At 40.2% G+C, this 72,089-nt stretch overlaps 2 protein-coding genes and 2 long non-coding RNA genes across 7 annotated transcripts; 3 read left to right on the top strand and 1 right to left on the bottom strand.

Annotated features, from left to right (window-relative positions):
- Positions 1-1,603: 1,603 nt before the first annotated feature.
- Positions 1,604-4,242, bottom strand: LOC125279313. The gene is made up of 8 exons (XM_048208823.1): positions 4,051-4,242; positions 3,705-3,912; positions 3,473-3,586; positions 3,233-3,369; positions 2,882-3,079; positions 2,543-2,784; positions 2,166-2,384; positions 1,604-2,010 (listed from the first exon to the last, which is right to left on the bottom strand). The coding sequence occupies exons 1-8, from the start codon at positions 4,236-4,238 to the stop codon at positions 1,604-1,606; spliced, it is 1,713 nt and encodes a 570-aa protein (XP_048064780.1). The 5' UTR covers positions 4,239-4,242.
- A 19-nt stretch (positions 4,243-4,261) lies between these two features.
- On the top strand, positions 4,262-20,302 carry LOC125280584. Of its 3 annotated transcripts, XR_007187654.1 has the most exons (8): positions 9,677-9,680; positions 9,937-10,073; positions 10,257-10,316; positions 10,433-10,669; positions 10,776-10,991; positions 11,093-12,167; positions 12,885-13,023; positions 13,122-13,258. XR_007187654.1 is itself a non-coding variant. In XM_048211224.1 (7 exons), the coding sequence occupies exons 1-7, from the start codon at positions 5,058-5,060 to the stop codon at positions 10,458-10,460; spliced, it is 870 nt and encodes a 289-aa protein (XP_048067181.1). In that variant the 5' UTR covers positions 4,262-5,057; the 3' UTR covers positions 10,461-10,515. The 3 variants fall into 3 exon arrangements, 1 of the variants encoding a protein (XP_048067181.1); XM_048211224.1 differs by lacking the exons at positions 10,776-10,991; positions 11,093-12,167; positions 12,885-13,023; positions 13,122-13,258 and adding exons at positions 4,262-5,074; positions 8,467-8,796; positions 8,932-9,124 and having other exon boundaries at positions 9,576-9,680; positions 10,433-10,515; XR_007187655.1 differs by lacking the exons at positions 9,677-9,680; positions 9,937-10,073; positions 10,257-10,316; ... (1 more) ...; positions 10,776-10,991; positions 11,093-12,167 and adding exons at positions 12,174-12,569; positions 19,149-20,302 and having other exon boundaries at positions 13,122-13,266.
- An 11,606-nt stretch (positions 20,303-31,908) lies between these two features.
- Positions 31,909-46,868, top strand: LOC125280582. 2 transcript variants are annotated; one of them, XR_007187651.1, is made up of 6 exons: positions 31,909-32,392; positions 35,287-35,429; positions 35,501-35,606; positions 43,203-43,345; positions 43,417-43,545; positions 44,622-46,868. It is a non-coding gene; the product is annotated as an uncharacterized LOC125280582 (long non-coding RNA). The 2 variants fall into 2 exon arrangements; XR_007187652.1 differs by lacking the exon at positions 44,622-46,868 and adding an exon at positions 43,858-44,036 and having other exon boundaries at positions 31,910-32,392.
- Positions 46,869-56,871: 10,003 nt separating this feature from the next.
- On the top strand, positions 56,872-60,793 carry LOC125280583. The gene is made up of 2 exons (XR_007187653.1): positions 56,872-58,501; positions 59,092-60,793. It is a non-coding gene; the product is annotated as an uncharacterized LOC125280583 (long non-coding RNA).
- Positions 60,794-72,089: the final 11,296 nt, after the last annotated feature.

The raw sequence follows: 72,089 nt of genomic DNA, 5'->3' as shown, positions 1-72,089 counted from the left end.
TGTCACTGCTGATCCAAAAAGAGGGTTGGACCGGCAACTGTCCTCGCCCCGAGGATGTAGTGGCAAAGTGGAGGCCCGTCACTAGGGTGCAGGTGGAGTCAGATCCATGGATCATCACCGCTATCCAGAACCAAAAGTGGACAGGCCTGGCCCTCAAGGACTTTGGCACAAAAGGACAAGGTATGTAGACATAATACATAAAAATACATACCCTTTTTGTCTTGTAAGCAGATATTTGTACTCCTGGAGTGAATACTAATTGCACCTTCTTTTGACCACAGGAGTTGTTGCCACCAAAGCCTTTGCCATGGGCTCCATCGTTTGTGATTACCATGGCAAGGTAATCACAGGAGCAGAGGGCCTTTTTTTAAAGGACTATGAAAACATTTTTTTAATATATTTTGCATTGTTCCTTTTAAAATAAATTCAATAATAAAAAGAATAGGCAGTTAGAAAATGAAATAGTTTTAATGTCTGAGATATATGCAATTTTAAGAGATCAAGCTGAATCATCATTAACTTCATTAAAAAGCGTATGGCAAAACCTCCGACTTTCGTTCAAATCTGCCCTCTTCGGTTAGACCAGGCTAACCTAAGATCACATGTGGAGAATCTTATTGTGGTCTCACCCAAAAATGTGACACCAGGGTAACACATGCATCACCTGGGCAGAATTTTATCTCGGTCTCACCCAAAAAAATGAACTTTATACTTGTGGTGACCTTTGATTAATCTTGTTAATAAAATAGTATAAAGTCAAATTATTAACACTTTCCCCACCAGCAGTTTATACATGATACCTTACAACATTATTAAACTGAATATATAGTTAACATTTTTATACTTTTATTATTGATTTTCATTTCACCCCCTATACCTCCTAATAAAAGTAAAAAAAAATGAATAAATAAATAAAATAAAAACTTTAGGACATCTCATTTTGTATATTGACACACGTTGTCATTAAGATCCTTGTTTGTAACACAGTTAACTGTTTCAAGAGTTGGCCTGCAATGACCCTTGCCCAGCCCCCTCTAAAGGGTGTGCACTCTACCCTGGAAAGGTGTGAAAGTCAGCCTGTACTGAGGATCAAAGTTTATCAACACTATCATTCAGAAGTTTAACATAAATTAGATTAGAATTTCTAGATTTGAAGACTAATAAATTATATTAATTAATTATTTTGAAGACTGTTGATTTTCATTTCACCCCCTATACCTCCTAATAAAAGAAAAAAAGGAATAAATAAATAAAATAGTATAAAGTCAAATTATTAACACTTTCACCACCAGCAGTTTATACATTATACCTTACAACATTATTAAACTGAATATATAGTTAACATTTTTACACTTGTATTGATTTTTATTTCACCCCCTATACCTCGCAATAAAAGAAAAAAAATGAATAAACCATAAATATATCAAATAAAAACTTTATTGACACATGTTGTCATAAAGATGCTCTACAATGACTCTTGAGTTGGTATTCAAACTAGACAATCAGAACAACATTTCTTTTTTGGAATAAATAAACAGCAGGATAAATTAGCCTATGTGTTTGTACACTATAATACAATTATAGAGTCTGTTCGGGTAGGTTGTCAGTCATCCAGCCACTCCAGCTCCTCTTCCTCCCCACGAAAACACCTCTTCTTAATGCTGTGGTCGAAGCGGATCTGGTCATCTTTGCAAATGTCCTTTGTGGCCTGAAAGAGCATGACGTCCCTGTCTCCTTCTTGCAGCTTCACTGTGCAGAGGCGTGGCTGCACGTTGAACTTCTTCTTGGAGTGCGTAATCCATCTCCCTGGGGTTTCCAGAGACGGGTGGCACTCACAGGGGAAGGTCTCCGCATCGATGCAGACTTCCTCGCTGCCGTGTTTGAAGAAAAACAGGCGGCCCAGCTCATCCTGCATCTCTGCCATCTCCCTGCCCTCAGCACCTGTGATCACCTTTCCGTGGAAATCACACAGGATGGAGCCCTTCCCGAAGGCCTTGGTTGCAACAACTCCTGTGGCGAAAACAACGTTTTCCACTTCGGTAAGTACACATTTGTAACAGGAATTATGTTACTACATTTTGTCATTAATGTGCTGTTCATGATGTTATTATATTCATTTTTTTATGGATTTTACTGTGCTCATAAGACATTATACGTTATATCACTTTTTACCTTTCTGCCCCCGAAATCCTTCACAGCCAGACCCCGCCATTTCTGACTGGTCACCGCCCTGATGATGGCTGGGTCACTCTGTGCCTGTGCTCTGCTGAGCGGCCTCCACTTCACAATGACGTCCTCTGGCCGGGGATGATTGGCCGTCCAGCCCTCTGCCTCTATGACTTTAGCCACCTTTGCTGCAGTTGGGGCACATCTTGAGCATTTTGCTGTCAAAGAGAGAACATTTAAATTAAAATTCAGGTTCACCCTTATGAAACAAAAATATATTGCAGTATATTGGAAAATATCATGTAATATATTACGAGTTTTAAATTTTTCTGTTGGAGCGGATCTAATCATTGGCTAAGAAAGTATCTACACTTACATAAAAGATGTTGCTCCCGCTTGCTGTACTGCAGAGCTCTCCACTTGTCATAGAAGACTCTGTCAGTGGGGAACCCAGCTTTTGCTCTCTGGGTTTTGTTGGGTGGCTGGCCAGAGATTTCTACAGGGAAGGCCTTTAGGAAATCGTCAAAGTCGGGTGTTGGGCTGCTAACCTCTTCCTCTTGCACTCGCCTTCTCTTCTCTGCCTGGGTGCACTCTTCACCAGAGTCGTCAGAAGAGTAGCTGCAACATTGAAAAGGTTTCACGGTTACACACTGACAAACTGACGGATGAGCGTTGAGAGACATTATAATTATAACTGTTTCAGATAATTACATACCGATTCATGGAGGTGAGCAGGTTTGAGGTCACTACCACAGAGTCCAGGGTCTTCATGCGGTAGTGTTGGTTCGCCACCGCCGTCGAATGGGCCATGTAGTGTGCAACAGACGCCTTCTGCTCCTCTGTGAAGTTTGCAGCCGCATCTGTCTCCACGGTCCTGCGTACCTGCTGGCTTTTGATGTTGGGCAGTTTGTAGCTGCAATGGGGCAGAAATATCAGATGAAACTCCCAAACTTGAATTATATCATTTTCTAGAGGCTGATTCGTTTAATAAATGCACAAATCCGTTATTAGCTGAATGCTAATCCAACAGATATTTTTGGACTTATGGACTGCTGTTAATACTTACTGTGCGTGCAGACGAGCGAGGTCATTGGTCGCACTCCTGATCTTCGTGCCCGAGGATGAAACAAACAACCTGTTTCCATGTTCTACATCCGGCCGGATGCAGTCAGGGCGGATCCAGGTGTAGTATGCGTCCAGCATCTGCAGAGACAAACAAAAAAAAATCTGTTAATATCTGTTGGTTCATTGCTGGTGTTACTGTATTTTATGGTAAGGCAATTTAGCCTGTATAAAGTGTACTTACTGCTGCCTCCTCCATTGATAGGGCAAACACGGCGATCTGCATTGCTGCAGTCTGTTCGCTGACAGCCACACACACCTTTCCCCTATGATTTTTTCTCTCATCCCACTCTGTTGTCTGAAAAAAGAAAAAAAAAACACTCACAGAGTGAATAACTGACATAAACTTTGCAGACTACCTAATACAATCTGTTTAGGCTGATGCCCCCACAAAAACTGAGGTCTAAACCACTTACAGTTAATCCCTCCACCGCTCCTGGTCTCTGGAAGTGAGCGAGGATCAGGATTGCTTCACAGTAGTAACGGAACATGGTCTTTTCCTCTGAAGCCACATGGTCACCTTCCAGCATCCTCCCATAAACGGACAGCATGTCTTTATGGGCCTTCCGGAGGACTGCCTGGCACTCCTGAAGGCTCTTCTCACCCTCAAGGAACCGTTCATACCTAGAATGACATACAAGACAACAATGAATTACACACGTCTGTAGCACATAACCCCAGATGTACAGCCAGCACATAAGTACTATCAACATGGAGGAAGTCATGAAAGAAAACAAAATGGAAGGCAGATTAGCAACTGACCTGATTTTACAAGTGACCTTGCTGTTCGACTTGGAAACTGGCTTTCTGAGGGAAGTGAGGAGGTCGATGTATGCTTGGCACTTCCTGTAGAAGTCAGCATCTGCTGCAACCAAGTTGAGGTGGGTCTTCAGATACTGAACGAACCGGATCATGTTCTTGATGTAGTTCAGTATGGTGGATGGGCCCATGTCAGCGCGCGGAGTTGTGTGAGGAAGTCCTTGGTCTCAGTGGACTTCAGCAGGAAGTCTAAGGTGACTACATCCCCACTCGGCTGGATGTATCTCAGCATCCTGGAGACGTTGTCTATCTGTGATAAGGAAAAAGATAAGTGTGAGATGATGCAGTGAGAAGAAAAGCCACACACACACACCCGAGAGCAATACGGAACAGACTAAAAAGAAACAGAAATGGGATGTATCTTACCACTTGCTGGCAGTTTGTGACCTGCAGGGTGTTGATCAGGTAGCCCTTGAAGTCTGTCAACATGGGCTCTTCCGCAGGGAATTTTTGATAGAGCCCCATGCTCAACATCTTGACCCGGACTCCTGCGCTCGGCTGCGCTTGATCTCTGAAAAAAAAAATACAGACAGAAGAAAATGAGCTCAAAGCAACCTTACATTTTGTTCACAGTTTTTGCACTGATGTGTGTGAGGTTTAGAACGTACCCTTGCCATGTTCGGTCACTTGGATCGGTGGTGCTGCCTTCAGAGCTGCTGTCCTCCGAAACCAGGACACCACCGGCCGCTTGAGAGCTGCCACCGGCTGTGGGAACAACAGCTGTGCTGCTGGACGGCTCTTCAGGTTCCAGGTCTGCCTGGTTAGGAGCGTTGGCCACGAAGAACTTTCTCTGGCGCAGCTCTTCCAGAAGAGCCAGCCTAGATGGTCTGTGGGGGTAACGTTTCACCATCTCTTTGTAGTCCCAGTTTCTGGCTTCCCGTGTCCACGACTTGGCGGACTCCTTGGCCCTGTTCGCCTCCGCCAGCCGTTCTTCGGGCGTGCTGTGTTTCATGCAGACCCTGCTCAGGTGCGTCGTCAGCATGTCCTGTGGTTTTTCACACAGCAGGCAGTGCACAATGCGACGGTCAGATTTCTGGCTGTGAGACAAAGCAGACACACCAAAGATTACAAATGTGAAAATGAATGAAGACAGAGCATTCTTAACACAGAGGCCTGATGTGACCCTTAACCAGCAAAACTTATCATATAAAGCTACTGTAATACTACCAGAACCAGTTTTTCAGCCTTCTTACCACAGAGGCCCATTGTGTGTGCTAAAGTGGCTGACCAATTCACACCTAACCCTTGACCTGTTTTAGTTTTAGGGATGAGAAACAAGTCTTACTAAGAAAAGAAAAGTTGACTTAACTTAAAATTATAAGGCAACTTGATGCACAGCTTTTTTGAGTTTACTCAAGTATAGAGTTTATTTAACTGATGTTATAGTTGAGTAAACTCAAAAAAAAAAAAAAAAACTGCAGTAAGGTGCCTTATAATTGTAGGTTAAGTCAATTTTTTTTTTTTTTTTACAGTGTAGAAAAACAAAGAGGGAAACCTATCCTTTAGTTTTTCACAATTTGCTCAAGATTAGTTTTATCATGTTTTTATCCATACTATGTCAACTGGCATATAACAATAAATAGGCAATAACAAACAAATAGGCAAATAACCGCATATAACAAGAACATGGCAATAACCTGGAAAAAAGTTTGGATCAGACACAACACAAATAAAGGAAAAATCAACTAGAGAAAAGAAATTTGAACTTACATGTTGGATTCTGATGCCATTTTCAAGTCCAAGATGTCCTTGCAGAGGTCAAAAGGTGGTATCCGTAGTCTGATTTAAAAACAGAGTGAATGTGTGATTCACTACCTGCAGTATGTATAGACCCCCAGTTGTGTGATGTCATCGTCAAGCAGACCAATCAGGTTGATTGCTATTGTTTATCAAGGGCCCTATCAGGACCCAGCATCTGGAAATTATCTTCTCAAACCAAAAATAAATTAGATAATCTTGTTTTCAGTTTGGACTAAGGTAATTTTACTTACCACACTGTCAGATTATTTTGCTGGTTTTAAAGTAAAACTTAAATAAGTCAAAATTAGGTTAGTTTTACTTTAAAACAAGCAAAATAATCTCCCAGTGGGGTAAATAAAATTATTTTCTCAAACCAAAAATAAACTATATTCTCTTGTTTTCCGTTTGGACTAAGGTAGTTTTACTTACCACACTGTCAGATTTAAAGTCAAAAATAAAACAAAAAACAATAAATAAGAATATATTTATTAAATGTATAAAATATTTTAGGAATGCTCCCCTGGGGAGAATTTTATCCTGGTCTGACCCAAAAAAATGAACTTTATACTTGAGGTAACCTTTGATTAATCTTGTTAATAAAATAGTATAAAGTCAAATTAACACTTTCCCCACCAGCAGTTTATACATGATACCTTAAATTATCAAATTGAATATATAGTTAACGTTTATATACTTGTATTGATTTTCAATTGACTTGACTTCATCAAGAAAAAAAGAAAAGGTTAAACCATAAATAGAATAAAAACTTTAGGACATCTCATTTGTCATAAAGATTCTCCTAGTTTGTTATAAAACACAGTTAACAATGGTCATTGCAGGTCAACTTTTGAAACTTTTAAGTAGGTATTCAGGTAAGGTCTAATTATCTCATTTGAATACCTACTTAAAAGTTTCAAAAGTTGACCTGCAATGACCATTGTTAACTGTGTTTTATAACAAACTAGGAGAATCTTTATGACAAATGAGAAAGTTTTTATTTTATTTATTTATGGTTTAACCTTTTTTATTTATTTTTTCTTGAAGTATAAAAACATTAACTATATATTCAATTTGATAATTTTGTAAGGTATCGTGTATAAACTGCTGGTGGGGAAAGTGTTAATAATTTGACTTTATACTATTTTATTAACAAGATTAATCAAAGGTCACCAAGTACAAAGTTCATTTTTTGGGTGAGACCTTTGACATACATACAAAATGAATATTACCTTCGTAGAATTAAATCAAATGTTTAAGGTTAATTCTGTAAGGTATATCAAATGATCTGAACTTACCACTTGGGAGGCATTCTTCACAGATGAGAAAACTGGTTTATCAAGCAGGAGGAATCTTCTTCACCCTTTGTCTTGAAGAACTGAGTAACTGGTTCCTCTGAGGCTCACTTTAATTGGCCACTTTGCAGAGTTTTAAACCTTGACCTGATTGGTGAACAGGCTGAAAATGGGGCCCATTTTAAACAACAACTCACTCCTAACTTCTGATTGACCATCACACCTTTCCAGGATGGTGGGGGTAATTGACCTTCACACCTTTCCAGGATGGTGGGGGTAATTGACCTTCACACCTTTCCAGGATGGTGGGGGTAAGGTCTAATCTCATTGCCCACCATCTTGGAAAGGTGTGAAGGTCAATCAGAAGTTAGGAGTGAGTTGTTGTGTTTAAAATGGGCCCCATTTTCAGCCTGTTCATAGCCCGATCACCCAACCTTAAACCATCTACCAATCAGGTCAAGGTTTAAAACTCTCCAAGGTGGCCAATAAAGGTGAGCCTCAGAGGAACCAGTTAGTCAGTTCTTCAAGACAAAGGGTGAAGCCAACACTGAAGATTCCTCCTGCTTGATAAAACAGCTTTTTCATCTGAAGAATGCCTCCCAAGTGGTAAGTTCAGATCATTTGATATACCTTACAGAATTAACCTTAAACATTTGATTTAATTCTACGAAGGTAATATTCATTTTGTATGCATGTCAAAACACAACAGCATGTTCACTGCAAAAACTGCTGATCTTACTTAGAGTTTGTCTTGTTTCCAGTCTAAATATCTGAATTCTTAGATCAAGAAGCATTTTCTTGACAAGTAAATTCTCTTGTTTTTAGGAAAAATAAGTCAATTAGGTGAGTTTCTCTTTAAAACAAGCAAAATAATCTGCCAGTGGGGTAAATAAAATAACCTTAGTCCAAACTGAAAACAAGATTATATAGTTTTTTCAGTTTGGATTAAGATCATTTTACTTACCCCACTGGCAGATTATTTAGCTCGTTTTAAAGTAAAACTTACCTAATTTTGACTTCTTTTTCCTAAAAACAAGAGAATAATTTTTACTTGTCAAGAAAATGCTTCTTGATCTAAGAATGTTTAGATATTTAGACTGGAAACAAGACAAACTCCAAGAACAGCATTTTTTTGCAGTGTTGAAACTTTGCATGCATGTTCATGATAAGTGAGAAAAAGGGTCCCACTTTATATTAAGTGGCATGTATGCTTACATAGCATCTACAGCTATAATGTTTGTGTAACTACCACTTGTTAAGTGGGACCAAAGTCAACAAATATCAAGTATATTTTTCACAAGTCAACTCTGTATTCTTTTGCTTTCAGTGACAAGGATCGTCGCATCATTTCCTGTCTGCAGTGTTTCAGGCCACAGGAGATGCTGCCCAACCACCTCTTAAGGGTCTGCATGAAGGACCGGACTTCTGAGGAGAGGAATGCAGAGCTGGAGAGAGCCAAAAAGTCCATGAAGGCCTGGACCCTCCGAGGCAGAACCTGGGACTACAACGCCATGGTCAAGCGGTACCCCGATGAGGCTTGCAGACAGGCTCTTCTGGAAGACCTTCGTGAAAGGCATTTTTTAATCCTTAACGACCCCAAGGACGCACAGGCTGAATCCAGTTCACCAGGCGCTGCAGTGGAAACGCACAACAAAAAGTGAGTTGTTATTCACTAGTATTACTTTTCATTTAATGCAGAGTAAATTTAATATTGGAACGCTGCCAGACACACATACAGAAACATCTCTAACTCGCATCCTTATTTGTTTTTTGTTCCATCTAATCATTCTAGGCCTGCTCAGCCGACTCTCCACGACTGCCAGAGAGTCCTCAGAGTGTCAGAGGCGGACATGCTGATCATCCACAGGAAGCTCCTGGATCAGCAGCATGTGGAAGAGGACCAGATGACGCTGTTCCGGTACTTCTGCGAAGCCATCCTGGTCCTGAGATACTTCCAGCGACCAGAAGCAGTGAGGGCATTTAAAGTAAGTACTTTTACACTGCAAAAAATGCTGTTCTTAGAGTTTGTCTTGTTTCCAATCCAAATATCTAAAAATTCTTAGATCAAGAAGCATTTTCTTGACAAGTACAAATTATTCTCTTGTTTTTAGGAAAAATAACTCAATTAAGTGAGTTTTTCCTTAAAACAAGCAAAATAATCTGTCAGATTATTTTATAATAAACTACATTATATAGTTTATTTTTGGTTTGATATAAGATTATTTTGCTAACCCCACTGGCAGATTATTTTGCTTGTTTTAAGGAAAAACTCAGTTTTGACTTATTTTTTTCTGAAAACAACAATTTTTACTTGTCAAGAAAATGCCTCTTTAATTAAGGAACTTTAAGATATTTTGACTAGAAACAAGACAAAAAAAACTATACAGTGTTTCCTCAGTGTGTATAAAGTCAGTCACTGTGTTCTTTGTTTTCCAGGCTTCAGACTGGATCAACAAGACAAATGTTGATGGACGAATTGACATGGAGGTGCAGTCCACAAAGCAGAGTGCAAAATTTTCCCTCACAGAGGAAGACTCCGCTGTAAGTTCTCTAACAGGATTTCTGCCCAGCATTTTCAAATATATGGTTAATGATGCACACGTTTAAAGCTTACCCAGTAAATTATACTAATAAACTATACTAATTAATTCATTTACAGACTGAATGCAATTTATACTAGGTCAAATTTGGTGAGAGCAGGATAAGGATGCAACACATAGGGAGAATCTTATCAGGGTCAGAGGTCAGATCTCTTAAAGTTTTCGGTATGCATTAACTTCATATCTGATCTCCACAGATGCTGGACGCATACTTCCAGAAGATTCGTCCAGGATGTCTGCAGGACAGTCAGGACGACCAGGGCAGATTTTTCCTGTCCAAACAAGGGCTGCCAGTTGGCAACATCACGAGTGACCTCAGGCGTCTGCATGAACAGTGAGTTTTAGCAGAATCATATATAATAGTGTATGCATTTATACGCACTGTACCGAGAAATATAAAATAATTAAGATGATAGTCTGGCTTATGTACTACATAAAGTTCAAATAATATTATTCTCTGTAAGAAAAATACACTGAAAGAATTGAGGATTAATCTGAGATTTGTTCTTCATTGCAGGTATGATTTACCGAGCTTTTCGAGCCAGCAAGCCAGAAGAGCCCAAATTACTACGGCATGGTATGTGTCATCATCCAAAACGCACAACATCCATATAGTTTCTGTTTGTTCAAACTCTGACAGAAAGCTAGACAGACCTTGTAAGTAGCTGACATGAAATCTTCTCAAACTTTCAGCTCTTCTTCTGATGAGCCTGGCCGATGAGAGGGGGGTGCGGAAGCAGAAGAGAGGAAGAGGCCCAGCTGACCAGGATGACCGGGACTTTGGAGCTTTTCTCCTGAAGTTTCCAGCGGAGGCGAGTAGCACCCCGCCCACAAAGAAGAAGCGGACCGCTGCGGGGTTTCCACCTGACAGAATGTTTTATGACAGGTGGAGGTCTGTGCAGTTGGCCAAGCGGGAGGAGCTCCTCTTGTGTAAGTTGGTGTGCTTTATTATAAAAAAAATAATACACATTTCTATAATCAAAGTAACAATTCACATTATGGACAAGAATTTTAATTTAACATTTGTCTTTGACAGCCCAGTGTTCAAGACGGCCCCCCTCTGTCAGCAAGGTGTCACTGCTGATCCAAAAAGAGGGTTGGACCGGCAACTGTCCTCGCCCCGAGGATGTAGTGGCAAAGTGGAGGCCCGTCACTAGGGTGCAGGTGGAGTCAGATCCATGGATCATCACCGCTATCCAGAACCAAAAGTGGACAGGCCTGGCCCTCAAGGACTTTGGCACAAAAGGACATGGTATGTAGACATAATACATAAAAATACATACCCTTTTTGTCTTGTAAGCAGATATTTGTACTCCTGGAGTGAATACTAATTGCACCTTCTTTTGACCACAGGAGTTGTTGCCACCAAACCCTTTGCCATGGGCTCCATCGTTTGTGATTACCATGGCAAGGTAATCACAGGAGCAGAGGGCCGGAAGTTGGTCGAGTCCATCAAGGGTGACATGGCCTACCTCGTCTTTTTCCACGCTGCTGGTCGGGACCTCTGTGTGGATGCTGAGACTTTCCCCTGTGAGTGTCACCCTACAGAAAACACCATGGGCCGGAGGATCAATCATTCCTCCAAGAGAGCAAACCTGAGGCCAGTCCACTGCGTGATGAACTTCCCTGAAGGACAGAGGGATGTCATCCTGTTCCAGGCAAAAAGAGACATTAATTTATGTGAGGAGCTGCTATTTGATTACGGCGTCAAACGCAAATCTTTTCGAGGAGAAGCAACAAACCTCGACTGGCTGGATAAGTGAACACATCAGGCCATTCATTCACCAGTTCAAGTCCAAGGCCAAGACTGATGGACCATACGGACCACAAACATATTTGCACTCTTAAAAAATATATACATGTTGTTTGCACATTTTTTTACACCGTTTTCAATTGTATTATGTACATAACAGACAATAAAGATTCTATTCTATGCACAAAAACAGCTAATCATTTCTTTGAAGCTTCTTGGTCTGAGACAATGGTACACACATTTAAAGATTACCCTTTCTATGTAATATTTCTAATCTAGATTAGAATTTCTAGATTTGAAGACTAATAAATTATACTAATTATATTAATTATTTTGAAGACTAATAAAGAAAATGTGCATTGCCCCTTTTAAAATAAATAATAATAAAAAAAGAATAGGTAGTTAGAAAATAAAATAGTTCTAAAATAAACTATGTAAAATTTGTTGAGACCAGGATAACAATGCATCCCCTGGCGAGATATATAGTTAACATTTTTATACTTCATGTTGTCATAAAGATGCTCCTTTGTTATAAGACACACAGTTTCACACATTTTCAAGAGTTGACCTGCAAATTACCCCTGCCCCCACCAGCCACCTCTAAATGGTGTGCACTCTAAAGTCAGCCTGTACTGAGGATCAAAGTTTATCAACACTATCATTCAGAATTTTGTGGTGAGTCATTGTTTTTATTTCATTTTTGGAATAAATGAATACTACTAAGCAAGTTGTGTGCCAACCGCCAAGAAAAACTCCAGAAAGAAGAACCATGCACGTTCAGGTGTGCGGCGTTCTAGGTGATATTTCTGTTGGATTAGAAATAATACATAGAGAAGCAACACTCTCGCGTTCTGAAGCGCGGCCGCCATTTTTAATCGGACCCGATGGTTTTCGGCAAATATCTCCGCGAAAACAGCACCAAAAACCATGACCAAGGTACCGTTCTTTTCAGCAAGACGAGACGTTTACAAAGAGCTAAGCAAACGACAGATACGTCGTGTTTCCGCCGAGATATTTCGCCGAGCCAGAAGCCTGCTTTCAGCGCCTAACCCACGGGAGGGTTTGTTTAGGGAGAAGGTGAGTGCCTTTTTTTTTCATTTGTAACGAACATTAATAACTGAAAACATCTAGGTGATACAGATGCTGATGATGATAATAACAGTGAAGACGACACATGATGACAGGGGTAGCCAATGCCAAAAGCTCTTTAATTTGACAGTCCTCCTAGTCAGTTTTGTGTGTGTGTGTGTGTGTGTGTGTATGTATCCATCCTGCCTGCACAATTTAGTAAAAGTTCATATTGGAGGGATTAGTTTGTAAAACATTTTTGTGGTTGTTTTTTGAAAAGTATGTATTACACTAACCATATTTTTTTATATATTTTTCATTTAGAATCTTTAACAGCAGGAATTACACCCTCTGGCCTCACTGCAGGAAGCCGCCGAGCTCTCTTCCTGGGCATCTGAGAACGTGTCTGCATGTGTGGAAGAAGATTCAGCCCATTTTTGGAGGCTGATGATCCAATTGTCAGGTGTGTGCCTCACTGCTTTGTCATTTCCAGTTGCCGTACAATACTCAAAATTCCATCAAGTGTGTGTGTATTCACTTTTTCTTTTCTTCTGTTGTTAGTGGAAAAGATTAGGATGGGCTTGGTGGTGAGAAACATACCTTCACTCCTTCCTGCAGCATCTTCTGTTCCTCAGAGCTCCTCGAGATGCTGAGAGCAAGCCACATTTTGAGCCAGAAACGGAGCCAGCATCTGGAAAGTGCTCTGGTGAGTCCTATTAGAGATAAAGTGTCACATCATCCTTCACAGAAAGCATATGCAGAAATTGGACATGATTTTGAGATAAGAAAAAAAAGATACCTTAAATTTTCTCTCTCTCTCTCTCTCTCTCTCTCTCTCTCTCTCTCTGTCTGTGCGCATGTGCGGCGTGGCTGTTGGGAGTGTGTGGGTGAGGAGCGTGTGGAGTTGCTGAGTGAGTTTCTAACTTTTCCTTTTTCAGTTTAATTTTATTTATTTATTTCTAATTTTGTTGTAAGTTAGAAGAGAAGTTGTCAGCTGATAAAGATGGGTTTAAATTCGGATGGTTTTTCCAATCTGTCGGCTCGGCACGCGTGCAAGTGCATGCCGGCAGATGAGTCAATTTCCATTGAGAATGTTTTGGTTGCTATTGGTCGCGAAATAGGTGCACAAAACATAATGTCTGCGTCGAGAATGAATAAAGCAATTGTCGTATTTCTGAAAGAAATCGAAATGGTTAGTCATTTGGTGGAGTGTGGTTTGACTGTTCAAGATGTGTTTGTACCAGTCTTGCCTTTGTCTAATCTTTCGAAAAAAGTGATGATATCAAATGTACCTCCGTTTATTTCTGATAAAGCGCTTGAGTCTATTTTAGCTCGTTATGGAAAATTGGTTGGGCCGATTAAAATGATCCCGCTGGGACTAAAAACTCCAGATTTGAAGCATGTCATGTCTTTTAGACGTCAGGCTCTGATGATATTAAGTGCTGAATTTGAAACGTTGGATGTGTCTGTTAAATTGACAGTATGTGATAGGGACTATACGATCTTCATCACTACTGAGACCATGAAATGCTTTATTTGCGGAAAATATGGCCACATTAAAACAGGCTGTCCAGTGGTTAAAGAGGCTCAACGCGCAAGAAATAGTTCCGAATCTGATTCAGTGCAAGATGTTGTGGAGAAAGATTTAGTTAAACGGACTACAGAAAGTGTTGCTTATGATTTGAATGCGGAAATTTCCGCGTCTACTGAAATGGGAGAACAGTTGCGTCAGGATGATAGTATTGAAATTACAGATGCGACAGTTCCTGACGTTAGACAGAGTGGAACGAATGATCCTGTAGAGACTGTTGAGGGGTTAAAACAGTCTGGAGAAAAAGACAGGCCTAAAGTGAGTGATGTCTTGGATGAGGTACAGGCATCAAGCAGTAACATGATTCAAAATGATGCTGATCTGTTGGTTGAAAAGCCAACATCACAAGTTGTTGACAGTGAATTGGATAGTGAGTGTTCAGATTTAATCACTGATGAATTGGATGAATTAAGCTCTCAGGAAAGTACTGTTGGGAGATTCAGGAAGTCTCGACTTTATAGTCTGGAAAAGTTAAATGACTTCTTGAATGCTACAAAAAATCAGAGAAAACCAAAGATTGAAATGTACTTTCCTGATCTAAAGCTTTTTATTGATTCCTCTGTAAATGCTATGAAGAAAGCTACACTTGAGGAATTAGATCAGCCTAAGCGTTATCGTTTAAAAAAGTTTGTAAGTGCTGTTAGAAAAAGAGTAAAGAAAAGTCCTTAAAGAGGTATTATGTATTGGAAATTACATCTATATCGATATTTATTCAATTTCTCTTTTTTCTTTTTCTTTCTCATCCTGATGGTATCCTTTAACATTGGATCCTTAAATGTAAATGGATGTAGAGATGTACGAAAGAGATCGACTTTATTTAAGTATTTACAACTTAAAAAAGCAGATGTAATTTTGTTGCAAGAGACTCATACTGATGCCTGTAATGAGACTGATTGGATAAATGAATGGGAGGGCAGCATTAGTCTTAGTCATGGTACGAATCTGAGTGCTGGTGTTGCGTTTTTATTTTCAAAACGTGTTAAAGATAATCCAGTTATTTTAGAAATAATACCTGGACGCCTTCTTCGAGTTGATATAGTAATAGGTAATAATAGTTTTGCTTTTTATAATATCTATGCTCCTAATATAGGAAGTGAGCGTGGTGATTTTTTTTAAAAACTTTCTGAAGAAATGTTGAAGTGTTCAGATGATAAGATTGTTGTTATAGGTGGTGATTTTAATTGTACTGCAGATCATGAATTAGATAGGAACCATGAAGAACCTCATTTTGGTTCAGTAGATGCATTAAAATCTTTAATTAATAGACATAATCTCATAGATTTATGGAGGGATGCTTATCCTAATGTTAAACAGTATACTTGGTTGAAAATTAACTCAAATCATGTTTCTGCTGCAAGATTGGATCGTTTCTATACTGAGGAATGTAACAAAGGAAGATTTTTTAGTAATCGTATATCTCCTACATCTATGTCAGATCATCATTATATTTCTATGTCTATGTCTGTTTTGTCACCTAAATCCTATAAGTCACATTGGCACTTTAACAATACATTACTTCAAGACCATATCTTTATGCACTCCTTTGGTATTTTCTGGAAATCTTGGAGAGAAGAGAGAAGTAGTTATTCATCTCTAAGTCAATGGTGGGATCTGGGAAAAGTGCAGATAAAAGCTTTTTGTCAACAATACACTGCAAATAATACTGAGAACTTGAAAGTTAAGATGAAGATGATAGAGCAAGAAATTCTTCAACAAAGCCTTCATAATCAGGGAGGAGGTGATATCATTAAGCAGAATAAAGTTTTTTTGAAGGACTTATTGGAGGAACAGGAGAAGGAGACATTTGTCAGATCAAGATATGTGAAGTGCAATGAAATGGATGCTCCAACTTCTTTTTTTTTCGGATTGGAGAAAAAGTCAAAAGAGCAGAAATTTTTCCACAGATTGAAACTTCCTAATGGTAATGAAATAACCAATCAACGTGAGATCATAGGTTCTGCTATTTCTTTTTATGAGAAACTTTATCAGTCAGAACTTTGTGATGAAGCAGCAGTTGAAGAAATTCTTCTAGATCTTCCACAGTTGTCTGAAGAAGAAAAGATGGAATTGGAGGAATTCTTGACTTTTTCTGAACTTTCAAGTGCTGTGCAAGGGCTGAACAGTGGCAAATCGTCGGGTGTGGATGGCCTATCTGCTGAGCTTTTTAAAAGCTTTTGGAATGTGATTGGATATGATCTGTATGATGTTTTTTTGGAGTCCTTTAACCAAGGTGTTTTACCCTTAAGCTGTCGAAGAGCAGTGTTGACATTAATCCCCAAGAAAGGAGATCTTGGACTCTTGAAGAATTGGCGTCCTGTGTCATTGCTGTGTACTGATTTTAAAATACTGTCAAAAGCTATAACTAATAGGTTGAAGAAATGTATGGGAACCATAATTCATGAAGATCAGTCATATTGTATCCCTAAAAGGACAATTTTCGACAACTTATTTTTGTTAAGAGACATTATTGCAGTTGCAAAAAAACATCAAATTGATATTGGACTCTTATCTTTAGATCAAGAAAAAGCTTTTGACAGAGTGGATCATTTTTATTTACTAAAGACACTGAAGGCCTTTGGCTTTGGACCACAATTTGTCTCCTGTATTAAACTGCTTTACAGTGAAATTTTCAGTATGCTTAAGATTAATGGTTGTTTAACTAGACCTTTTGCAGTAACAAGGGGTATACGACAAGGATGTCCTCTTTCTGGACTTTTATATTCAATTTCTATTGAGCCTTTGTTGTCATATTTGAGGAAACGACTGTATGGTTTTTGTATTCCTGGTTTTCCAGAAATCCCACCTGTAAAACTCACAGCTTATGCCGATGATATCACTGTTTTTATAAGGAACATTGATGATATGGCTGCTTTGACTTCTAGTTTGAAAATCTTTCAAAAAGCTACATCTGCTAGAATTAATTGGGATAAGTGTACATCCCTTCTGTTAGGTGAGTGGAAGAATATGGATCCTCCCCAACTTCCACAACAATGTGAGTGGATTAAAAATGGTTTTAAAGTTCTTGGGGTGTATTTAGGTTCTGATACTTATATGAAAAAGAATTGGGAAGGGTTAGTTGACAAAATTGTAGGGAAACTACAGAAGTGGAGATGGATCCTCCCAAAGTTATCTTTTAGAGGGAGATGTTTAATCATTAATAATTTGGCAGCCTCAATGTTGTGGCACAGATTTACAGTGTTGAACCCCCCTGAAGAGTTATTGATTGTTATTCAAAAATCCTTCGTTAATTTCTTTTGGGATGGTTATCATTGGGTTCCTCCTGGAGTTTTATATCTCCCAGTTATAGAAGGAGGTCAAGGACTTATAAATCTGGAGGCAAGAGTTAAGACAATGAGGTTTCAGACATTACAAAAGCTATTGTATTGTTCAGATAAGATACCCTGGATTGCATTAGGTTTGTCTGTTTTAAAAAGTATTGGGGGAATTGGATTATCTAAGCAATTGTTCTTAATTGAAAAATCTTTTGTTTCAAAGTTTCAAAGTTTTTCTTCTTCTAATTTTTATGTATCTGTATTAAAAGCCTGGCAAGTGTTTACAAAATTTAGAGATGATAATGAACATTGTGGTGTTTTAGAACCATTGTTTTTTAATTCTCTCTTTAGAATGAATTCTTCTATTTTGAGTTCAGTGATTAATCGGTTTTTAAACACAGGAATATCTACTGTAAAAGATTTAATTGATTTTTCAAAGGGTCAATGGTATGCGACTAAAATAATAGCTAATAAAGTTGGTCTTAGATCAGAAAGATATGTTGAGGGGATAATTGGGCAGCTTAAAAAATCTTTTCCTCAGTCTTTCTTGACCCATGTAAATAATGTTATCGAGAATGGTGAAAGGTCTTTGAGTTTTCCAGATCTTAGAGTTAATATAATTTTAGATCTGGATACAGACCTAAATAATACTTTATTGAAAGGATTTGAAAATGTTTCATTTCACAATGCTGATAAAAAGATATTGTATTGTATGTGTGTGAAATCCCTGTTTTTTACTCAACTGAAAAGACGTGTTGATACTAAATGGAGAGAATATCTATCAATTTCTTCAGAAATAACTCCAGCATGGAGGTGTTTGTATAAGCCCCCTATTCCTAAGAGGTCTGGGGACCTCCAATGGAGAATACTCCATTGTGCTGTGGCATCAAATAGTTTTGTGTCAAAATTTAATGGGATGGTTTTATCTACATGCCCTTTTTGCAATACTGATATTGATACTGTTTTTCATTTTTTTTGTGATTGTATAAGATTAATTCCTTTGTTTGGATTGCTGGATAAAATATTTACTAAACTTGGTTTTATGTTTACAAAAAATATGTTCATTTTGGGTGTGAAGTATAAGAAAGAATGGAAAGCACAATGTACACTTGGTAATTTTTTAGTGGGACAGGCGAAGTTGGCTATTTTAAAATCCCATGGATGTAGGAATGATGGGAGAGATGCTAATTTGCTTGGAATGTTTAAATCTCTTGTAGAGAGTCGTGTTGTTGTGGAATATGCATATTGTAAATTATTAAATAACATGCATTTTTTTGATGTAAGGTGGAGTGTGAAAAATGCTCTTGTGATGAGAGATGAGTTTGGAGAGTTATTGTTTAATTGGTGAAATGTAAAGAATGTTTTTAAAATGGCTGTTTGATTAAAAGAGTTTCAAAAGTCAAAAGTCTCTCTCTCTCTCTCTCTCTCTCTCTCTCTCACACACACACACACACACACACACACACACACACACACACACACACACACATAAACATACAGAGAAAAACAAATCAATACATTTTGAAGAAAAAAATAGGTTACAAGGGTAGGATTGGTTGAGGTTTATTTGCATTTAAGTTTAGTTAATTTACTGTCATTAATAGGTTCTAAGTACATGTAACATGTGTGTATTTAGGTTTGACAGTACGTTCATCTATTTTAACGAGTTTACACATATTTTCACACGTATGCATTAGTAAATAACTCCTTTTCAATATTTTCCAGGATGCAGAGTGGGTGAGAAGGACTGAGCTGGGTGACAGTTTTTTTTTCACGTCACACAAGACACTGTGAACATCACGCTGGACGACGAGACAAAATTATTGCAGAGTTTTTCCTACCTGAATGATCTCAGGCCTGATTGTTGTGAAGCTTACCAGCATTGTTTTACATTTAATAACTCTTTGGTGTTTTTTCATAGTGCTTGGAGCTGTACTATTCTAAGTGCCTATACAGATCCGTGTACCATGTATTTCCTACATAAATAAATAAATAAATATATAAAAAAAACCTTTAGGACATCGGTGGCAGAGATCAGTGTCAAAATGTTTTCTAACTGTTCAAAGACACACAAACTTTATTAACTTGAATGTATATTTAACATTGTTATACTGGTATTCAATTTTTCCACCGCCTTTGTTCACTTTGAGAAACAAGTTTAATGAAAATTAAAATTTAAATATTAAAAGAATCCTTTGTTTAACCATGTATTTGCTATTTCTGCTTTAGTTTTGTATAATTCTCCATGTTTTGTAATATAACCTTTGATTAATCTTGTTAATAAAATGCAATTTCTCTTAACCAAATAATATCATTTTTTCTTTTATTAGTAGCCTACCATTGCAATTATCCTCTGCTTTATCATTTCACAGATTACTTGATTTATACGCAAGAATCAGGATCACTTCATCTGTTATACATCTGTAAAGTAAAAAAGATGTATTTTGAGCCTTGACCTCTAACCAACTTAATCTCTCTTTCACACCTACACACACCCCCCCCACACACACACACACAGAGAAACAATGGAAATGCTAATTAAAAACATCCCCCCACTCCCTCCATGGTCTTTTAGGATTCTAGCTCAACATCGCCATACGGTGGACAGGTATATGTTTGCAGGCTCTGGTTGTTTATCCACACACCAAATACTAACCTGAACACATATAAACCTACAAAATAACTTAAAAAGAAAAGCAATGGAATCTTTTCATACTCATTTTCTTAATTTTCACCACATTGATCCTATCTAAAGTCTAAAATCATATTGTAATGAGAGGTGTTTTACACAGTTTATTTTAAAGTTAATCTAAAGACCTATCTGAAGACTAATAAAGGCAAATGTGCATTTGTCCCTTTTAAAAAATAAAATAAAATAAAGAATAAAAGGAATGGGCAGTTAGGTGATACCCTGTTTGCCTTGGTATCAACCAGTTGTAAAGTATAAATAGCATACCACCTTACTGCCTCATTTATTTTATTCCTTATTTTTTTATATAAGGGACATTTTCCCTTATTAGTCTTCAGATTAGTCTTTAGAATAACATTTTCCGTTTTGTCCGGGTTTGATTAATAGTTTTATCCAGGTTCCAACCAAAAAAAAATACGGTTGAAAAGACACCGCAGCATATGCGCTGCACGTGCAGTGGTCGGACTAGTGCATGCCATTTTGTATCACAGCGGTGCACACGTTCGCAGACTAACGTGTTGACAAGGAAGATGAGAGAGAGCTCACCCTTTAATACGAAAACATTACCCTAAAAGGGAGGCCCGCTGCACATATGCTGCACCTGGTTGAGGCCATGGGATGAAATATGAAAAATATGTCCTCAATTTACATTTATTAGAGACTAACGGAATATTGAATAATGTGAAAATAAGCACAACGTTCAATCCTCTGGAAAATAAGAGCAGTGGGCGCAGCAGCATTTGTGACAGGTTTGTGCAGCATATGTGCTGCACAAAACTGCAAAAATGACAAAAATGACAAAAATCAATAAAAGTGCATAAAATGAGAGACTAAAAGGTTGAGAAACGGAGATAGGTACCAGTGAGAGTTTTGTGTGAAGATGAGGCGGAGAAACACTCTACTTGTAGAAAAAAGGTGGTGAGGCGGAGATGAGCACACTCTACTTGTACAGGTGGTGAGGCGGAGATGCACACTCTACTTGTACGAAAATGAGAGGTGGTGAGGCGGAGATGAGCACACTCTACTTGTACGAAAATGAGAGGTGGTGAGGCGGAGATGAGCACACTCTACTTGTACGAAAATGAGAGGTGGTGAGGCGGAGATGAGCACACTCTACTTGTACGAAAATGAGAGGTGGTGAGGCGGAGATGAGCACACTCTACTTGTACGAAAATGAGAGGTGGTGAGGCGGAGATGAGCACACTCTACTTGTACGAAAATGAGAGGTGGTGAGGCGGAGATGAGCACACTCTACTTGTACGAAAATGAGAGGTGGTGAGGCGGAGATGAGCACACTCTACTTGTACGAAAATGAGAGGTGGTGAGGCGGAGATGAGCACACTCTACTTGTACGAAAATGAGAGGTGGTGAGGCGGAGATGAGCACACTCTACTTGTACGAAAATGAGAGGTGGTGAGGCGGAGATGAGCACACTCTACTTGTACGAAAATGAGAGGTGGTGAGGCGGAGATGAGCACACTCTACTTGTACGAAAATGAGAGGTGGTGAGGCGGAGATGAGCACACTCTACTTGTACGAAAATGAGAGGTGGTGAGGCGGAGATGAGCACACTCTACTTGTACGAAAATGAGAGGTGGTGAGGCGGAGATGAGCACACTCTACTTGTACGAAAATGAGAGGTGGTGAGGCGGAGATGAGCACACTCTACTTGTACGAAAATGAGAGGTGGTGAGGCGGAGATGAGCACACTCTACTTGTACGAAAATGAGAGGTGGTGAGGCGGAGATGAGCACACTCTACTTGTACGAAAATGAGAGGTGGTGAGGCGGAGATGAGCACACTCTACTTGTACGAAAATGAGAGGTGGTGAGGCGGAGATGAGCACACTCTACTTGTACGAAAATGAGAGGTGGTGAGGCGGAGATGAGCACACTCTACTTGTACGAAAATGAGAGGTGGTGAGGCGGAGATGAGCACACTCTACTTGTACGAAAATGAGAGGTGGTGAGGCGGAGATGAGCACACTCTACTTGTACGAAAATGAGAGGTGGTGAGGCGGAGATGAGCACACTCTACTTGTACGAAAATGAGAGGTGGTGAGGCGGAGATGAGCACACTCTACTTGTACGAAAATGAGAGGTGGTGAGGCGGAGATGAGCACACTCTACTTGTACGAAAATGAGAGGTGGTGAGGCGGAGATGAGCACACTCTACTTGTACGAAAATGAGAGGTGGTGAGGCGGAGATGAGCACACTCTACTTGTACGAAAATGAGAGGTGGTGAGGCGGAGATGAGCACACTCGAAAATGAGAGGTGGTACGGAGATGAGCACACTCTACTTGTACGAAAATGAGAGGTGGTGAGGCGGAGATGAGCACACTCTACTTGTACGAAAATGAGAGGTGGTGAGGCGGAGATGAGCACACTCTACTTGTACGAAAATGAGAGGTGGTGAGGCGGAGATGAGCACACTCTACTTGTACGAAAATGAGAGGTGGTGAGGCGGAGATGAGCACACTCTACTTGTACGAAAATGAGAGGTGGTGAGGCGGAGATGAGCACACTCTACTTGTACGAAAATGAGAGGTGGTGAGGCGGAGATGAGCACACTCTACTTGTACGAAAATGAGAGGTGGTGAGGCGGAGATGAGCACACTCTACTTGTACGAAAATGAGAGGTGGTGAGGCGGAGATGAGCACACTCTACTTGTGTACGAAAATGAGAGGTGGTGAGGCGGAGATGAGCACACTCTACTTGTACGAAAATGAGAGGTGGTGAGGCGGAGATGAGCACACTCTACTTGTACGAAAATGAGAGGTGGTGAGGCGGAGATGAGCACACTCTACTTGTACGAAAATGAGAGGTGGTGAGGCGGAGATGAGCACACTCTACTTGTACGAAAATGAGAGGTGGTGAGGCGGAGATGAGCACACTCTACTTGTGTACGAAAATGAGAGGTGGTGAGGCGGAGATGAGCACACTCTACTTGTACGAAAATGAGAGGTGGTGAGGCGGAGATGAGCACACTCTACTTGTACGAAAATGAGAGGTGGTGAGGCGGAGATGAGCACACTCTACTTGTACGAAAATGAGAGGTGGTGAGGCGGAGATGAGCACACTCTACTTGTACGAAAATGAGAGGTGGTGAGGCGGAGATGAGCACACTCTACTTGTACGAAAATGAGAGGTGGTGAGGCGGAGATGAGCACACTCTACTTGTACGAAAATGAGAGGTGGTGAGGCGGAGATGAGCACACTCTACTTGTACGAAAATGAGAGGTGGTGAGGCGGAGATGAGCACACTCTACTTGTACGAAAATGAGAGGTGGTGAGGCGGAGATGAGCACACTCTACTTGTACGAAAATGAGAGGTGGTGAGGCGGAGATGAGCACACTCTACTTGTACGAAAATGAGAGGTGGTGAGGCGGAGATGAGCACACTCTACTTGTACGAAAATGAGAGGTGGTGAGGCGGAGATGAGCACACTCTACTTGTACGAAAATGAGAGGTGGTGAGGCGGAGATGAGCACACTCTACTTGTACGAAAATGAGAGGTGGTGAGGCGGAGATGAGCACACTCTACTTGTACGAAAATGAGAGGTGGTGAGGCGGAGATGAGCACACTCTACTTGTACGAAAATGAGAGGTGGTGAGGCGGAGATGAGCACACTCTACTTGTACGAAAATGAGAGGTGGTGAGGCGGAGATGAGCACACTCTACTTGTACGAAAATGAGAGGTGGTGAGGCGGAGATGAGCACACTCTACTTGTACGAAAATGAGAGGTGGTGAGGCGGAGATGAGCACACTCTACTTGTACGAAAATGAGAGGTGGTGAGGCGGAGATGAGCACACTCTACTTGTACGAAAATGAGAGGTGGTGAGGCGGAGATGAGCACACTCTACTTGTACGAAAATGAGAGGTGGTGAGGCGGAGATGAGCACACTCTACTTGTACGAAAATGAGAGGTGGTGAGGCGGAGATGAGCACACTCTACTTGTACGAAAATGAGAGGTGGTGAGGCGGAGATGAGCACACTCTACTTGTACGAAAATGAGAGGTGGTGAGGCGGAGATGAGCACACTCTACTTGTACGAAAATGAGAGGTGGTGAGGCGGAGATGAGCACACTCTACTTGTACGAAAATGAGAGGTGGTGAGGCGGAGATGAGCACACTCTACTTGTACGAAAATGAGAGGTGGTGAGGCGGAGATGAGCACACTCTACTTGTACGAAAATGAGAGGTGGTGAGGCGGAGATGAGCACACTCTACTTGTACGAAAATGAGAGGTGGTGAGGCGGAGATGAGCACACTCTACTTGTACGAAAATGAGAGGTGGTGAGGCGGAGATGAGCACACTCTACTTGTACGAAAATGAGAGGTGGTGAGGCGGAGATGAGCACACTCTACTTGTACGAAAATGAGAGGTGGTGAGGCGGAGATGAGCACACTCTACTTGTACGAAAATGAGAGGTGGTGAGGCGGAGATGAGCACACTCTACTTGTACGAAAATGAGAGGTGGTGAGGCGGAGATGAGCACACTCTACTTGTACGAAAATGAGAGGTGGTGAGGCGGAGATGAGCACACTCTACTTGTACGAAAATGAGAGGTGGTGAGGCGGAGATGAGCACACTCTACTTGTGTACGAAAATGAGAGGTGGTGAGGCGGAGATGAGCACACTCTACTTGTACGAAAATGAGAGGTGGTGAGGCGGAGATGAGCACACTCTACTGTGTGAGGCGAGCACACTATACGAAAATGAGAGGTGGTGAGGCGGAGGATGAGCACACTCCACCCGTGTACGAAAATGTGAGGTGGTGAGGCGGAGATGAGCACACTCTACTACTTGTGTACGAAAATGAGAGGTGGTGAGGCGGAGATGAGCACACTCTACTTGTGTACGAAAATGAGAGGTGGTGAGGCGGAGATGAGCACTACGTACGGAGATGAGCACACTCTACTACTGTGTACGAAAATGTGAGGTGGTGAGGCGGAGATGAGCACACTCTACTGTGTACGAAAATGAGAGGTGGTGAGGCGGAGATGAGCACACTCTACTGTGTACGAAAATGAGAGGTGGTGAGGCGGAGATGAGCACACTCTACTTGTGTACGAAAATGAGAGGTGGTGAGGCGGAGATGAGCACACTCTACTTGTGTACGAAAATGAGAGGTGGTGAGGCGGAGATGAGCACACTCTACTTGTGTACGAAAATGAGAGGTGGTGAGGCGGAGATGAGCACACTCTACTTGTGTACGAAAATGAGAGGTGGTGAGGCGGAGATGAGCACACTCTACTTGTACGAAAATGAGAGGTGGTGAGGCGGAGATGAGCACACTCTACTTGTACGAAAATGTGAGGTGGTGAGGCGGAGATGAGCACACTCTACTTGTGTACGAAAATGAGAGGTGGTGAGGCGGAGATGAGCACACTCTACTTGTGTACGAAAATGAGAGGTGGTGAGGCGGAGATGAGCACACTCTACTGTGTACGAAAATGAGAGGTGGTGAGGCGGAGATGAGCACACTCTACTTGTGCGAAAATGAAAATGAGGTGGTGAGGCGGAGATGAGCACACTCTACTTGTGTACGAAAATGAGAGGTGGTGAGGCGGAGATGAGCACACTCTACTTGTGTACGAAAATGAGAGGTGGTGAGGCGGAGATGAGCACACTCTACTTGTACGAAAATGAGAGGTGGTGAGGCGGAGATGAGCACACTCTACTTGTACGAAAATGAGAGGTGGTGAGGCGGAGATGAGCACACTCTACTTGTGCGAAAATGTGAGGTGGTGAGGCGGAGATGAGCACACTCTACGTGTACGAAAATGTGAGGTGGTGTACGAAAATGAGAGGTGGTGAGGCGGAGGAGAGCAGAAAAGACTTATTTTACTATTGTGGTATGAATAATAAAACATTTAAACTGCAAGCAAAAGGTATTCATGTCATCTTTATTTATATAGTGCTTTGTACAATACAGATTAAGATTATTTTTCTTACCCCAAAATGGCAGATAATATAGCTTTTTTTTCCTTTTTTTTTTTTTTTTTTTAGCAAAACTCCCTTAATTTTGACCCCTCCCCAGAAAATAAGACATAATATCTTATGTCATTTTACATATTTAGTAAATGCATCTTAATTTAAGAATTTATAGATATTGGGACTGGAAACAAAACAAAAATAGTGAGTAATGAAAAACGTTTTTTTCTCCCCAGTGTCGACAGTGTCTTGGATTGGATCTCGAATGAATTTATGATGCTAACTGCAAATTCTAAACTGTTAGGCATTGCAAATAAGAGATAAAAGCTGTGCCCACTAGAGGGAGCCACAGGATAAGAAATCTTTCAAGCCTGATGTTTTTCTGTTGATCATTTCTATCACTTTGAATGGAAACCAATGCATTTATCTTATTTGTATCATGTATTGACAGTGTTGTTTTGTATAGTTATGGTACATAGAATCTGTGAAATGCTTATAGATTATCAAATGTTAGACTTTTGTGGACCCCAATAAAGCCTATTTTCCCAAGGATTTTTTTTCATATTGCTGTCCATTTAAAAGGAATAGACAATTTTATCTTTATATAGATTGTACAATTTCAATAAAGAGTCTTATTTACTATTGTGGTTTGAATAATAAAACCAACATTTAAACTGCAAGCAAAAGTTAGTCAAAGCAAGTCACCTGTGCTTCATACAATACAGATTGTTTCAAAACAGCTTTACAGTGAAAAGGTTCCCGAGATATAAGCACCCAAATGGGTCGAATGACCTGATTTGTACGGAGAATTCAGCGGAGTAGGGGTGCATCAGAGCGGATCTGATCGCGATTGAAACCGGGTACAGTACTGCACACAATATCACGACAACGGAGGTACGACATGACTTTTTTTCAGACACTTAACCATGCTAAAGTCATTTTGGGACTCAAGATCAAAACCAAAAGTTTTGCTGAGGGGACATTTAAATATTAGGAGTATTGCATCAAAAATTGACCAAGTGGATAAACTCCTCACCGACTCAAATCTGGACTTTATTTGTCTATCAGAAACATGGTTAACAAAGACATCCCCACAGGCAACTTTTAATATTCCAGGCTACAACATATTCAGAAGGGACAGGAAGACTGGAAAAGGTGGCGGATTACTCTTTTATATTAAGGACAATTTACAATGTAAACAGATATATGTACAGGAAAAACTGGACATGGAAATTGAATGTATTGCATTAACTATACCTCTGTCACCTCAAATGTCATTTATTTTAGTTGGTATTTATAGGCCACCCTCCGCAGATATAAATGTTTACATTTCTTTTAAGGAAGAGAACAAAATAACCTTGGTAAAGAAGTGATTGTAATGGGAGATTTTAACGTGAACTGGACAGATAAAAACTGTAGAAAACGATTAAAAGAAATAACAGGTTTATATAGTTTCACACAGCTAATAAATGGGCCCACTAGAATAACCAAGTCCTCTAAAACACAAATTGACCTTGTATTTTCAAATAAACCAGATAGAATAATTAAATCTTTCAATTTTATTACAGGCATTTCAGATCACAATTTAGTTCTTATTGCTCGAAAGCTAAATAAGAATAGATTCATATTTAGAAAAGGTAAGAAGGACATTTTCTATACCAATACCAAAAAAAGATCTGGTCCATTTTGACTTAGAAATGCAAAAGGTAAACTGGAATGATCCATCTCATAATGATGGCATTAACCAATTTTGCACACAGTTTATAGATACAATCAATAATGTAAAGGATAAATTTGTTAAAAAGATGTGTAACAAAAACAAAAAGGCACATTTTCCCTGGTTGACTGATGAGATTTGGAACTTGATGAAGAGAAGAGACTATTTGCTCAAGAAAGCCCTAAAAACTGGCATCGATACTGATATGCGGCTATTTAAAGACTGTCGGAATAAAGTAGTTAGGCAAGTCAGGAATGCTAAAGCAAACTTCTTTATTGAATTGATTACACAAGCTAAAGGAAACAATCAGTTATTTTGGAAACATATAAAAGAGATTACCCGCAAAGAAAAATGTAACAAAAAATATGAAATCAACATTAATCATGTATTAACCCATGAAGAAAATAAAGTAGCAAACATTTTTAATATGTGTTTCAGAGATTCTGTGCAGGAGCTTGCGGTGGTTTTTGGAAACAGAATAACTGAAATCAGTCCTGTAGACGTGAACAAATCTGTTTTACATTTAAGTGAGGTCTCGGAGCAAGAGGTCCTTAAAATTTTACAAGGATTTAAAAAATTCTAAATCACACGATGCTTATGGGTTAGACTCCTGTGTGATTAAAAGGAATGATTTCACCTCATGTGGAGCCAATCACACAGTTAATAAACAGATCCTTTAAAGAAGCTGTCTTCCCTGACTGTCTAAAAGTGGCAGTTATTACACCTTTGCATAAAGGAGGAGACCAGGCTGAAATTGCGAACTATATAGACCAGTTAACATCCTACCTGTAATATCCAAGGTAGTGGAAAAAGTAGTAGCCAAGCAATTAATGGATCATTTAAATGATGGATGTCACCCCCTGAATCCAGTGCAATTTGGCTTTCGAAGTAACCATTCAACAGAAACAGCTCTTTATTATTCTGTTGAACAGCTAAAATGTAGTTTGGATAAGGGGGGGTAGTAGGAGCCATATTTTTAGATCTTAAAAAGGCGTTTGACACAGTAAATTTGAACATTCTTTTATCAAAATGATCAGCTCATAACATCTCAGAAAAAAACACTACAATGGTTTGATTCATATTTAAAGAATAGAAAACACTGTACACGAATAAAGAGCACAATATCCTCTTTTTTAGACAGCTCGGTGGGGGTGCCTCAAGGGTCCATTTTGGGCCCCCTCTTATTCAGTGTTTATATTAATGATCTCCCTGACATATGCCCTGAGGTTAACACCCAATTGTATGCAGATGATGCCGTTATTTATGCACATGCAAAATCAAAACAGAGAGCTGCATCTGTACTCAAAGGTGCTGTGGGAAAAATTGCAGATTGGATGGAGCACTCATGCTTGACTCTAAACTTTAAAAAAACTGTCAGCATGTTTTTCTCCATAAGAAACAACTCTCATCCTACATCAGGTATCATTATTAATGGAGAAAAGTTGCAAGAAGTAGATTCTGTTAAATATTTAGGTGTTGTTCTGGATAGTACACTTAAAAAGCACATTTCAAAAATTGTTAAAACTGTTAAGTTTAGTTTAGCTCAGTTCAGATTTACTCGTCATCAAATGAGTACGGATGCAGCCAAGCTTTTTATGCATTCTATGATCTTTTCCCATTTTACTTACTGTATAACAATTTGGGCTCAATCAAACAGCACAGCTTTACAACCACTTCAAAGTTTGTACAAGCAGGCACTCAAAATATTAGATCAGAAACCGGTATCCTATCATTATTGTAACATTGTTAAGAAATATAAATTGTTAACACTTGATCATTTTATTCTCCTGGCTAATGTCAGTTTAGTGTATAAGATTCGACATGACCTGGCACCACCACCTCTTAAAGTGTTTGTGAAATCATGTGATGAGGGCTTTCGGTCCACCAGAGGAGACTGTTATGTCAATTTTAGATCAACCAAATTTGGACAGAGCTGCTTCTCGGTCAAAGCTGCAGGAATGTGGAACTCTTTACCTTTAACTGTCAGAGAGTGCAATACTTTGAATAATTTCAAATTTAATGTAAAGAAATGGTTGAAGGATAATCAGGTGTGTTGTCATTAGCGCAGACTTGTTGAAGAATCTCTAATGTATCAAATGTAATGTATTTGGACTGTGTGGATTTGATTTGGGGATGGGGCTTTGTTAATGTTGGATGTGTTGTTTGTCTGATTTTTAAATTTTGTATATAGGTGATTATGTGATTTAAATGCACTGTGAACCTGCTGTTACTTTGCTTCTGCCCAGGGACCACAGATGAAAATTAGCTTGTAGCTATCTCTGGTCTGTACAATATATGTATTGTGCAATGTCCCTGTTAAATAAATAAATAAATAAAATAAAATTTCCTATATGATTCTGTGCTACCGACAAACCACCAGATCGCGGACGAATCTGACCGTGGCCCGGGATGGTGAGCCTTCCCCGGCTTGCCCCAGAGCCTCGGAGGGGGTGGAAGTTTGATTCCATCTTGGACTTTGTCAAATTTTCGTGTCAGAGCGATGCCCAAGCTTTAAACGGCCACCTAGGCGCTAGATGCATTGACTAGAAAATCATCAAAATTGAGTGAGTTTTTTCTTAAAGCAGAATTGTGTGCCAATGGGGTAAAAAAAAAAAAGAAGAAAAGAAAAAAAATCTTGTTTCTGTTTGAATTAAGATTATTTTTCTTATCCAAGTGGCAGATCATTTTACTTGTTTCAAGCAAAAACTCCTTAATTTTGATTTTCCCATCACAGAAAACAAGTAACATCTTAGCCATTTTCTTATTTAAATGCACTTGATTTAAGAATTTTAGATATTCGGACTGGAAACTAGACAAAAAAGAAAAACAAAAATTCTCCCCAGTGTAGACAGTGTCTTGGATTGGATTTGAATGAATTTTGATGCTAACTGCAAATTCTAACCTGTTAGGCATTGCAAATAAGAGATAAAAGCTGTGCCCACTAAAGCCACAGGATAAGAAATCTTTCAAGCCTGATGTTTTTCTGTTATCAAATGGAAATAGATGCATGATCTAGCAGTTTTTTTAGTACAGTATTGTTTTATGTAATTAGTGTCATAAATGTTTACTTTTGTTGACCCCAATAAAACTTTTTATTTTTCAAGTTGTTTCAGTTGCCAGACATGATTAATGTATTGCTGTCCATTTAATAGGAATAAGATTTTAAAATTTATAAAGACTTATTACTATTGTGGTAGAATAATAAAACATTTAAACTGCAAACAAAAGGTATTCATGTCATCTTTATTTATATAGTGCTTTGTACAATACAGATTAAGATTTTTTTTTTTTTACCCCAAAATGGCAGATAATAAATTTTTTTTTTTTTTTTTTTTAGCAAAAACCTATATGGAAAAGTTTTGTTAAAAAATCTGTGATTCTTATATGTTCCAACAGAATATTATAAGGGACGTATATGCTGCAAAAAACGCATATACAAATTGCATAATATTTATGTATTTTCAATCCTATATGTCATATAGTCCCACATATAACTAAAGTCTTGATTTTCATGATTAAAAACAGGAAAATAATCAAATTTAATAGGCCTATGAATGTCCACCATATCTCATGATGTGTATAAAACATAGTGCATCAGTATAAGGCTGTACTTCACTATGCCCTCGCTCTTACTGTCCTAAGTGGAGCTTTACGCCTTCAGTCACAACATATAAAGTAGATTCTGACTTTCAATCTTTGAAAGCATATAAACTACACACAAGCACTTATATTAATTACAAAATTAACATTTTAATTACAAAACTAATTCATTAGGTTAACGTTTTAAATGGGATAACTTGGTGACTTTACTTGCATTAGCTCTGTGAACACAAAAAAAAGATTCAGATATGTTAAAGGGTCAGGAGAAAAAGTCACACTTGCCCTTTGAGGTTAAAAATGGCCGCCATAGGAAATTAATAGGAAATAGAAAACTCTGGAATCTTTTGGTGGTACAAACTACAAATCACACTGTGGAAAAAATAAGAAATCTAAAATTCAAGAGCAAAACAGACACATCCACCCCACAAGTGTGCTATAAAACTGAGTTTTGCAAATGCTAAATTCAAGAAAATCAAGAATTCAGCCACTATGCAGGAAAAAAACATGATCAAGTTTAAACACGCACACAAATGAACTGGTGTGGCTGTAACAATTATGGTAACACTGAGCCAAAAGACTCAAAAAAGAGGTTGAAATCAGATCTGCTTCTGCCTGGCCCAGATTGATTGATGTAAACCGGGTTAACCCATGCTACCAGTAAAGAGAAAAAAAGTTAAGAAAAAGAAAGAAAATTATAGAAGGAAAAGAGATTCATCCAATCACTGATCGAGCTGCAGTGAGAGACACCCCTAAGAGCCAATAGTAGCGGCGCATTCATAAGTCCCGCCCACTGGTCGCGCCGGCGCTGCTTTCAGCGTGAGCAGATGAGAGAGAGAGAGAGAGAGAGAGAGAGAGAGAGAGAGAGAGTCAGAGCAGATCAGCACAGAGCAGACAGTTTCTCCAGAAAATCCACTCATCTAACTGGAGATGTGATTGAGTGCACTGAAAGCGGAGCTTTTGAAGTCGATGCGTCAGCCTGAAGAGAGAGACGGAGCGGATCCCAGAGTGCATCAGCGCTGTGAGTAATAATCTTCCTTGTGTGAATAAAGATATGATTCTACTTTGCTTTAGTGAGTGAAATTCCAGATATTAATCCGAATATAATCTAAATAACATGTCGAAGTTTCTACAAGTGATTGATTCTGAGCCGTTTTGAGTAGGCCGCGTGCGCACAGCGCGAGCTGAACTGATTAGCACATGGGCTAAAGCTAACACGCGTAAACATGATAATTGTGGCATGAAATGAGGTAAAGAGTGATATATGAGTGTCAGTGTGTTTAATAACTGCCTGTTAATGTTTAATTTGATTGTGTCAATTTGAGATATTCATATGATTTATGGAAATGTCTGAATCAAAAGTTAATTGTCGTGTTTTGCAAGGCCTATCTTTCTATGTGTGAACGTGATAATTATAGTTTATTCTGGTCAATAAACCTAAATATATCTTTCACTTTACAACAGGGGGTCAAATATTGTTACACACTTTTAGCAATTTATAAATAAAACCAGCACTAATTAAACGTCGTTACTAGCTTTTTATTGTTCAGTTTATTTAATTGGTGAAGTACCTTAACTGCTCAAAAATAATATGGTTTGCAAAATAATGGTTAATATGCCCTTACTAGCCTATATGTTAAAGGGCATGTTGCAGGTTAGAGCTTCAGTGATTCAATGTATAGAAAAATAATGTATGAAATAGATTTTCTTGAAAAAACACGTATAAATACGCTAATTAGGCTTCTGGAGTCGTTTTTTGTGAGAGAATTTTACTTCCGCATCTGAAAAATGCCAAATCGGAAGTGACGTAACTGAAGGGAGCGAGATCAATATAAACAATAGGAAAACAATGGATCGCAATGACAGTTCGGACGCTGAGGAAATTGTAAATGTTTATTCACACTTGTATAACAAACCACAGCCATACAATTAGCCTGCTATGTGGCCAAGAGAGCAGCGACAGGCCAGGATTAGACCGAATAACGGTCAAACGAGACAAATTATTATATGATCAGTTTGTGGAAAGGAGTTCAGTTAGGAGGTCAAAAGTTGTAGAAGCTCATAAATCATGTACAGTAAGATCTGAAGAGACTGAAATCATACAGAAGAAAAGTCAGTCAGTTGAGTTAGTGGAAAACCTTTTACAGTGCTTGAGTATTGTTGTCTTTTACTGCATATGATAATTCAGTCTCAGAAAGTAGAACTGAAATGACATTCATTACAAGATGATTAGTTAAAACATTTCAAATACACCTGCAGACTATTTTTTCTAGTCGTGTATTTCACCATCTTGTCTCGTCACACCCCTAATAGTTTATATAGAATTAAGTTAGCATTAGCAGAGTTGTCTGTTTTGCAGCACTGAGCAGTTATTTTACATAACTTTATCATAAAAAAAGTACAAAAGCAAGCCACGCCCCTCCATAAGCCCCTCCCCATAACAAAGCCCCGCCCCCATGGTAAGTGCACCGTATAGTTTCCTGCTTTTTTGTCCTTTGCCAATCACACCTATGAGATATACACGTTAGCTAACGATATGCGACACTGTTCTCAGATCACAATATTGTACAGATTATTATCATGAATCAGGCAACAGCAAAGCTAGTATTGGTCATCTTGGAGTAACGTTATTGATTACTAATAACCGAAACTAATAAACTTCGTCAATATCCGTCCACACACTAACGTTACGCGATATAGCGGTTTCTTATCACGACTGATTTGGTAACGTTAGTTAGCAAATGTAAAAAAACAAAAAAACACAAGACTTAGAGTGCACCGTTCACGTTTCATCTCTCTGACGGACCCGTGATCACGTCTCCCGCCGGCGGACGAACATAAGTAGTGTAGCCTATGTGTTTCTTGTAATGTTTCCTTTATTCATTCATTATGTGTTATGAGTTTATTCCGGGCCGATCACTGTGTGGGGATGCATATGACATGTAAAGGCTATATAAGTTTACAGTCAAGTTTACATACATGGCATGAATGAAATTGGAGTATTTACATTACCAGCACATAATTCAAAACTGTTTTGTGTGAGTGTGAGACTGTATGCATGTGTACATCATTTGTATTCATCAGTGTTGAAATTGATTCAAGTAAAAACGGTGAAGAAGCATCGCGTGTGTAAGTTTATTCATTTAATATCATTATTTACAGTAGTATTACAACGTTGAACTCCATCATATTGCCAGGATGATAATCCTCCGGTCTATAATGAATGCGTTTATCGAAGCAGATGCAGAAGTGAAGTCCCGTCTCTTCACCTGCACAAAACACACCCCGGCACGGAAGACAGCAGCGTCCTTTTTCTTGTTATTAAACCTCTGGACTCGATGTCCTGACAGGCTGGAGTTTGTGCAACCTCCACAAACACAATAATTTACCATGATGATGATAAATAGAATACAGAAACTACAGAAAACACACTGATTCACGACCGCTGTCACTGAATACCAGCCTACTCTGCACTGAGTCAACACAGAGCTCGGCGATCGACTCCCTTGAGTGACGTAAAATGACGCGACGCTGAAAAAAAAAAAAAAGCGGTTTTTACAGAGACCGTCACTTTATCTACTAAATTCGTGCCCTTATGTCCTGCAAAACATTTTTAAACCCTGCAGTATCTTCTTATATGGTATTTTTGTACAAGGTTATATATTCATCTCGAAAAAAATGTTTAACCTGCAATATGCACTTTAAGTTAATCATTAATTACTAGTGTGTGTGTGCATAACATGCATAATTGTGGACCCTTAAAATAATGTATTAACACATCTCATTTGAGATCTGCCTCTCTCCCCTTAAAAGGTACATTTATGTTCATCTGTTTACATTTATTGAGATAAGAAGACAGATATCTAAGAAAATGAATGCGTATCTTTCCATCTCTTGATTCTTGTTCCTTGACAGACCCAAAGAAAAAGGACAGTGATTCCCAAACCACAGAGAAATGAATGACTGTTGAGGAGTATCAAGACACAACCTTGACAGAGACTCAGAAGAGGCTGGAAAAAATGGAGGAGAACGAAAAATTGAGAAATGATGACAAAAAAGTAAGAAAGTTGGTAAACAGGTGTAAGAGAGTGTTTTATCATATTTTATTTTGCTATATTTTTGTCGCTAGAGCTACCAAATCTGATAAATGAAGTGAAGATGGCCCTGAAGTCTCAGTGTTCGTCAGCATCAGTCACATGCCACAGAGTAATTACAGAGCCCTTCCAACAGAACAGGTAGTGTACTAGTTAGGGCTGCACGATTATGACAAAAATCATAATTGTCAATTATTCCCTTGAAATTGTAATTGCGATTATTAATTACGATTATCACAATTTACATTGAATGATGTTTTCAATAGCTTCATTCCGTTGTTTGAAGCAATAATAATTTTTTACTTGGTCTGCTTGATTTCAAATGGTAAATTGAATTAAAAAAAAGTTAACAGTAATAAAACAAGAAAAAAATGAACAAATGACTAACAGCACAAATAAATACAATAGAATAAAGATAGAAATTAAATAGACTGCTTTCTTTTTTTCAGGTAGGTCTAACAGTAGTGATCAGGTAAGAAACTGAATATATCAGACGGGTAATAGCCTGCTCTCTCAGACGATCTCGCTCTCTCTCAATGAAGCGACTCTACGTTCCTTCGTTACTAGTTCTGAAGTGACGTTTTACAATTAGTAACGGAGGCTTGGTCCAACTGTCAGCTTGAGATTTGAATTCGTGGCGGAAGGAAGTAGTGCTGCACAAAAGAGGGTTTTAAATACGCTCCGTTGTTATTTCTTATTTATTTACACACTCGTGCCGTCGAACTGTTGTATAAACGCAATATCACACTCGTAGCCGTGCGATATGGCTGTATATCAGCACTCTGTGATTACCTGCGGCCTCGTGCCTACGGATGAATCGCATCTGTGCTGATATACAGCCATATTGCACGGCTACGAGTGTGATATTGCTCATATATATATATATATATATATATATATATATTAGGGGTGTAACGATACGCTCAGGTCATACGGTACGTATCTCGATACGGAGTTCACGATACGATACGTATCACGATATTTTGAACAAAATGAAACTGAAATTCAAATAAGATTTATTAAAAAAACATGAACAAATTTCAATAATTTTCCTTGTTGTACATACAAGATCACATTTCAATAAAATAAATAAATATAAAATTTTAATAAAAACCTTCTGTATTCAAATTAACAGAATAGGGCTGTCTGTCACTGAAAAAAAATGTTAAATTTAACATGAACTTAGAATTATGAATAGGGGCCGTTCACATATCGCGTCTAAAAACGCGTGGAAGGCGCGGCCGCACCGCTTCTTCTTTCCAAAGCGCTTGCGCTCCCGTGGCGTCGGTCGTTGCTATGCAACCATGAACTGAGCTCTCCAAGAGGATCAGGATGTTTCTGCAAAGGATAAATGATTTCTAGCCCTTGCATTAGTTTTACTACGAGATATATTGATGGAGATAAGATATAAAAACCACCATGTACAGCTATGATCAGCTGTTCGGCTGAGCTTTTGATGTTTTGTTACGGAAAGGCCATAGCTGATCGGTTGATTCTTGTCACACGACCTGCGGTGCGCTTGCGGCATTCTGAGAAGTTGAGAATTGCATGCGCGTCGCGACCGCGTTGATCCCATTATGAGCGCGCCTGCCGCCCGGCTACATTTGAAAATAATAACTGACTTGCACGCGGAAAAGACGCATTATGTGAACGGCCCCACAGAACTTCTTAAAGCAAAGCATCGCAAGCGTCTTTTGCTTTTCTGTGAGCACAGCTGTTGCTGTGCACTGCGGTGAAAGAAAGCCACGACTTTTCTCACGCGACCATGCAAGAGACTGACATGAGAAACGTTTAAACCTGCTTGCAAGATTCAGTGTGTGCCCGAAACACTTACTGAACTAGAGAGCTGATTGAGACACACCATCTACGATAAATCGTTACACCCCTAATACTTATAGTAATTTAAAAATGTGGTAGCATTGGATCTGGACAGGAAGGATAACTCTGGGAGTTGGAAGGGGTGTGTCGCGATTCTGCCTTCTCACATCGCGATACAGGTTCGTGGACCTGCGTATCGCGATTTCGGTTTCATATCGCATATCGTTACAGCCCTATATATATATATATATATATATATACATATATATATTAGGGGTGTGACGAGACCAGTATCTCACGAGACGAGACTCGAGATTGAGTTCATGAGACGAGACAAGATGGCGAAATACATGACTAGAAAAAATATTCTGCAGGTGTATTTGAAATGTTTTAACTAATCATTTTGTAATGAATGTCATTTCAGTTCTACTTTCTGAGACTGAATTATCATATGCAGTAAAAGACAACAATACTCAAGTAATGTAAAAGGTTTTGCCACTAACTCAACTGACTGACTTTTCTTCTGTATGATTTCAGTCTCTTCAGACCTCACTGTACATGAATTATGAGCTTCTACAGCTTTTGACCTCCTAACTGAACTCCTTTCCACAAACTGATCATAGAAATAAAAACAGTATAAATAAAAATGGTAACACTTTACAATAAGGTCTCATTTATTAACATTAATGTATTAACCAACATCAACTAACAACAAGCAATATATTTGCTACAGTATTTATTAATCTTTGTTAGTTGATAAAAATAGTCATTCATTGTTAGTTCATGATAGTTCACAGTGCATTAACTAATGTTAACAAATGAAACCTTATTGTTTGTACTAGTAAATAAAAAGAAGAGAAAGCTGTTATTCATTTTTATGGTAACACTTTACAATAAGTGCAACCATAATCGCACTCTCTCAATATTCAAAGATCAAATAAGACCAAATTTTTCTTTGATACAGAGCTAAGAGATGGTTACAACTACACTGCCCAGCCTAAAATAGCTTTCATATTGAGAGATATCTGTATTCATCAGTGAGCCGCTTTCAAAATGCGGGGTATTGAAATCACGTTTGAATGCGCACGCGCGTTTACTTTCACTTTTAAACGGTCGCGCGTACTCTGTAAATATGGAGCGGCGGCGACCGTTATCCAACTGAATTAAATGTTTTTTTTTATTTAAATACAAAGCAAAACGACAGTGGAGGCAAAATGTAAACGTAGCGGTGGCATATTCTTTCCTAATCATCCTAACACTCTGTCATGGCAACATCACGAGACTACTTTTCGCCTCGACGAGAAATCTCGTCACAGTTTAGTCTCACGAGATCTCGTCACACCCCTAAAATATATATATATATACACAGTACAGTCCAGTCCAGTCCAAAAGTTTGGAACCACTAAGATTTTTAATGTTTTTAAAAGAAGTTTCTTCTGCTCACCAAGGCTACATTTATTTAATTAAAAATACAGTAAAAAACAGTAATATTGTGAAATATTATTACAATTTAAAATAACTGTGTACTATTTAAATATATTTGACAAAGTAATTTATTCCTGTGATGCATAGCTGAAATTTCAGCATCATTACTCCAGTCTTCAGTGTCACATGATCCTTCAGAAATCATTCTAATATGCTGATTTGCCCGCATTCTCCACCATTATGTAAGGACTTAGCCTATTTATTAGCTCAATTTAATTGTTACAGGGAATAAGAATTGAATCAACTGTAAATGATTCACTGTAAATGATTCAGAATTAATATTTAACACTTCATCAATTATTAGTCCAGCGAAAATTGAGGTTAGAGTATTTTACCAATTCTGGATAAAATATTATTCTGCGGCCAACAGTAACAATATTTTATTATGATTATTGTTATTATTGTAATTATTATATTATAAGCAAGAGGTAACTTGATCTTTTACGTTTAAGGCAGTAATTTGACACACAGCACAAGAAACTCGTATATGTGAAAATCAAAACAAGATTTATTGACTACTTCTAATGATTACAGGAAACTAAGGCTAAACACACACACACACACATGCATACATGCACACACATTCGCGGAGTTGATGAGTTATGAAAAGTCCCAAGTTCAGTGCTAACTTAACTCATAACCTGAGGAAAATCACAAAAGCAGAGCTTTGGCTTGATTCTTTAGGTTTAAAGGAGTTTCACCAGTTTCCAGCAAGAGAGAGAGAAGTTTGCTTGTACCTGCGTTTGCTGTGACAGCTGAGGTAATCGGGTTGTTCCGTGACTCGTGTACAGCGGAATCCCGTTCTGGATTGGCTGTCTTTCAGGTGACGTCTTCTCGGGAAAGCCCTGTGGGTTGCGCGGAAGCTTTGAAGGATGCTGCTGGCTGGTGTGGTGCGCTGTTCTGAGCGTCTGGCTTGAGCGGCTCTCTTCTTGGGAGACTTTGGTCAGATATTTCACAGAGGGTTGCGGAGTCTGGATGTGACGGCTGTTGAATGAGCAGCGGCGCAGCTCGTGGTTGAAGTCGGGTGTTCGATGGAAAATCAGCCCCGGTCAATCAGTTATCAATGACCCATGCGACTTTTCCGCCGTGGTCAAAGTAGCGGTGCTTCGGCTAACGGGCTTCAACGACTGTGCTTCAGTCCGGCTTCTGACCGATTTCGAGCGATTTCTGACCGACTTCTGGCTTCCAGCTTCTGACATTAGCTTGTTCGGACAGCATAGTTTTAAGGGAGCGATCCTCCAATGAGACGTTGCTACGGAGATTAGACACGCCTCGTCTATTGTCCATTGATCACATCGCGTGATATCTGCAGAACATTCTCCTGTTTTATTAACAACTTTATAAAGTTTCTTAATATTTTCCTGATACTGAATTTCAATGTTTCATTCACACAGAATTACACAGAATTATAAATTCTGCATTTAGAACTCAAACATGACACACTTCTTACACACATATTACTAGACTGACCTAATTAAAACAATGATTACAATAATGCATTTGAAGAAAACCCACATATTGAATACATTGAATAGACATGTTAGTAATTACATCATGGCATGTATTATTCTGTATATAGTTAATACTTTAAGTAATCGACAATTGTCCCTTTTGAGATTCAAGATTGAGTCCTTAAGCATAGTTTAAACTTTGACCGGAGTCACGAGTGACCGGGTCACGATGGACGGTCAACACAAGGGAGGTATTGATAGGACAGATTCGTCTTTAAATCCGTTGATGGGTATTTTCCTGTTCCGTCCGATAATACAAGAAGGTTTTGTGAGAGAATCAATAGATTTAATGTGATCAAATCCACGTGATGGGTTCTGATTAGTTTATTGCTGATGAGCTAAGAAGTCCTTTAGACAGAGTCCTTTGTTAAAAGAAGTCACCTCATCACTTCTGTTAAGGCTAGGCGTTTCCTGTCAGGAAATGGATCTTTTGGACCAAATGAAGCTTTGTTCAATCATGTTGTTCATTGATAAAGTCATTGGTAAGTTCTGTCGAACGAGTCCCTACAGTGTGTTTGTTTGTTTTTTATGTTTTTTAACCATGTAATGCTAATGTTAATGACACAGTGAAAGGGCTTACCTGAAATAGTTCTTGAATTCTTCGAGCTTCTGCAGTGATTCTCAAGTATATTTCCTCTCGTTCATCATCAGGAAGGAAGGGCAAAGCTAGGGCTGCACGATTAATCGCATGCTATTCTCACGCGCATTTCGTCAGTAAAGCCGGTTCCCTGATTACCGCTAAATCGCCATCACCTGCTTTCAAATGATGCGGCATTTAATAGACAGAGCCGTAGGTCACTGAAAAGCCACGCAATATCGCGTTCATATCGCAGATGAATCGCCTGCGATAATGAACGCGATATTGCGTGGCTTGTCCGTGAACTACGGCTCCGTCTATTAAAAGGCACTCCGTTTAAAAACAGGTGATGGCGATTTAGCGGTAATCAGGGAACCGGCTTTACTGACGAAATGCGCGTGAGAATAGCATGCGATTAATCGTGCAGCCCTAGGCAAAGCTTTGAATCTTGGATCGAGTGCTGAACATACATACATGGTCTCTTTCTGCTGATCCATGTACCTCTTGCTCAAATCTTGGCAAATAGCCGCTTTGATTTCTTTCACTATCTCACTATCTGCTCTGCTCTCTTGGAAATCCTGGATGAGCTGAGCATGAAGAGGGGCCACAACTGACAGTGTTGGAGAGCTTTCTTTTGACATTACAAGAGTAGCAATCTTCATGGGCTTCATTGCATCCACTATCTCCTCCGCAGATGTAATGTCCGACTCACATAGGATGCAAACTTCTTTCTCGGTTTTCCTAAGCTCGTTGGACAGAAGAGCAGCGGAGACAGCGGGTTGCTGCTCAAGAAAGCGCTCGAGCATATCATGCGCGCTATTTCAGCGCGTCACAACATCAGTGATCAGTTTATGTTCGGGCAACTCGAGCAACTTCTGCTTCTGTCGAAGTACGTGGCTGGCTGTGGTACTGCGCTTAAAAAAGGTGGATATCCATCTAACACGTCCCAATAAACGAGCGACAGCAGGAAGCTTCAGTGCACGCTGCGAGACAAGGTTTAAAGTGTGAGCGAAGCACCTGAAATGCAACATACCGGCAAGCTCCGCTGCGACGCTCATATTTGCGGCGTTGTCAGTCACAATAGCTGGGTCTTTGGATACGAGGTCCCACTCCTCCAGCGCCGCTTTCAGTAACTCTGGAATGTTTGACCCCGTATGGCGCTCGTGCATGGCTCGCGTTTGTAAAACGTGCGACATCAGTTCCCACTCCTCGTTAACGTAATGGCAAGTGATTGTAACAAAAGCTTCCGTGGCTCGCGATGTCCACCCATCACAAGTCAGTGCCACTCGTGGGGCAGAACTCAGGGCTGACTTAACATTGTCTTTGACTTTGTCATACATCCTCGGTACTGCTTTGTCGGTCATGTAGCTGCGGGTTGGGATCACATAACGGGGATCTAACGTGTTGATCATAAAGCGAAAGCCTGTGTTCTCGACAACACTGTAGGGACATAAACCTTTGCAAATATAATGCACCACAGACTCCGTAATCTTCTGTGCACGGACTGAGTTAGATGGAAGCTTGGATGTTGTGTTGTCCAAAGTAGTTTGCGTGGGGTCCCGTGTTTTTTTGGGCTGCGGCGAAGCTAGCTTGTCTGCATGGTGTCTTTGCAGGTGGGCGCGCAGGTTAGTTGTATTACCGGTGTAGCGTATAGAAGCTGTTTTATCGATCCCTTGGTTTCCTTCCTTTGCTTTAAAACCAAAATGTGTCCAAACATCTGCCTTTAGGGACAACGGCGCTTCTAAAATCTTCGACATTTTCCATGAGTTTTTTGAAACTCGCGGGCGCCGCTGCGCCCCCTAATGGCTGGGCGGAGTATCGATACTGTATCTTTTTTTTATTATATCGGTATGTATCTAAGAATCGATATTTTGAGCACACCCCTACTAAATACCAATATATTTGCACTGAATCAACACAGAGCTCTGCGAACATCTCCCTGTAGTGACGTAAAATGACGCGACGCTGAAAAAAAAAGCGTTTTTTACAGAGACCGTCACTTTATCTACTAAATTTATGCCCTTATGTCTCGCAAAACATTTTTAAACCCTGCAGTACCTTTTTATATGGTATTTTTGTACAAGGTTATATATTCATCTCGAAAAAAATGTTAAACCTGTAATATGCACTTTAAGTTAATCATTAATTACCAGTCTGTATGTGCATAACATGCATAATTGTGGACCCTTAAAATAATGTATTAACACATCTCCTTTGAGATCTGCCTCTCTCCCCTTAAAGGGTACTGTCATTTGTTCATCTGTCTACATTTATTGAGATAAGAAGACGGATATCTATGAAAATGAATGTGTATCTTTCCATCTCTTGATTCTTGTTCCTTGACAGACCCAAAGGAAAAGGACAGTGATTCCCAAACCACAGAGAAATAAATGACTGTTGAGGAGTATCAAGACACAACCTTGACAGAGACTCAGAAGAGGCTGGAAAAAATGGAGGAGAACGAAAAATTGAGAAATGATGACAAAAAAGTAAGAAAGTTGGTAAACAGGTGTAAGAGAGTGCTTTATCATATTTTATTTTGCTATATTTTTGTCGCTAGAGCTACCAAATCTGATAAATGAAGTGAAGATGGCCCTGAAGTCTCAGTGTTCGTCAGCATCAGTCACATGACATGGAAAATGGGACAGGGTTTGCCACAGAGTAATTACAGAGCTCTCCAACAGAACAGGTAGTGTACTAGTTAGGGCTGCACGATTATGACAAAAATCATAATTGTCAATTATTCCCTTGAAATTGTAATTGCGATTATTAATTACGATTATCACAATTTACATTGAATGATGTTTTGAATAGCTTTATTCCATTGTTTGAAGCAATAATAATTTTTTACTTGGTCTGCTTGATTTCAAATGGTAAATTGAATTTTAAAAAAACAAATTAACAGTAATAAAATAAGAAAAAAATGAACAAATGACTAACAGCACAAAAAAATACAATAGAATAAAGATAGAAATTAAATAGACTGCTTTCTTTTTTTCAGGTAGGTCTAACAGTAGTGATCAGGTAAGAAACTGAATATATCAGACGGGTAATAGCCTGCTCTCTCAGGCGATCTCTCTCTCTCTCTCTCTCTCTCTCTCAATGAAGCGACTCTACGTTCCTTCGTTACTAGTTCTGAAGTGACGTTTTACAATTAGTAACGGAGGCTTGGTAACTGTCAGCTTGAGATTTGAATCCGTGGCGGAAGGAAGTAGTGCTGCACAAAAGAGGGTTTTAAAGACGCTCCGTTGTTATTTCTTATTTATTTACACACTCGTGCCGTCGAACTGTTGTATAAACGCAATATCACACTCGTAGCCGTGCGATATGGCTGTATATCAGCACTCTGTGATTACCTGCGGCCTCGTGCCTACGGACGAATCACAGCCGTGCTGATATACAGCCATATTGCACGGCTACGAGTGTGATATTGCTCATATATATTCATTGGATACTTTTTTACTCTTACTCAAGTAACTATTAAGATTATTACTTTAACTCTTACTTTGAGTAAATATTAAGTACTTGTATTTTACTTGAGTAGTTTTTGGATACTCTACGTCCGTCAGAGGAATGTTAGCAATAGATGGTTTGTTATAGTTATAATCTTTGTGTAATTATTGAGTGATTTGGAGGACTGTGTGTTTTGAGTGGTCACAACACTGTTAGATTTGCACTGTGACGGGTGTTTTATTTGTGTTGATTTCATATTGTTTGTTAAAGACTGATGAAAGTGCTTTATGTTTTTGTTTTTCTGTTTGATAGATCTTCCTTTGTGGAGTTGTGTATGGACCTTTGATGTCTAGGCCCTGCTGTTTTGCTTATGATTTATTTATTTGTGTCACATAAGTTTTAAGCTGGTTGTTATATATTGATGTTTGTTTTGAGATTATTTATTTTTGTTAATTGAACTCTGTTTGTACCAACCGTGCATAAGAGGAGTTTTTAACCCATCTTTCCATCTTTCAGGAGCCAGTCTGTGTGGGAGTGCTTTCTTCTGCAGTCATCTGGGTCTTTCCTCCACTGCGTGAGGCGTGAGGTTCAGCATCTGTGTGTGTGTGTGTGTGTGTGTGTGTGTGCTCTTGAGGCTGTGGGTCTTTGTCCTAGTTTCTTCTTCTCTCTTCTTCCCGCAGGCGGTGTTGAACCTGTGAAGCTGGCCCGCCACCCAACGCAAAACGTCGGCAAAATAGTCTCAATCGTTCGTTTGTGCTGCTTTGGTTTTTAGATATTAAAAGAATATTTATCCATGGGTTTCAAAGACGTCACTTCCGCAATTCCCGCCGCCATCTTTGTGTCGGAGATGGCAACTAACAGCGCTTCGTTGATCTGATGATCATCTTTAGCTTCAGCGCGAGCGCTCGGCAACACAAAACATTATCTACGATTGTGGCTGTCATATTAATAACGTTTTAATTGTATATGCTATTGTATTAAAATGTTGTGAATTCTAGTGTTTCGGCGTGTTATAGGAAGAACACATCCACAACAGGAGCTATTCTGACTACGTCACTAGTTCAGGTTCATGCGTGCATGATTTTGTGCAAATATAAGTGTAATGTTAAGTTTATGTTGTATAAATCTATGAATTACCCTATACAGGAGGTGTGCCGTTGAGTTAACTGACCTTCTTTCAAAGAGCTTCAGTTTACGGGTGTTCATTCAGCGCGCGTAACGTTAGCTCAAACAGTAATGTTATCAAAATGAGATGATTTGAGGAAAAAAATCTGTTATTGTTCGTGATCCTTATTATTAATCAAACCATGTGTTTATGAAAATAATACGAGAACAATATAAGTGCTAGTTATTAAAAAATAATGCATTCTTTTTTTTGAAACAATATGAAAGTTTTACAGTAGTAAACATTTTCAGTGACTTAATCATTGCTGTTTTGAGCTGCGCTCGCTGAAGCTGAAGAGAACCAAAACCCATAAACTGAAGGTTAATTAACTCAACGTAACACGTCCTATATAAATGATATTTATACAGAATAAAAATTGTTTATAAAAATTACTAGTATTTGCACAAAATCCCGCACAGATGAACTTGAGTAACGTAGTCAATAATGCTCCTGTTGTGGATGCATTCTTCCTGTAACTGCGAAACACAGCAAATAGGCCCAAAGAATTCACAACGTTATATTACATGTGTATATACGCTTATAATATCATGTATAAGAAGACAGTCACGATCATATTAATGTATTGCCTTACTTTTTGAGCGCTCGCGCTGAAGCTATATGTTGCAGGCCCCGCCTCCGGAGACCCGTCAGACAGATTACTGTCCCTGTGAAAACAGGATGAAACAAAAAGACAGAGAGAGTCGCGTCAGCTCCTTCACAGCTCCTCTGTTGGTGTGAGGAAGCATGCGCAGTTCATCAGTCCATTCGCGACTCCCGGGCAAGAATATCAAAATAAGAGTCCTTTTTTTTTCTGTCCATATAAACCAATATACATTTGACAGTTTGCACACTGCATCAAAAAATAAGGTAATCACTGAACTTATATACAGATTTCAGAGAAAAATAAAATAACACAATTGTATCACACTCTCCCTGACAAAATAAGAAAAGCTCCAGTGATCAATCTCCTACCTCCTATATGTGCAATCAACACACAGGCACAGTGAAATTGTAAGGTAAGTATGTGTGAGGAGTGTATGGATTGGTATAACTAATTTGTGGTAAGCAAATATTCATACCCCAAACAGGTATGTGTGTGATTGGGTAAGCTGTCACTGCATTAAGTGTTGGGTATGGCTGTAGCACAGGCTGACCAAAGGTGTCATAAGTGTAAATCTGTCTTGGCCTTTTCTCCCTCGTAGACCTTCTTACTGCAGCTTCACTCCCTTCACTTGGACTTGCTACTCTCTCTGGCTCGACAAAAACAGCTGTTTCCCTCTCCTCATCCACATCGTCTTCCACAGGTGGTACCAGGTAAGTATTTGGTTCTTTTTCTGACAAATTTTCAGATACCCTTGATTCCTCCCTTCTGTGTATTTGATTGTGTTCTTCCCTTACAGGTACTCGTTCAGGTGGATGGCTATCCCCTGGTTTGGTCCAGCTGACTGGGATTCTCAACCAGTATCCTCTACTTTCTTCATCTGAGTCTGTTGTGTCACTGTCCCTGATGCTTTCTTTGTTGGGTGTCTGACTTCTTGTCTTTCTCTGTTTTCCAGGTTTCGGCGATCGAGGTGTCATTGTGGGAGCTTCCACAGGTAAGTCATTGACCAGCAGTAGTAGGTTCCGGTGCAGCGTCCTGGTTTTATTACGGTCTCCATTCTCAGGATGAACTACATAGACTGGGTTATCAGAGACTTGACCCTTCACCACGTAGACCACTTTTTCCCAGTAGGATCGTAGCTTTCCTGGACCCCCTCGTTCTCCAAGGTTTCTGACGAGCACTCGGTCTCCCGCTTTCAGTAGCACTCCTCTGGCTTTTCGGTCGTATTGAGCCTTCCCTCTCGCACTTGCTTGACGACTGTTTCCTTCAGCAATCTTTTATGCCTCTGCCATTCGTGCCGCCCACTGATTTGCATACCCCTTTGGTGTGACTCCATCCGTTGGCTCCACCAGGCCGAAGATCAGGTCAACTGGAAGGTGAGGATGCCGCCCGTACAACAGGTAAAAGGGAGAATACCCAGTAGACTCGTGCCGCGTGCAGTTGTAGGCATGCACTATTTGAGGTAAGTGCTCTTTCCACCTTTCTTTTTCTTTGTCTGCCAGTGTCCTCAACATCTGTAATAGAGTCCGATTGAACCTCTCCACTGGGTTCCCTTGGGGGTGGTATGGTGACGTTCGAGAGTGGCTGATTCCAGCAAACTGTTGGAGGGTGCGAAAAAGTTCATTCTCAAACTCACGGCCCTGGTCGTGATGTAACTTGGCCGGATATCCAAAGCGTGGAATGTAATCTTGGAACAAGCGTTCAGCTGCAGTCCGCCCTGACTTGTTCTTGGTTGGGTAAGCTTGGGCGAACCTTGTGAAATGGTCCATGACGACCAGGATATATTCATATCCTCCACGGCTCGGCTCAAGGTGCAGGTAGTCAATGCAGACCAGTTCCATAGGTGAGTGTGTTGTGATGCTACCCATGGGTGCTCGAACATGTACAGTTGGTTTCTTTTGTTTTATACACGGGCACTTTCTGGGTACATATTCTTCCACTTCAGCTTTCATGTATGGCCAGTAGAACCGTTCTCTCGCCAGGCTCAGCACACGCTCTGTACCCACATGTCCCATCTTGTCATGGAGGTGCTCGAGTGCCAGCTTTTTGTACTTGCTCGGCAAGACCAGCTGTTTTCTCTCCCTCGTTCTTCGGTATAGGAGTCCTCCGTCAAGATGTAGCTTGTTCCACTCATACATCAGCTTTCTGCTGGTTCCTGTCAAACCCCCCCTCATCTCATCTGTGAGAGTGACACCATCCTCCTTCCATTGTCTCACTTGAGAGTCTTCTTTCTGGGCTTGAATCAGTTCCTCTGGTCCTATTGTTGGCAACCAGGTGATAGGTTGACGTGGTTCATCCTCCCCAGTAGACATATACAGGGCAGCGACCCAGGCCACATCCTTCATCTTTGACGCATGACTACCCTCCCATGCTGCTTGTACTGCCCCCGCGGGTAGCTCCTCTGTGCACTCTGATGCATATACTTCGATGTCCAGAGGAAGACGAGACAAGGTATCTGCGTCGATATTAACTTTCCCTGGCCGGTACTTCACGTCGAACCGGAAGTCAGACAGCTCTCCGACCCACCGATGACCTACTGCATTGAGCTTTGCTGTGCTCATCACGTATGTCAGAGGGTTGTTGTCAGTGTACACTGTGAAGTGTGGGGCGTAGAACAGGTAGTCCCTGAACTTCTCGCACACTGCCCACTTCAATGCCAGGAACTCAAGTTTACCACTGTGTAATCGGTAGTTCCTCTCTGTTGTCGTCAATGTTCTGGACCCATATTCTATTACTCTCAACCTCCCATCTTGTCGCTGATATAGGATGGCCCCTAGGCCCCTTTCAGATGCGTCAGTGTGGAGTGTGAAGGGTAAGTTGAAGTCTGGATATGCCAGTATAGGTGGGCTTACTAACATACCAATTAGTTCTTCCAGGGTCTGTTGGTGGTCTCTGGTCCATTCTATTAGAGATCTGGAAGGAACTTGTGGGCCTTTAGCTTTCTTCTTGCTGTGAGTGTCCCGTGTTGTCCCAGGCTTGGCCTGCAGCAGCTCATACAAGGGTTTTGCTACCCTGGAGAAGTCTTGAATGAAGGCACGGTAGTAGCTGAGGAACCCGAGCAGCCTCCTTACATCACCCACTGTCTGAGGAGTCCTGGCCGTTAAGGATCTGACAGCCTCCAGGTCCTTAAGATCTATCCGTACTCCTTCAGCTGACACTAGCCGTCCGACGTACCTGACTTCACTCCGGAACAGTTCACACTTTTCAGGTTTCAGCTTTACACCATGATGCTGGAGGGCCCTCAACACTCTACGGATACTCTCAACATGTTCTTCAAAGGACCTTGCATAACATAAGACGTCATCTAAATACGGTATACAGCACTCATCCCTGAGCGAATCAAGCATTTCTTCCATACTGCGTTGGAAGGCAGCAGGCGCATTGGACAATCCAAAGGGGATTCGGACCCACTCATAAAGCCCCCAGGGTGTTATGAATGCTGTCATATGTCTGGATCCTTCTGCAATGTACCCCTGGTGGTACGCTTTGCCTTGGTCGAGAATGCTGAACCAAGAGTAGCCCCCAAGGGTGTCAATCAGATCCTGGATCCTAGGCAATGGATGACGGTCAGGGATGGTTTTCCTGTTCAAGAGACGGTAATCAACACAAAGCCTCAGCTTGCCATCTTTCTTGCAGACACAGACTACTGGAGCGGCGTATGGCGACTTTGATTTAACGATCCATCCTTTTGTTAGAAGATCTTGTATGTAACTCTTCACCTCATTAAACAAGGGTTTTGGTACTGAGGAATACGCCCTCTGAACTGGGATGTCATCCTTAAGTGTGATTGGCATTTGCAAGCTGGGAATGCATCCAATGACATTGTCATCTCTGCTAAAAGCACCAGACTCCTCATACAACATTCTTTGAACCACCTCTCGTTGGCTTTCTTCCAGATGGTCCAGGTTGACAGGTGGGTGCCACAATGATTTTGCCTCATCTTCTTGAGTGGTCACAGTTTGGATTGTTGCTATCTGCCTCGGCTCACTTGTTTTTCCAGACTCCGCTAATATCCTCTCAATCCTTTGTAAAGTTCCAATCACTGTGCCACGGGGCAGGGTCACATCAACCACTGTGTTATTTCCGATGGGTATGGAAACACAAGGGTCACTTTGGGGCCGTATTTCTAAGAGTCCCTCCCCAATGTCCAACAATCTTAACTGATCACTCTTTTCATGAGGCTCAAACAAGACCACAGAGTCAGACTGTGCCATCTTTGAAGGGATTCTGCACTTCACCCAAGTCACCTGTCCTGCCCGGATAACGACCCCTCTCGGACCAACCTTCAAGTACCCGTCTCCATCATCATCTTCAGCAGCTTGGATCACCTTCACTAAAGTTTGTGCCTTTTCACGAGGGATGTCAATGGCTCCAGCCAATAGTGAGGTAAGTGTTGGCATCAGTTGCTCAGACTGCCCCTGAATCAGTTCTTCAATTAAGTTAAAACCCAGTAGTGGTCTCTCAATTGGCATTTTACTCACCAGGAATGGGACATTAATAGATAAACTTGGGTCCTCGTTTCCTAGCAGGTTGACTGTGATGACTGCCCAACCGTCAAATGGGATAACGTCTCCATTTACAGCGTAGACTTTCAGATCATCTTGACATCCGAGAAGCTCCCGAAGTGGCCTCACCTCAACACTTGGCAGATACTTCTCTTTCCACACACGGTCCACCATGCTGACTTGGGCGCCGGTGTCGAGTAATGCCCTTACTGTCAATCCATTCAAGTTGCACTGGGTCAGTGCCTTGCTTCCAATCAGTTTGATTATGTTGTCGTTTTTGGTCTTACTGGAACCTAGAATGCTTGCTCCTTGACTCATGGACTTCATCTCATTTGTTGATTTGTTTGTTTGTCTTTGATACAGGCGTTCTTGTCCTAACACTCCACTGCTAGGCCTGGCCGGCTTTAGGGGAGTAATGTCTGGCTGGGGCATTTGCTGTGCGGTCACTGGTCGCCCCTTTGCAGTGGCCGGCTCCCGTTTCCCTGCCGCTGAGGTCGTCGTAGGCACCCCACTGCCCGGTGTCCATCCTCTCCACAGATGAAACGGTGTGTACAGTCCTGTCGCCCTTCGTCTGCACATCGTGGGCAGCATCGCAAGCGGCTTACCCGGCGAAAGGATGGTTGGCTGGCAGAGCATTGGCAGCCACCTTCAGTTCGTGTTGGCATGGAATGTTGTATGGCATCTACCATGCTGGTTAGAGCATCAATCCTGGCAGTAAGATGCTTAATCTGATCGTCCTGAACTTTTTGTGTAACAGAACCTTTTGCAGCTTTCACATCCCTGTCTGTTTCACCGCTAACTTGGGCACTACTAGCCATGGATGGTTTTGCTCTGGTTGGTGGGCCCAGTCGCCGCAGCCTCTCATTCTCGTCACTGGTGATCTTCATAACGTGCCTGAGTATTGCATCGTCAGTTACATCACTGTCGGCTAACAAGGGTTTCACCTCGCTACGGATATCTTTACACCGGTGGCTTAGTCCCTGGTAGACAGTGTGTAGGAACACGTCCTGTACAGTAGCTGCGCTATACTTCCTGTCTGAGTCAGCTTGTTTCGCAGCAACAAGTATTTTTATATTTGAGTATTTTTTGTTTCAACCCCATGACTCTGTAGAGAAACTGCTGAGGGGTTTCGTGTTCACTCTGCTTGGTGCACATCAGTTCTTGGAACAGCTCTGTGCTATTTCGGTCCCCCAAGTGTCATTGTAAGAACCCTTTTAGCTCAGCCACCGTCATGTCATCTTTGTTCATCAGCATATCTTTAAAAATGCCTGGCTTGATAATTCGCAGCACACCTCTGACAACATCGGCATTGCTGAAGTTCTCTTTTAGGCCGCTGTCAATTTGCCTGCACACATTGTTGAACGTGATGTCTGACGAGTGATCCCCAATCTGGCCTCCATGTATCTTAAACTCACGGGGCTGGATATACTGAAACCCCCCCATAGGGAATGCAAAGTCATTGGCTATACGTTTGGGCTGCTCAGTCTGGTTCAGGTGTGCTGTAGTGGCGCCCCCCTGTGCTAAAGTGTGTGTCAAGTTAGTGTTCTGTGTCGGTGTCATGTATTGGTGTATTTTTCTGCCAATTTCTTCATATGCTGTAAGCATTTTATGTATGTCTGTGTTTGTTTCAGGTGTGGCCCCCTTAACATCCCCTGAGTCAGGTGCAACATGTGGTGGTGTATGATAAGTGTCATCAGTGGTGAGTGGATGTAACACATGTGTAGGGTGTGTAGTGTTTGAATCAACATCAGATGTAGTTGTGCAAATCTGTTTTGCTGACTTTACCATCTCTTGCAATGACAACAGTTCACTCATACCTTGGTCCTCAGTCTCTAGCAAAAGTTCACTGGACATGAAAGCGTTGATATGGTCAAAACAAACCCCACTGTCCTCCAGATCCAGTTCACTGGTGTCATGTTTAGGTGTTGACCCGATAACCTTGGCGATGCGGAACAGTTCATCAGCAGGTAAGGAAATTAACTCTCTTTTGATGTCCCACACCAGCTGCTTCCTTGCACGATCTGCCATTATGTCACCCTCTGTTGTTCCTTCCGTGGTGGCCTCGACCTCAGGATAAATACAGCGCTCACCGATTGCCTGGCACACGCCCACTTGTCTCGTTGCTCCGTGGATATAGCAGCCGCCGGCCTCTAGCCCCAACGCCGCCTGGTCCCTACGGTTCTGGAATCTTTGGATCCGCCTCCTAGCGTCACATGGAGTGGATCCCGGACGAGCCTCCAAGAATCTGTTGCAGGCCCCGCCTCCAGAGACCCGTCAGACAGATTACTGTCCCTGTGAAAACAGGATGAAACAAAAAGACAGAGAGAGTCGTGTCTACTCCTTCACAGCTCCTCTGTTGGTGTGAGGAAGCATGCGCAGTTCATCAGTCCATTCGCGACTCCCGGGCAAGAATATCAAAATAAGAGTCCTTTTTTTTTCTGTCCATATAAACCAATATGCATTTGACAGTTTGCACACTGCATCAAAAAATAAGGTTATCACTGAACTTATATACAGATTTCAGAGAAAAATAAAATAACACAATTGTATACATACTTTGTGTGTATCACATATAGATCAGGGGTTTCCAAACTCAGTCCTGGAGGGCCGCTGTCCTGCAGAGTTTAGCTCCAACCCCAAATAAATAATAATAATAATAATAATAATAATAATAACTTTATTTTATATAGCGCCTTTAAAGCAGCTTCTCAAAGCGCTGTACATAAGAACATAAAATCACAAGTAGTACAAAGAACATAAAATCATAAGTAGTACAAAATTTAAAGTACAACTAAAAGCAACTTAACAAAATTAAATAAATGCTTCCCTAAAAAAGAATGTTTTTAAACTGGATTTAAAAATGTGCAAGGATTCTGCATTTCGTATCTCTACAGGCAAGGAATTCCAGAGTTTAGGCGCAAGATTTGAAAAAGCCCTATCACCCATGGATCTCAGGCGAGTAACGGGGACTGTTAAAAGACCAGCATTAACGGATCTAAGATTTCGAACTGGGGTGTAAGGTATCAATAGGTCAGTCAAATATTGAGGTGCCAAATTATTTAATGCTTTGTAAGTCAGTAATAAAACTTTAAAATCAATACGGAATTTGACTGGCAGCCAGTGCAATGATTTAAGAACAGGTGTAATACGCTCTCTTGCACTGGTTCTAGTCAAGATGCGTGCAGCAGAGTTTTGTACCAACTGTAATCTGTTGAGAGTAGTCTTGGGAATTCCAGCCAGCAAAGAGTTACAGTAGTCAATGCGAGAAAAGACAAATGTGTTAATTAGCTTTTCTGCCACAGTAAAAGTTAACATTGGGCGCAATCTGGCAATATTTCTGAGGTGAAAGAAGGATACTTTAACAGTGTTTCTAACCTGTAAGTCAAATGTTAGGTTGGGATCAAATATCACCCCCAGATTTTTTATTTTGTCTTTAAACTGCACAATGGAGTCATCCACCTGTAAGGATGGTGGCTCCGTTCTACGTAACTGATGTGGTGATCCAATAAGCATGACTTCGGTCTTATCACTGTTAAGGCAGAGAAAGTTTTCAGACATCCACTTCTTTACCTCAGAGATACATTTAGACAGAGTAGCGATATCAACATTTACATCTGATTTTGAATGTACATATATCTGTGTGTCATCAGCATAAAAATGAAAGTTAAGACCAAGCGACCTTAAAAGCTGACCAAGGGGAAATATATACAAACTAAATAGCAATGGACCAAGTATTGATCCTTGAGGTACACCTGATTTCATAACTCCCACTTCAGATCTTGAACCCCCCAATACAACAAATTGTTTACGGTCAGAGAGATAAGACTTGAACCAGTTCAGGGCAATCTCAGAAACACCAAAAACATACTCAAGACGTGAGAGTAAAATACAATGATCAATGGTATCAAATGCTGCACTGAGATCAAGTAGAATCAATATAGATATATAACCAGAATCTGAGGCAATTAATAAATCATTTAAAACCTTTACCAGTGCTTTTTCAGTACTGTGCAACTTACGGAAACCAGATTGAAGGGGCTCATATAGGTTGTTAACAGTCAGATGAGCTCTTAATTGAGAAGCCACAACTTGTTCTAAGATTTTAGAAAGAAAAGGAAGGTTGGAGATGGGTCGAAAATTTGTAAGGTTCTCAAAATCAGTGTTGTTTGTCTTTGGCACTGGGGTAACAGCAGCAATTTTAAGTGCAGCTGGTACCACACCAGTACTCAGAGAATCATTAACTATACCCAGTACAACAGTACATAGAGATTCAAAACATGACTTAAACAAACAAGTTGGTATGGGGTCAACAACAGAAGTGGTTGCATTCATACTTGAGACAATGTTACACAGAGACTGTCAGTCTAAAGTAGAAAAGTTGGAAAGTGGAACACCAGTAAATACATAACCATTCGATGTGTTAACAGATGACACTTGTACAGTGGCAATACGATTACGTATGTCCTCAATCTTGTTGCTGAAGGACTGTAAAAACCTATTGCAAAGATGAGCTGAAGCTGGCACTTTGGACATATTATTCCTATTTAGGAGATTGTTTATTGAAAGAAAAAGTTGCTTTGGGTTGTTTTGTTGACTTGTTATCATTTGTGAGAAATAATCTGTCCTAGCAGATACAATTTGTCCCTTATACTCAACCAGACTGTCTTTCCAGGCCTGGTGGTGGACAGTTAAGCCAGACATACGCCATCTACGCTCGATTTTACGGCAATGAGCTTTGCAGGATCGTAGTTCATCAGTATACCAGGGTGCATTTCGTACAAATGAGACAGATCGAGACTTTAAAGGAGCAAATCTGTCCAAACCAGTAGACAAAATTGAGTATAAGCCAGTTACTTTGTCATTCAACTCCTCAGATAATAGACCACAATCAGATGAAGAATTAATATAATCAGAAAAGTCGGGAGGCTCGATGGATCTCCATTTCCGATAGTTTATAGTACGTGGAACAGTTTTGTTTGTGACAGGACAGACCATACTGAAGAAGATCGCCCAATGGTCAGACAGTCCTAACTCTGTGATACACAGGTGAGAAACAAACGATCCATTTAAGATGACAAGATCTAAAATGTGGCCTTTATTGTGAGTGGGAGAATCAACAAGTTGATGTAGCTCGAAGCACTCCAATAGCGATGCAAAATCTCTTGTGGTTCAACAGTCAATATTGTGCATGTGAATGTTAAAATCCCCCACAATGAGGACTCTCTCGAATTTAAGGATCAACACAGATAGCATGTCAGCAAAATCTGTTGTAAAATCCTTATTTCTCTTTGGAGGCCTGTAAATAGTTGCTATAACAGTAGATATCGGTGCACAAATACTCAGAACAAGACTTTCAAAAGACTGAAACTGAGGAACAGCCACCGGACACAGGTTTTGTGGATGTTTATACAGCACAATGATGCCACCACCTCTGCCAGAGGATCGCGGAGAATCATATAATCCGTAGCCGTTTGGGGTCAGTTCATTAAAAAGAAGGCCATCTGATTCCTTATGCCAGGTTTCTGTTAAGCATATAATGTCCAGGTTGTAGTCTGTAATTATATCTGCCAGAAACGAAGCCTTGTTATTTATAGAACGTACGTTTATAAGTATTGATTTCAGCAGACACGTAGAAGCCGGTGAGTCTGACGAGGCCTCATTTCGCTGCACTGCAACTAGGTTATTTAAATTAACACCTGTAGGTCTCCATGGTATCTTTCGTGGTTTACGCAGAATTGTAGGATGAATGACATAGTTTGTGGATGTCAAAAGAATGTTAGACCTACTTTGTGATGATCGATGAAGGTATCGCTTTAGTCGCAGTATTCCCGCTGCTCCACAGCGCATACGCGTGTCCTTCCCCAGCACAAAGTTCCATTTAAGATTCAACAGCTGCCGTGCAGTGTACCTAAGGGCCATGCCGGTGGAATCCACGCCGACAACCACTTCTCTGCAGTACACGTCCCGAAGCACTCCGTTATACACAATCCCAACCACGCCCAGAGATAAAAGCAATCCAGCAAATAAAACATGATTCGACATCACCGTAGAGAACACAACTGAAACAGCTAATTAAGGTCTAATTAAAGGGTTAGTTCACCCAAAAATGAAAATTGTCATTTATTACTCACCCTCATGTCGTTCCACACCCGTAAGACCTTCGTTCATCTTCAGAACACAAATTAAGATATTTTTTATGAAATTTGATGGCTCCGTGAGGCCTCCATAGCCAGCAATGACATTTCCTCTCTCAAGATCCATTAATGTACTAAAAACACGTTTAAATCAGTTCATGTGAGTACAGTGGTTCAATATTAATATTATAAAGGCCACGAGAATATTTTGGTGCGCCAAAAAAACAAAATAACGACTTGTATAGCGATGGCTGATTTCAAAACGCTGCTTCAGGAAGATTCTGAGCTTTAAGCATGCTAGAAACTTGCAGATAGATGTGTTGAGGCAAGTTTGAGCTAAACTCTGCAGGACAGTGGCCCTTCAGGACCGAGTTTGGAGGCCCCTGCTATAGACGATCATCAGCTCTGCGGGTTATTTACGTCAACAAAAGAGAGATTAATCAGATACTTATACTTCATAAATTTAATATTACGAGTTTTATCTGCACAAAATGACGCGAATGCACAAGTGAAGCTTGAACTGAGGTACGTAATCAATGTTTAACTCCAGTAGACGCGCTCTTCCCACAACAACACGCCGAAACAACAACAACAGAGAATTCACAACGTTTGATCACAATAGTGTTCCCGTTATAATGTAAATGACAGTCCCAGCTGTTATTAATGTTGTGCGTTGCTGTTTGGCTGCCAGTGGTGTGGTCCTTTCTGAGTGAAGCCAACAATTACGCCGATCTAACTCCTTTGGGATCGAATAAAATTGTAGTTCGGGGTTTCTCTGACGACTGTTAAAACGGATAACGGCACCACATATCCCAGACTTGTAAATACTTGTAAATAAACAAATCTCGAGTCAAATCTCGTTTTTTCATATTTTTATTTTTGTTCTAATCCGCCAAATGGGAAAACAATAAAACCAAAATGGGTAAACGGCTTGAATATTCGATCTCTACATGGGCGGGAATAAAACGCCCCTTTCCGCTGATTGGTCAACCAAAGATCAAGCCGCAACACTCGCTCATCCCTACTAATTACTCAGCACCGTCAGCATTAAAGAGAAAATAATCACTTCATCTGATGTTTTTGAATAAAATAGCCTTGAGAGCCGACTTACTGGAACTCATCTGTCTGTAGAACTGTTCTCTCCCGCCGGCGCCGCCGGACTTCTACAGAATCTACACACAAGTGAGTGTGACGTGCGAGGTGGACCAAACCACTGTGAGGCAAGGGAGGGGTGACTCAAAATGTTTCTAAACTTAAAACGCCCGTTTGCGTTTGCCCCTGTCCCCCCGCTATTTACGCCCCTGCTGCTACTGCCGAAAACATTTGTGTCAATTTGACATATTTGGCAGCGTTTTTTTCTCTCGCGCAGCTTCTCTGCACCTCCTTTGCGTTTCTTCTGCATGATCAACATCACATTGAAACTGCGTGCAGGCAGAAATCCTATAGATGGTACTGTTCAAAGATATGATTGGGCCAGTCCAGTGTCAATCAAGAAAACAACCAATGGGCCGCTGAGCTACATGTTTCATGAGCCGCGTCTGTCAGAAGGGAAAAAAACTAGCCTATGTGATATTTATGACTAAAGTGTTTTGGGCCAGCAGCCCAGTGTCAATTGAAAAAGTATTGGGCCGCCGATCTAGGCCTACCACTTTCACTTTCTTTTCTTTTTTTTTTTTTTTTTTGCGGTCGGCGACCTTTGGCCCTAAAAAGCACGTTGGCCCACCGGGAAAGTGCCCGATATGCCAGATGGCCAGTCCGCCCATGTTAACGTCAAGCAAATTCTTGAGGTACTTCTTGAATTTTAAACAAAGTCCATTAATGGGGATCAGAGAGGTCAGTGTGATATCATCTAAAAGAAGGAGGGTTTCTTGATCAATCTTCTCAGCTGTAAGAGAGAAAAAAAAATATGCATAACATAAAAGTATTTTGATGGAGCTAAAACTAAAAATTAATTCCATGTACATACACTTTGCATTTACGTTAAGCACAAGGAAGTGTAATAAAGCTTCAAAATATGATTTCCCCAAGGAGTTAAATTTTTTTTGTCTGTTTCATACTGCTAAATGTGAACTTATTTATGCATTAAAAACATTAAAGTGCAATGTTTAAATGCATGTTTAAAGGATTAGTTCACTTTCAAGTTACTTTATAACTTGTTAAATACATATTTAACAAGTTATAAAGTAAAATATCTAGCTTTTGCCCAAAACCGCCTTCCCTATTCAACTTACGGAAAAAGCTTAATTGACGTGACGCCAGTTTACACTTTCTTCGTAACTTGAATATGGAAAGTGATCTGGCGGAAGCTAGATATTTTACTTCATAACTTGTTAAATATGGATTTTTTTTTTTACTCAAATGCATCTCTTCACTTCAGAAGACCCCTGGAGCCGTGAGGTGGTGAGGCGGAGATGAGCATACTCTACTTGTACGAAAATGAGAGGTGGTGAGGCGGAGATGAGCAGAAAAGACTTATTTACTATTGTGGTATGAATAATAAAACATTTAAACTGCAAGCAAAAGGTGTTCATGTCATCTTTATTTATATAGTGCTTTGTACAATACAGATTAAGATTATTTTTCTTACCCCAAAATGGCAGATAATATAGTTTTTTTTTTTTTTTTTTTTACCCTTAATTTTGACCCCTCCCCAGAAAATAAGACACAATATCTCGTGTCATTTTACATATTTAGTCAATGCATCTTGATTTAAGAATTTATAGATATTGGGACTGGAAACAAAACAAAAATAGTAAGAAAAACGTTTTTTTTCTCCCCAGTGTAGACAGTGTCTTGGATTGGATCTCGAATGAATTTATGATGCTAACTGCAAATTCTAAACTGTTAGGCATTGCAAATAAGAGATAAAAGCTGTGCCCACTAGAGGGAGCCACAGGATAAGAAATCTTTCAAGCCTGATGTTTTTCTGTTGATCAAATCCATCACTTTGAATGGAAACCAATGCATTTATCTTATTTGTATCATGTATTGACAGTGTTGTTTTGTATAGTTATGGTACATAGAATCTGTGAAATGCTTATAGATTATCAAATGTTAGACTTTTGTGGACCCCAATAAAGCATATTTTCCCAAGGATTTTTTTTTCATATTGCTCTCCTTTTAAAAGGAGTAGACGATTTTAAAATGTCTATAAAGACTTATTTACTATTGTGGTATGAATAATAAAACATTTAAACTGCAAGCAAAAAGTATTCATGACATCTTTATTTATATAGTGCTTTGTACAATACAGATTAAGATTATTTTTCTTACCCCAAAATGGCAGATAATATAGTTTTTTTTGTTTTGTTTTGTTTTTTTATAGCAAAAACTCACTTAACTTTGACCCCTCCCCAGAAAATAAGACATAATATCTCGTGTCATTTTACATATTTAGTAAATGCATCTTGATTTAAGAATTTATAGATATTGGGACTGGAAACAAAACTAAAAAGAAAAACGTTTTTTCTCCCCAGTGTAGACAGTGTCTTGGATTGGATCTTGAATGAGTTTATGATGCTAACTGCAAATTCTAAACTCTAAATCTTTTTCTGTTGATCTTTCCATCACTTTGAATGGAAATGAATGCATTTATCTCATTCATTTGTTTCATATATTGACAGTGTTGTTTTATATTGGAAGATTATGTGTATTTTCATTATCTTTAGTTAGATGCATTTACATTGTGACTGTACATCAGATGCAATCAACTCTGTGTTTGTAAAACTAAATGACCCATACAGACGTATGGCCCACAGAAACTAATGGGTGTTATTGTACCCACTGGTACATGAACGTCCCGACTGGTACATGAACATACTGACTCTTCGTACACAGATGTGCTCTCACCACATGGGGTTCTTCGTACGCAGGTGTGCTCTCATGTCGCACTCTTGTTGATCACTTGAAAATGATCGTAGATCTACAAGTGCTCTGGAGTAATCGTAAAGCTCTAAGAAGACAGAGTTATGAGGTCACCTACAGGACAACCAGCAGATTACACCTTTATTCAAGTGCAATGTGTATAACATTGGATATAAGGTTTATAAGGGTTATATAAATATAAGGTTTTGACTGTATTGCTCTTAAATACTCTTTGTCGTTTAATATGAAAAGAAAAGGGAATAAAAAAATAAAAATACACATGACGACATAAATAGTGCTGATAAAACATGTCTGCAATAAAAATGTTGTCTGTACACCTGTAGAAATTGGCTAGATGAAGTACATAATTATACTGTCACCCTTAATATATACCCTTTATATAGGCCTATTAATATCTAAACTTGCATGTTTGTTTTAAAATTTAGTTTATGGTTGAAAAAAAGTCAGTCACTTCAGAAACACTTGGAAGAACTCTTAAGAATTCCTATAGTATTTCATAGAGCCTTTGGGTGGTTCAAACACATGGACATCATAAACACTGAATCACAGTTTGATTGATTTCACACACACACACACACACACACACACTATATATATATATATATATATATATATATATACACATGACACTATAGTTCATTTATGTAAGTGAGGATAACAAAATAAAGTAAACTGTGACACATTATAGGATCCAAAGATTCTTCATACAGTGGAATACCAGTAAAATTGTTAAAAAAACATTTGGAACCAAAAATTATTCAGACACTTTGACCTGACCATGTTTTGCTAAAGTGTTATTTGAGATCTTGTCATATTTTATTACCATTAAAAACAAAAACAAACAAACAAAAAAAACTATAGTGAATAATCTGTAATAATGAATGAAATGTTCAAGGTGTCTGAATAAACTGTGGTTATATATATAATATATATATTGGGTATAATATGTCATAGTTTCCTTTATTTTGTTATCCTCACTTACATAAATGAACTTTTCAAAACATGAATATATATATATATAGCATAAAGAAATCGTCTGAAAATTACATCTTTGTTTAGCTCTGCCTCCTCCAGAAGAACATTAATTGAATCTTTTTGAAAGGTATCTTCATTTATTTATCTATTCTAATCCACATAAGGTGACGATTATTAGGTTAAAAGTTAAAGGATAAGATTCTATAAGGTGATATTCAGCACTTGAGAAACGGACAGCGACCCTTTCTCGCGCGTTCATGTTAAGGGCATTTTTGGGAAACGCACATGGAATTGCAGCAAGCGTTCATAACCTCGCACGTAGAAAGCGCTCTCAAGAGCTAGGTTACATCGTTATTGGGAAACCCAGCCCTGGACTGAACCATGCTTCCTTGTGTTTAAAGAAAAAGAAAACAGTATTTGAAAATGCAATACCTGCCCTATTTACATGAGTACATGAATGTGAATAAAGCAGTGTTTTCTAGCCCTGTTCCTGGTGGCACATTAGCTTGACACATTTCTGAACTCTTCCTAATCAAACACACCTGAGTCAACTCATCAGCTTGTTAATAGAGACTTCAAGACCAGAAATACATGGTTCAGATAAGGCAGGGCTTCTCAAACCTGTCCTGGAACCCCCACCACTGCACATTTTGTATGCTTCCCTCATCAGACACACTCAATTCAAATGTGCAGTGGTGGGAGGTCCTTCAGGACATGACCTGAGAAGCACAGATATAAGGGAGACATTAGACCTGCACAATTCTGGATAAACTCAGAATGTTCTTCTGTGATTGTACTTTTCAAAGGTTTAATAGACTTAGCTGAATCATTGACATTTGGGAATAAGAATGGGTGTTTAAATCAAGACTGCGATCTTTTAACGAGTAATCGTGCAGCTTTAGGAGACTTCAAAAATTTGCAGTTCTGGGAAACACATATACATATAATAAAGGTATGTATATGCTTTAAACACATTACAGGGCTCAAAATTAACTTTTTTACTTGGTAGAACTGGTGCTCCCAACCTCAAAAAGTTAGGAGCACCAGCAAACATTTAGGATCACCACAACTAAAAAGCCTTGTCATTCGCTTGTCCGAATAAAAAAAGTTGCTTCTCTGGAAAAAATTAAAAAAAAATTGTGTTGTAAATATAATTTACTGAAGCAATATTCTCATCAGTGTTCACTCAGCTTTGACATTTAAATCTGCATATTTGTGGTATTTGAGGGCATTTATTTTATTTTTACCTTTTATAAAGGGCTTTTTCCTCTAATCTTATTGATGCAAAAACTTGAGAAAATGAGATCCAGGATGTTGATGACGTTGAAGAAAAATGATTTATTCCTTTCAATTAAATTTAGCCTCACACGCAAACTTTAATCGATAAAGAAAATATTTAATAAAACCAAAAGGTAAAATAACAATCAGAAAGAAGAAATTAATAGTTAATATTAAAATTTTAGAGTTTTGTAAAATCCAGAGTATTGTATCTAATAGATGAAGATCAAAAAGAACAATAATTAAGACATTTGCAGGTAAGAGAGAAGAAGCAGAAGCCAAGGAGAGCAAAGGAGGAAAAAGACTAAACTATCAACGACTCAGCCAGTTTTATACCATTTTATAAATTTACATCCCACTCAAACTGATGTTTTTGTTCTAATAAGAAAAGGTTAAATGGTTTTACACATTATGTCATAGACTGGTCCAGTGTCTAAAATAGTTGTAGGGGTTGTTTTGACCCACTTAAGGGAATTTTGCAAGTCTCACATGATCAAATGTCAGCAGAAATAATAACAGACATATTAAGTCCAAATGAGCAACTGATTCTGAAACACATCACTTATACAGCACTTGGCAGGCGTCCAATATCTAACCACAAACGTGTGGACGTGACCTGTCACACGGGAACACTTGAAGAACAATTGAATATAACAAGCATACATACTCTTAAAGATAAAATAAGAATAACCATAAGGGTACAATAACAAGTAAATACTTGAAAATATGATTAATATATAAAGTATGAGTGCATAAATATATGGAATCAAAATTAAAATTGATCAATCATTAGCCATAAATGATTAACATAATTATGAATAAAATGCATGAATACGAATATTGACCATTTTGGATCCACCACTTATTAAATGCTTCATCTTTCATTTTAAATTTGATCAATGAATGCAATTAGAATAATAAGATACTATAGGGCTGTTGCCAGTCAAATTAAATAATTTACACTGAAAAATTGCAACTGCATTAGAATTATGTTTTGGGATTGTTTTAATTTTTTATACATATACAAATAAGAAATGTTAGAAAGAATGATTACTTTTAAACATGAGTGAATCATTGAGTCATTCATTGAAACGATTCGTTCGAATGGATGATTCATTCAATAATGTTTATATATTTTGTTTATATATATATTGTTTATATATATTGTTTAAAAGAAAAAACTACTACAAATTGCTTCTTAATTAAAACATCTCAATTAAATGTAGGTTTCTGTAATTCATCCAAAAACAGAAAAACAACAACAACAAAAAAATAGACAGGCCTTTTCTAGTAATAGACTTGTCCAAAAAAAAAAGAAAAAAGAAAAACTTACAAATGCTGCAACTTGCTGCACAGATATTCTGTGCTCTGGACCATGCTGCTGCTCCTTTGGTATAGTAGGTGTAGTTGCATGCTCTTTGATTGATTCCTTAAAATCGAATAGAAAAATCGAATGGTAACGTACATGTATGCATTTTTACAATACGTTAGGTCTGCACAATATATTGTTTCAGCAACGACAATTCTGCCAATTTGACTAAACCATTATTTTCAGTCAATGTACAAGAGTTTTTATGATGTCATCAAATTGAGAAACCCTCTCCATGTATTGTGATGTGCCCATGATGACTTTGATATACATTGATATTTTGTATGAATAGAATATTGTTTAGCCCTGCAAGAAGGTAGTATTTGGTAGGAGGAGTAGAAAGCATAATTTAAAGGACTGCGTCACTCCAGAATTAAAAATGCCCTGATAATTTACTCACCCCCACGTCATCCAAAATATTCATGTCTTTCTTTCTTCAGTCAAAATGAAATTGAGGAAAATTTGGAGAAAAATCTTGGAATGTTTTCGATTAAAGAAAAGAAAGACATGAACATCTTGGATGACACGGGAGTGAGTAAATTATCAGGACATTTTAATTCAGGAGTGAACCATCCCTTTAAACTAATGTTATTTTTGTTCACCCCACCTAAAATAGCCTGTATCTCAGAGAAATGCAATGATCATCCTCATTCTCTTTTAAGGACATCACAACCTGTAGATGGTGGTGATCATCAACAGAATGAATGTCCACCACATCAAGGGCAGAAGAAGGAGACACAGAGAAGGCAAAAAAAAAAAAGGCCGGTCTGTCAAATCCAACTGTATCCCATTTTTTCACAATGAATTTGACTTTGGAGTCAATGACCACAATGTTCTGAATGGTTGCAAACTGGGGCTCACCATCAGCAGAGTGAGACACAAAAAGAGTCATTCCTGTTCCCTGTGCATTTAATTCACATCTGTGCTGCTGTCTGTCTGATGGCCCCATCAGGGTTTTTAAGATCCTGAGGTTTGATAGCAGATGGCTTGTTGTGACCATCAGAAAAACCATAGTCAAAGCTTGTCAATCTATTATTCAGCTGATCAAGTGTCAAGAGTTTTTGTTCAAGTCAAAGAACTGAGAACAAGCTTGGTTTCATAACCTCCAACCCCTTCCAAAATGTCATGCATGACTTCTGGAGTAACATTGTCAGTTACATGGTAGAACTGCAGTTTATTGAGTGAACACTCTCTTTTGATGCCAGTTTGAGTTGGGTTATTCTGAAGTAGATCAGAATGGTAGTTAACCCTGTTGTGCATTACTGACAGATCCTCTACTGTCTGTCCTCTCAAAACCTCTTTGTGTACCCGACACCATCGACACACGGTTTTCCCTGAGAAACGTTGTGTAGCCTAGGATGCCATTAAGACCCAGGTTATCCCCACAAACCTGTGCGACTCCTGCTTTGACGGTGCCCTTGAAATGTTTTGTCTCAACCTGAATTCCTTCCAATTCCAGATCCTTAATGTCACACACAACTGGATCTAAGACAGCATTTATACCATAGGTTTTTACATCGTCTGTCTTGTAGAAAGATACTCAGGTCGCAAAGCATTTAAGAGTAAAATAAACAAAACCTAGCTTGTGAACTGATGTTTTCGATCCAAGTGGATTGACCATCTCACAGTCATCATTGTAAAGCACAAGAGGATTGGACAACTCTTTGGAAAAGAGTTCATTTGTTTTAAAGATTGTGCCATCTCTAAAATCTTCAAGAGCAGTGCTTTCTTGATTTTGCCACTCAAAGATTTTCTCCATCGTTCCTGGACTTTTTAATACCTGCTTCAGTAAAGGCTTTAGAGGAACACGCTGAAAAGTGTCTCGGACTGCCACTTGTCTAACAGTCCCCGTCGATGGGTCTCTCTGTTGAGTGTATGAAAAGCCAGGGAGAGGTACTTCCTCTGGCTGCACAAAGCATCCAGACTGAGTAAAATACTGCATTTGCTTGTACTCTGACTGAAATCCCTGAAATGGTTGAGCTGCACATGCAAAATGCTCTAAAAGCTGCTGACCCCCAGGACTCTCGCTGTGGCCTATCTCTCTTAAAAAGGAGACCGTTTTTCTCTGTAGAGATCAAACAACATCACTGATAAGGCTAGATGTGTGATCTACCACAAAATTAACAGCACTCAATGTTTGAGAGGAATTTGACCTTAATTTCGCTAAAAACAAAGCTACTCTGTCTTGTATATTTTCTTCCTCTAACTCATCACATTGTTCCTCAGCAATTTCATCCCAGTCCTCACCACACTGCTCAACATAGCATCCAAAACTGAATTTGATGAATCATCATCAGGCTCAACTAAAGGAGTTTCCTCCATTTCATCTCCAGTTTCATCAACATGCTCCAGCAGGTGTCTTCTAAATGATCTAATAAGACTGAATGTGCGATGACGTCCAGCTTGAGCACACTGAAAGTAACTAGATGTAGAAAATACATGATGTACTACCCTTAAATGTGCAAACAAAGCTCTGATATCAGGTCCCAAAGACCTTTTGCATTTAAAGCAGATGTACCCCATGCCTTCTACACCTAATACCTTTTACTTACGTCAAGCAAATTCTTGAGGTACTTCTTGAATTTTAAACAAAGTCCATTAATGGGGATCAGAGAGGTCAGTGTGATATCATCTAAAAGAAAGAGGGTTTCTTGATCAATCTTCTCAGCTGTAAGAGAGAAAAAAAATATGCATAACATAGAAGTATTTTGATGGAGATAAAACTAAAAATTAATTCCATGTACATAAACTTTGCATTTACGTTAAGCACAAGGAAGTGTAATAAAGCTTCAAAATATGATTTCCCCAAGGAGTTACATTTTTTTTGTCTGTTTCATACTGCTAAATGTGAACTTATTTATGCATTAGAAACATTAAAGTGCAATTTTTAAATGCATGTTTAAAGGATTAGTTCACTTTCAAGTTACTTTATAACTTGTTAAATCCATATTTAACAAGTTATAAAGTAAAATATCTAGCTTTTGCCCAAAACCGCCTTCCCTATTCAACTTACGGAAAAAGCTTAATTGACGTGACGCCAGTTTACACTTTCTTCGTAACTTGAATATGGAAAGTGATCTGGCGGAAGCTAGATATTTTACTTCATAACTTGTTAAATATGGATTTTTTTTTTTTTTAACACAAACGCATCACTTCACTTCAGAAGGCCCCCTGGAGCCGTGTGGAGTACACGTTTACGATGGATGGATGTGGATGGAGACACTTCAGATCTTCGCTCACTGCCATTATAAACCTCGGATGCATCAGGATATTTATTAATATTTCTCAGGTTATGTTCATCTGAAAGAAGGAAGGCATATACACCTAGGATGGCTTGAGGGCGAGTAAATCCAGGGGAAAATCATTTTCATTTGAAGGTGAACTAATCCTTTAAACTCAGAGCACATGCAGATATGGATCACTGCATTCACTCTAATAGATGCAAGACCACACTAGATGCTATGATTGTGTGTCAGAAATCAGGGATGGTGAGAAAACATTGTGCTAGGTACATTTTTCATCTTCAAAACAAACTTCGGTCTTCAGTCGACAAAGTATAAATCTGTCTGGCAAGCGCGCTTCCCATAATGTTAATGCATTAGGTCAGTAGGCGGTCTTTTGTGGCTCAAAATGTTTTAGACCCCGTTTACACCTGTATTTAGCAACTTGTGATCTGATCAACCAAAACACATCATTATACCAGGTGTAAACAGAGTTGCTCATGTGCCCCTCTTTGCTTTGAAACATGCAGTACAACAGATGATATACTTGATTAAATCACGGCCTTTTACAATTTGATAAGTGCACAAAGCCATATTGTATTTGCATTTTTATTTTGATTGATGCTTTGGTGCAAAACGACCGCGCCGGAGCGAGACCCGTGTGTGGGGAACCCCGCCCGTGTCGCGGTTGTCCCGGTCCCCGGCTGACCCATCTACCCTCGATGGTACGGTCGTCTCGTTAAAACCAGAGCGGTCGAGCGGCGGTCTCGGCACCCCAGAGGCTACCATATGCTTGTCGTCCCACCAGCACGAATAAACTATTTCCGCTGGGGAGAGAGATGGGTGGTGAGGCGGAGGAGAGCACACTCTACTTGTACGAAAATGTGAGGTGGTGAGGCGGAGATGAGCACACTCTACTTGTGTACGAAAATGTGAGGTGGTGAGGCGGAGATGAGCACACTCTACTTGTACGAAAATGTGAGGTGGTGAGGCGGAGATGAGCACACTCTACTTGTGCGAAAATGAGAGGTGGTGAGGCGGAGATGAGCACACTCTACTTGTGCGAAAATGAGAGGTGGTGAGGCGGAGATGAGCACACTCTACTTGTGTACGAAAATGAGAGGTGGTGAGGCGGAGATGTGCACACTCTACTTGTGTACGAAAATGTGAGGTGGTGAGGCGGAGATGAGCACACTCTACTTGTGTACGAAAATGAGAGGTGGTGAGGCGGAGATGAGCACACTCTACTTGTGTACGAAAATGTGAGGTGGTGAGGCGGAGATGAGCACACTCTACTTGTGTACGAAAATGAGAGGTGGTGAGGCGGAGATGAGCACACTCTACTTGTGTACGAAAATGAGAGGTGGTGAGGCGGAGATGAGCACACTCTACTTGTGTACGAAAATGAGAGGTGGTGAGGCGGAGATGAGCACACTCTACTTGTGTACGAAAATATGTGAGGTGGTGAGGCGGAGATGAGCACACTCTACTTGTGTACGAAAATGTGAGGTGGTGAGGCGGAGATGAGCACACTCTACTTGTGTACGAAAATGTGAGGTGGTGAGGCGGAGATGAGCACACTCTACTTGTACGAAAATGAGAGGTGGTGAGGCGGAGATGAGCACACTCTACTTGTGTACGAAAATGTGAGGTGGTGAGGCGGAGATGAGCACACTCTACTTGTGTACGAAAATGTGAGGTGGTGAGGCGGAGATGAGCACACTCTACTTGTGTACGAAAATGTGAGGTGGTGAGGCGGAGATGAGCACACTCTACTTGTGTACGAAAATGTGAGGTGGTGAGGCGGAGATGAGCACACTCTACTTGTGTACGAAAATGTGAGGTGGTGAGGCGGAGATGAGCACACTCTACTTGTGTACGAAAATGTGAGGTGGTGAGGACGGAGATGAGCACACTCTACTTGTGTACGAAAATGTGAGGTGGTGAGGCGGAGGAGAGCACACTCTACTTGTGTACGAAAATGAGAGGTGGTGAGGCGGAGATGAGCACACTCTACTTGTGTACGAAAATGTGAGGTGGTGAGGCGGAGATGAGCACACTCTACTTGTGTACGAAAATGTGAGGTGGTGAGGCGGAGATGAGCACACTCTACTTGTGTACGAAAATGAGAGGTGGTGAGGCGGAGATGAGCACACTCTACTTGTGTACGAAAATGTGAGGTGGTGAGGCGGAGATGAGCACACTCTACTTGTGTACGAAAATGTGAGGTGGTGAGGCGGAGGATGAGCACACTCTACTTGTGTACGAAAATGTGAGGTGGTGAGGCGGAGATGAGCACACTCTACTTGTGTACGAAAATGTGAGGTGGTGAGGCGGAGGAGAGCACACTCTACTTGTGTACGAAAATGTGAGGTGGTGAGGCGGAGATGAGCACACTCTACTTGTGTACGAAAATGTGAGGTGGTGAGGCGGAGATGAGCACACTCTACTTGTGTACGAAAATGTGAGGTGGTGAGGCGGAGATGAGCACACTCTACTTGTGTACGAAAATGAGAGGTGGTGAGGCGGAGATGAGCACACTCTACTTGTGTACGAAAATGTGAGGTGGTGAGGCGGAGATGAGCACACTCTACTTGTGTACGAAAATGTGAGGTGGTGAGGCGGAGATGAGCACACTCTACTTGTGTACGAAAATGTGAGGTGGTGAGGCGGAGATGAGCACACTCTACTTGTGTACGAAAATGAGAGGTGGTGAGGCGGAGATGAGCACACTCTACTTGTGTACGAAAATGTGAGGTGGTGAGGCGGAGATGAGCACACTCTACTTGTGTACGAAAATGTGAGGTGGTGAGGCGGAGATGAGCACACTCTACTTGTGTACGAAAATGTGAGGTGGTGAGGCGGAGATGAGCACACTCTACTTGTGTACGAAAATGTGAGGTGGTGAGGCGGAGATGAGCACACTCTACTTGTGTACGAAAATGAGAGGTGGTGAGGCGGAGATGAGCACACTCTACTTGTGTACGAAAATGTGAGGTGGTGAGGCGGAGATGAGCACACTCTACTTGTGTACGAAAATGTGAGGTGGTGAGGCGGAGATGAGCACACTCTACTTGTGTACGAAAATGTGAGGTGGTGAGGCGGAGATGAGCACACTCTACTTGTGTACGAAAATGAGAGGTGGTGAGGCGGAGATGAGCACACTCTACTTGTGTACGAAAATGAGAGGTGGTGAGGCGGAGATGAGCACACTCTACTTGTGTACGAAAATGTGAGGTGGTGAGGCGGAGATGAGCACACTCTACTTGTGTACGAAAATGTGAGGTGGTGAGGCGGAGATGAGCACACTCTACTTGTGTACGAAAATGAGAGGTGGTGAGGCGGAGATGAGCACACTCTACTTGTGTACGAAAATGTGAGGTGGTGAGGACGGAGATGAGCACACTCTACTTGTGCGAAAATGAGAGGTGGTGAGGCGGAGATGAGCACACTCTACTTGTGTACGAAAATGTGAGGTGGTGAGGCGGAGATGAGCACACTCTACTTGTGTACGAAAATGTGAGGTGGTGAGGCGGAGATGAGCACACTCTACTTGTGTACGAAAATGTGAGGTGGTGAGGACGGAGATGAGCACACTCTACTTGTGTACGAAAATGTGAGGTGGTGAGGCGGAGATGAGCACACTCTACTTGTGTACGAAAATGTGAGGTGGTGAGGCGGAGATGAGCACACTCTACTTGTGTACGAAAATGTGAGGTGGTGAGGCGGAGGAGAGCACACTCTACTTGTGTACGAAAATGTGAGGTGGTGAGGCGGAGATGAGCACACTCTACTTGTGTACGAAAATGTGAGGTGGTGAGGCGGAGATGAGCACACTCTACTTGTGTACGAAAATGTGAGGTGGTGAGGCGGAGATGAGCACACTCTACTTGTGTACGAAAATGTGAGGTGGTGAGGCGGAGATGAGCACACTCTACTTGTGTACGAAAATGAGAGGTGGTGAGGCGGAGATGAGCACACTCTACTTGTGTACGAAAATGAGAGGTGGTGAGGCGGAGATGAGCACACTCTACTTGTGTACGAAAATGTGAGGTGGTGAGGCGGAGATGAGCACACTCTACTTGTGTACGAAAATGAGAGGTGGTGAGGCGGAGATGAGCACACTCTACTTGTGTACGAAAATGTGAGGTGGTGAGGCGGAGATGAGCACACTCTACTTGTGTACGAAAATGAGAGGTGGTGAGGCGGAGATGAGCACACTCTACTTGTACGAAAATGAGAGGTGGTGAGGCGGAGATGAGCACACTCTACTTGTGCGAAAATGTGAGGTGGTGAGGCGGAGATGAGCACACTCTACTTGTGTACGAAAATGTGAGGTGGTGAGGCGGAGATGAGCACACTCTACTTGTGCGAAAATGAGAGGTGGTGAGGCGGAGGAGAGCAGAAAAGACTTATTTTACTATTGTGGTATGAATAATAAAACATTTAAACTGCAAGCAAAAGGTATTCATGTCATCTTTATTTATATAGTGCTTTGTACAATACAGATTAAGATTATTTTTCTTACCCCAAAATGGCAGATAATATAGCTTTTTTTTCCTTTTTTTTTTTTTTTTTTTAGCAAAACTCCCTTAATTTTGACCCCTCCCCAGAAAATAAGACATAATATCTTATGTCATTTTACAT

Source organism: Megalobrama amblycephala, linkage group LG12, assembly GCF_018812025.1.
Source record: "Megalobrama amblycephala isolate DHTTF-2021 linkage group LG12, ASM1881202v1, whole genome shotgun sequence".
NCBI lineage: Eukaryota > Metazoa > Chordata > Actinopteri > Cypriniformes > Xenocyprididae > Megalobrama > Megalobrama amblycephala.
Note: the sequence above shows the minus strand (reverse complement) of the source record. Positions and strands in the feature narration are given on the sequence as shown.

Coding starts and splice junctions, on each gene's coding strand:
- LOC125279313 (XM_048208823.1), bottom strand. CDS start 4,238: ATGGGCCCATCCACCATACTGAACTACATCAAGAACATGATCCGGTTC. Junction 3,587..3,704: donor GAGCGGTGGAGGGATTAACT/GTAAGTGGTTTA, acceptor TTCTTTTTTCAG/ACAACAGAGTGGGATGAGAG. Junction 2,011..2,165: donor CGGGGGCAGAAAGGTAAAAA/GTGATATAACGT, acceptor TTTTCGCCACAG/GAGTTGTTGCAACCAAGGCC.
- LOC125280584 (XM_048211224.1), top strand. Junction 9,681..9,936: donor TCACAGAGGAAGACTCCGCT/GTAAGTTCTCTA, acceptor TGATCTCCACAG/ATGCTGGACGCATACTTCCA. Junction 10,317..10,432: donor GCCCAAATTACTACGGCATG/GTATGTGTCATC, acceptor TCAAACTTTCAG/CTCTTCTTCTGATGAGCCTG.